We start from the raw sequence: 60,948 nt of genomic DNA, 5'->3' as shown, positions 1-60,948 counted from the left end.
CTATACCTAATTTCTGCCTTTCTGTTTCTCTTGAGTATTGTGCTTGAATGTCAAATTGTCTATTCAGCTCTGGTCTTTTTGTCATGAATGCTTGAAAGTCATATATTCATTAAATATCCAGTTTTTCCCTGAATAATTATATTCCATTTTGCTGTGTAGGTCATTCTTACTTGTAATCCTACTTCTTTTCAAAATATCATATTCCCAAAACAAACAAAACAAAACAAAACAAAGAAATACCATATTCTAAGCCCTCCACTCCTTTAATGTGGAAACTGTAAATCTTGTGTGATCCTGATTATGGCTCCATGATATCTGAATTATTTCTTTCTGTCTCCTGCAATATTTTCTTTTTGACCTGGGAGCTCTGGAATTTAGCTGTAATATTCCTAGAAGTTTTCATTTTGGGATCACTTTCAGAAGGTGATTTGAAGATTCTTTCCATTTCTATTTTACCTTTTGGATTCAAGGTATTGAAGCAATTTTCCTTTATAATTTCTTGAAATATGATACCTCTTTTTTTTTATCATGACTTCCAGGAAGTCTGGTAATTTTTAAATTGTCTCTTCTTGATCTATTTTCTAGGTCAATTTTTTTTCTGATGATGTAACTCACATTTTCTTCTATTTTTCATTTTTTTTGACTTAGTTTTATTGTTTCTTGTTTCATAGAATCATTATTTTCAACTTTCTCAATTCTAATTTTTTTTCTTTTGCCATAGAGGATAGATTTTATTGGATTCACGCCAGCAGCCCATGTTTCTTCAGCACTTTTGTGTATTTGTGTATTTTACCTTCCACATTCTTCTCAGCTTGCTTGTGTAGGTTTGCGAATTTCTTTTTGTCATAGGGTGCAGAGCACCCCAGAAGTTCTCTGGGGCACATCAAGGAGTCTTCTCCTTGAAAAACTAAACCAGAGGACAGATACACCTAGAGAGATAATCAGACTGAGCTAGCTTCAATCTCCACCCTTCATTCTGATCTCCCTTACCCCTGGGGAGATAAGTTTGGACATGGCTGTGGCCTTTGTGTCCTGGAGAGAGATCTATAGCCACCCCTCACCCAATTCCCCCAGCTACCACCAGTGGGGGATGGTCCTCCCTCACTAAAGGAACTTTCGACAGTCAAATGGTCACCCCTCCCCCCATCAGTCCTCTATAAAAGTACCTGCCAGTCTCCTGCTCAAGGAGATTGGTACCTCTGAGCCACGTGCTTTGTGCCTATCTCCCCATGAGAAGTCCAAGGATTTCTTTCATGGTTTCCCTCCCCCCCCTTCCCTTCCTTTGCCCCTAAATAAACTACCACCTTTTTCTAACTGCTTTTGTGTGCAAGAGGGCATAATTCTTACTCTTTTTTTTTTTTTTTTTTTTTTGCAGAGCAATGGGGGTTAAGTGACTTGCTCAGGGCCACACAGCCAGTAAGTGTCAAGTGTCTGAGGCCAGATTTGAACTCAGGTACTCCTGAATCCAGGGCTAGCACTCCATCCACTGCGCCACCTAGCTGCCCCTTTTTTTTTGAAGCTTTTTTTTTTTTTTGCGGGGCAATGGGTGTTAAGCGACTTACCCAGGGTCACACAGCTAGTAAGTGTTAAGTGATTGAGGCCGGATTTGAACTCAGGTACTCCTGAATCCAGGGCCAACGCTTTAGCCACTGTGCCATCTAGCTGCCCCCTGAGGGTATAATTCTTTAAAGAGGAATTCCTAAGAACCCCAACCCCTAACCCAAACCCCGTACCCCATTTCCCCCATAACATTTTTCTTTCTATAATGGATCTTAGCTTTTTCCTTCCTCTTCTCTTCCAATGTAGCAGTCACTGCCTGATACTTCCAGCCAACCTCATGGGGCAGGCGCTCCAGATAAGCAAACTTTCTCGTTGGCTTCAGCTGGGACAACCATGCATTTCTGTTTGTCATACGGTGGGGGAATGCCATCAAACACCTTAAAGCATTCCAAGGCAGCCTGACCACACTTGGTCTTGTGGGGAAGCATCCCTCCAACAGTCCTCCAGGAAATGCAGTTGGGGGCTCTGAGGTGATAAGGGCCTCTTGAAGGGTTTGTGTTCATTCACTTTTAGAGGAAGACCAGAGATTTCAGCTTGTTCCAGTAGAAGTTTCCCAAGATGTTGATGCCTTCCCAGTGAACCACGACCACCTTCTGCCCCAGGAGGACTTGCTTGGCCATGATGGCTGCCAAGTGGCCCAGAAGATGGCCCCACCCATCAATCACCAGGACCTGCCCATCTGCCATGGCCAACACGGCCTGGGAAAAAAAAAAAACCTCAATTCTAAATTTTAAGGAATTATTTTCTTCAGAGAGTTTTTGTACCTCTTTTTCTATTTGGCCAATTTTGCTTTTTAAGGTTTTTTTTTCTTCAGTTAATTTTTATACCTCCATTTTCATTTGGCCTATTCTGCTTTTTAAAGTTATTGTCTTCAGTGTATATTGTGCCCTTTTACCATTAGGAAAATTTTGGGTTTTTTAAGGTGTTATTTCTTCAATATTTTTTGTGCCTCTTTTACCAAGCCGTTAATTATTTTTTCTTAACTTTCTTGCATCTCTCTCATTTCTTTCCCCAATGTTTCCCTACCTCTTTCACCTCTTTCTTTAACACATTTCAGAATTCTTGTTGGGCTTATATCCAATTAATATTTTACTTTAAGACTTTGGTTGTAACTATTTTTACATTGTTGTCCTCTTCTGAGTTTTTATCTTGGTCTGTTCTGCCACCATAATAGCTTTTTATTGTCAAGTTCTGTTGTTGTTTGCACATTTTTCCAGCCGATTTATTTACTTTGAACTTTACACTACAGTTAGACTTTACTCACCTGGGGTTAATGAGACACTATCCCAAGCTTTAGGCTTTTTTTGTGCTGTTCTTTTTTAGAGTTAGTTCTGGGGGAGTGGAGATCTGCATATTTTCAGTTCTTCTAAGGTGGTGTGATCTGGACAAAGGTGTGGTCATTGCTCTCCTTTTCTGCTCTTTAGTCTTTACCTAGGAAAAGTCCCTAATCCTCTGTAGCTGCAAGTGCTAGCATTCTTCTCTGCCCTGGAACTGTGACCAAGAACTGTGTATGGGTAATAAAACAGGGTCCTGCACTCAGTATCAACTCAGGGTTCTCAGTAATCTCTTTTTGATCTCCTTAAGATCACTAGCCTGAGAACTCTAGAAACTGTTTCTTTCTGACCACTTCCAAGACCTTCCATAGGTACCACTGCCCTTTGGGCTGGCCCTACCCCAATGTCGTGGACTTTTGCTGCCCTCCTAAGATGACTTAGACTGGAAAAAATGTGTAACCCTGACATTTTGCTGGCTCTATCATTCTAAAATTTGATTTGAGGCATTACTTTAAAGTTGTTTGAAGGGAATGTTGGAAGAGTTTGGCTGGGTTGCTGCCTCTAATCTTCCACATTGGCTTCTCTCAGGCCTCATCCTTCTTGATTTCTCTGCAGCCTCTGACATTGTCAATCACCCAATTTTCCATGATAATTTCTTCTCTCTAGGTTTTTGGGACACTACTCTTCTCATTCTTCTCCCACGTTTCTGACTTAGTGGTTAGTCTCTTTTGGAGGTACTAGAGAGATCCAAGACCCCTGCATCTTCATTCAGATTACCACTGCTAACCCTCTGGGCAGTTTATCTTTTTCCTTTATACTATTTCACTTGTTGATTTTGGTCATGGTCCATTTATTCTTCTTAACTATTATCCATTTCTAAGGATCTAACTAACATATATATGTAAATAATGCTCAGATATGGTTCTCCAGCCCTGACATCTCTCCTGACATTTAGTCTAGCATATTCATCAGCCTATTATTCATCTCAAAATTGATGTATTGTAGAAACCTTAAGCTCATGTCCAAAACTGCTCATTATCTTTAACTAAAACCATTCTCTGTTCTTAACTTCTCTGTTATCTTTGAGGGCATCTGCATCCTCTGAGTCACCCAGGTTCACAACCTAGGTGTCATCCTTAACTACTCACTCTTTTATTTTCAAGCACTTTTCAAGTTCTATAATTTTTATCTTTTTAACATCTCTTATACATACCCCCTTCTCTTCTCAGACACTATCATCACCCTGGAGCAGGCCCTTCTCATCTCATATCTAGATTTTTAAAAAGAGAAAGTGTTGCTATTAAAGTACCCACTATTATTTTGGCACAAGCATTTCTTGATCCTGCCTTCCTGTTGTAAACTAGCGTTTAGATTGTTTTTTGAGGAAATAATTCTCCATAAGCTATAAACAAATGTAAAAGAATATTTGATTACTGCCTTCTTATAGGGTGGTAGACCCTTGAAGACATTTTTTTCTAAAAATAGTAGGTACAAGTACAAAAGAAATTTTGATTTCATTACAGATGTGAGAGCATATTGATTTGCTCATAGAGAAGTAAATATGAAGGGCATTTAGACTGGTTTATCGACTGTTGGTGAGCATGAGATAATGTTATTTACGGTGTAAACATTTTTACCTTCTTTTAATTCAAGAAGTGAGTGGTCATTTACCCTATTTCGAATTATATATTTTTTTTAGCAACAAACATTTATTTTATTTTTTCCAGTTACATGTAAAGGTACTTTTCAACATTCATTTTCATAAGATTTAGAGTTCCAAATTTTTCTCTCCCCCTCCCTCCCTTTCCTCCCCACTCCACAAGATTGCAACCAGGTTATATATATACAATCCACAAGTGCTCTTTTTATCAGTTCTTTCTATGGGGGTGGATAGTAAGATTCATCATTAGTCCCTTGGGATTGTCTTGGATCATTGAATTGCTGAGAGTAGTTAAGTCATTTACAATTTCTCACTGAAAAATACTGCTGTCACTATGCACAATGACCTCCCAGCTCTTCTCACTTCACTATACATCATGATGCTCATGAGTCTCTCCAGGTTTTTCTGGGATCATGCTGTTTGTCATTTCCTGTAGCACAAGACCATTCCACCACAATCATATATCACAGCTTCTTCCATCATTCCTCAATTGATGGACATTCCCTTGATTCTCAATTCTTAGCCTCCACCAAGATTTGCTATAAATATTTTTTGTACAATTTTTCCCCCTTTTTCATGATTACTATAGTTGACTGTTTCCCTTCCATCCTATTCCCTTCCCCATGATATTTATTCTATTATCCATCTTCTTTCATCCTATCACTTTTCAAAAGGGATTTGCTTCTGTCTGTCCCCTCCCCCAATCTTCCCTTCCTTCTTCTGCCCCTCTCTCTTTATCCCCTTCCCCTCCTATTTTCCTGCAGGTTTAGAGAGATTACTTCACCCAATTGAGTGTGTATGTTATTCCCTCCTTGAGCCAATTCTGATGAGATTAAGGTCTTTGAGCCAATTCTGATGAGTGTTAGGCTCATTTACTGCCCAGATTAAATAGATTACTCCACCCAGTTGGGTGTGTGTGTGTGTGTGTGTGTGTGTGTGTGTTAATCCCTCCTTGAGGCAATTCTGATGAGTGTAAAATTCATTTACTGCCCTGCTCCTCTCCCATCTCTTCCCCCCACTCCATAAGCCTTTTCCTGTTTCTTTCATGTAGGATTTCACCTCTACCCTTCCCCCTCCCCCAGTGCATTCTCCTCACCCCTCAATTTAACCCTAAAAATGTCATCATGGGGCAGCTAGGTGACACAATGGATAAAGCATCCACCCGGGATCCAAACCTATCCTCAGACCCAAGACAGTCACCCACTGCACGACCCCAGGTATGTCCCTCAATTCCAATTTTTTATGGTTCTCTAGGGTCTTATATTTGAAAGTCAAATTTTCTATTCAACTCAGGTTTTTTTCATCAAGGATGCCTAAAAGTCCTCTCTTTCATTAAAGCCCCATTTTTTCCTCTGAAAGATTATGCTGAGTTTTGCTGGGTAGGTGATTCTTGGTTGTAATCCCAATTCCTTTGCCCTCTGGAATATCATATTCCATGCCCTCCAGTCTTTTAATGTAGAAGCTGCTAGATTTTGTGCTATCCTGACTGGGGCTCCACAGTACTTGAATTCTTTCTTTTTGGCAGCTTGCAATATTTTCTCCTTGACCCGAGAGCTCCGGAATTTGACTATAATATTCCTAGGAGTTTTCCTTTTGGGATCTCTTTCTGGAGGTGATCGGTGGATTCTTTCAATTTCTATTTTAGCTTCTGCTTCTAGAATTTAAGGGCAATTTTCCCTGAGAATATCTTGGAAGATGATGTCTAAGCTCTTTCCTTGATCATGGTTTTCAGATAGACCAATAATTTTCAAATGATCTCTCCTGGACCTATTTTTCAGGTCAGCAGTTTTTCCCAGAAGGTATTTCACATTGCCCTATATTTTTTATTCATTTGGATTTGCTTTATTGTGTCTTGGTTTCTCATAAAGTCACTGGCTTCCATTTGTTCAATCCTAATTCTTAGGCAATTATTTTCTTTCTTTCTTTCTTTCTTTCTTTCTTTCTTTCTTTCTTTCTTTCTTTCTTTCTTTCTTTCTTTTTTTTTTGTGGGGCAATGGGGGTTAAGTTACTTGCCCAGGGTCACTCAACTTGTAAGTGTCAAGTGTCTGAGGCCGGATTTGAACTCAAGTATTCCTGAATCCAGGGCTGGTGCTTTATCCACTGCACCACCTAGCTGCCTGGCAATTATTTTCATCAGAGAGCTTTTCCATTTGGCTTTTCAAGCTGTTGACTTTTTTCTCATGTCTTTCCTGAATCACCCTCATTTCTCTTTCCATTTTTTCCTCTACCTCTCTAACTTTATCTTCAAAGTCCTTTTTGAGTGCCTCTATGGCCTGAGACCAATTCATATTTTTCTTGGAAGCTTTAGATATAGGAGCCCTGACATTGACATCTTCCTCTGAGGGTGCACCTCGATTTTCCTTGTCACTGAAGAAACTTTCTATGGTCCTCACCTTTCTCTGTCAGCTCATCTTGCCTTTCCTTTACTAGACTTTTATCTCCTTAAAGTGGGGCACTGTTTCCAGTCTGCAGTATTCCAAACTTCAGAAGTTCCAGGTTGTATGATTTAAGGAGGATCAGGTTCTTCACTTGCCTGGCCTGTTCTCTGGTCCATAGATGACCCCAGCCCAACTTGGTAATCAACCAGCTTTGTGTGTTATGGTTGTCAGCTCCAATGAACCTGTGCCCCTCCCCAACCTGGGCCACTGCTACTCAAGCCTACCTCCTGGTTCTCAGCAGGTGTGAAAAACCCAAGTTCTGCCTCAACACCAACATAGACCCCTGTAGTCTCACCCCTGATAAGGGCTCAGCCCTCTCATCGGACTGTGAGCTTAGTTCCAGATGACACTGGCGCTTCAGCTGATTCAGAGGTTCTGGGTGGTCTCCTTCTCTGGTGAGGCCTTCTTGGGACTGGATTTGTGTCAGGGTGACTGTGGGGTTGGGCTTGACTCCTGTATCAGCACAGCAGCTCCCTCCTTCTGACCTTCCAAGCCATTATTGATTAGAAGATGATTTCAGCACATAGAATGTTTTGCTGCTCCAGGCATTGTCCTATGGCATTATTTGGATGTTTTTTGGAGTGATTGTGTCATGAGTTCAAGAGCTCTCCACTAGAATTATATTCCTTAAAGAGAAGTTTTTTCTTACTTTTTTCTTTTTATCTACACTTAGAGTGGAACATAGTATGTACTAAATAAATGTCTATTGATTGATCAAGGACAGATAAAAAGAATATATTGTTCTTGGATATAGATTTCTGATGACTCAAAACTTAATTTGCCATGGATAAAGTATGAGCTTTGATTTTTTGGGATGGTTAGTACAAAATTTATTCAAATTATATTTTTGTAATGGTAACTTTTAGAGTTGTAATTGTATTAGATCATGGGTATAAATCCAAAGAAAACAAAGTGAAAGTGACTTGTACAATTTACATGGAAATGGAGGCTAGTTCTAAAATGGAGTTATTCATGTCAAGAGAGGAAAAATTCAGAACTTCTCCCTCTTTGCATGCATGATTTATAACACACATATACAAATATGTGTGTGCTGTACTTATTTACAGGGTAAACTATTCACTTTTCCCCCCACCGGTGTAATTGGGAATAAATATGTTAGGACAAATAACTCGGTTCTATTTTAAGCCTCCATTTTGTAACTAAGTAATTGTAATGTGATTGTAATGTACATTTTTCTTGTAATAAGATAAGGAATTGAGTGCTATAATTTGGCAATGGCAAGTCTGTTCCACAAATTTGGTAAACAAGGGTTAATGAGGTATATTCCTCAAATCTGGCAAATTGAAGATGATTAATGTTGGTTAATCAAAATGATAAGCTTAGGTAATGGATCACCAATCAAAACTTAAATATAACTTCTAATTACTCTTATCTAGATCCATAAACACCCATTGAAAGCCCAGCCATTATCCTGCTCTTAATAGTTGTGTTGATTGATGGAACCTTGTCAAAATACCACCATTGGAGACACATGACCTCTGATTGGGCAGAGAAAGAACATCATTATTAGTACTATCATGAGCATGCTTATGGGAACCTCTAGGGTTTTAGATTAGAGGTTTGCTCCTAGAGAATTTGCTGTTTTTCTTATTTAAAATTCAACAAAGTTTGATGGCATACATTGATGAAGATAAATCTTATTAGTCTAACATTAGCCTAATAAGCATATATAGCAGCAAATCAATTTACATGTCTACTGTGTTACAAACTAAGTAGATTAATATCTCACACTTTGTCTAGCCTTTGCATTTTATGCTTATTTTATAATCTACATAATACAAAACACTAGAGATTCCTCTCTATTTAATGAATCATTAAATAACTTAGATTAAGAATCCTTCCATGACTCAGATCTAGTGACATTGTCCTTTAGTACTATGAATTCTTTTGAAATTTGTTTATCATTCAAAATTTTGTTTTTACTTTATTTATTTTACTAACATCTATTTACTTTTATTATTTATATATTGTGAAGATTCCTAGGTTCCTTTCTTTGGGGCACTCTTAATTAATAGTCCCTAATTCTCACTGATCTATCTTCTTTGCCCATCTTTTAGGTTTATGTATTACTGGAACATATAATGTGCACATACTTCTTTTCCCTTTTATTCATCTAGGGGTATTCTGGTCTCTATTGTATTTCAAGCCTGGAATTTCCAAAAATGTTTGTTGTTGTTGTTTTTCTAAGTATTTATTAATTTATTTTTAACATTATTTTAAAATTTTTTGAGTTCTAAATTCCCTCCCTTTAACTCCTGGTAGAGGAGGGTAAGTAAAGGCAAGCAATATGATACTGATTATATGTGTAAAGTCATGCAAAACATTTCCATGTAGCAAAAAAGCAAGAAAAATAAAGTGGAAAAGGCATGCTTCAGTATACACTTAGAGTTCATCAGTTCTCTCTCTGGAGATGGATAGCATTTTTTGTCATGGGTCCTTTGGAATTATCTTGAATTATTGTCTTTCACAGTTGATCATCATTACACTAGTGTCATTACTGTGTACAATGGCCTCCTGGTTTTGCTTACTTCACTTTCCATCAGTTAATTTGTCTTCCCAAGTTTTTCTGAAACTATCCCCCTCATCATTTCTTATAGCACAGTAGTACTCTATCACAACCACATGTCACAACTTGTTCAGCCATTCCTCAATTGATGGGCATTTGTCCACTTTCCAATTCTTTGCCACCACAAAAAGAACTGCTTGTAGGATGATTTCAGAAAGGCCTGGGAAGACTTGTATGTAACGATGTATAGTGAAGTGAGCAGAACCTGGAGAATGTTGTGTACAGTGACAATATTGTTTGATGAAGAACTTTGAATGCAATGATCCAAGACGATCCCAAAGGACTAATGATGAAACATACTATCCACCTCCAAAGAAAGAACTGATATTGATTGAACACAGACACATGCTATTTTTCACTTTCTTTAATTTTTTATTTTATTCAAATTTTCTTATACAAAATGACATAATTGCACATTTATAACCTACATGTGATTTCGTACCACCTCCAGGAGGGAGGAGGGGCAGGGGAAGGAAGGAAAGATAAAATTTGGAACTCAAAGCTATAAATAAAAATGTTTAGTATTTTTTTTAAAATAACTGCTATAGGGGCAGCTAGGTGGCACAGTAGATAAAGCACTGGACCTGGATTCAGGAGGTCCTGAATTCAAATTTGGTCTCTGACACTTGACACTAGCTGTGTGACCTTGGGCAAGTCACTTAACCCTCATTGCCCGGCAAAACAAAACAAAACAAAACAAAACAAAATAATAAAATAACTGCTATAAATATTTTGTTACAAATCAGTTCCTTTCCATTTTCTTTGACCAGAGGTGGGTTTTTTAAAATACTGGGTTAGCTTCTATGTCTATTTTTTGCCCCAAATGCTACATAACCAAGAGCCATAAACACTTTTTAGGGAAGAAAAAACCAAACTATTCACCTCTTTGTAACTCAAGGACCTTACTCCTTTTAAAACTAAATACTAATGTTCCACTAACATCTGGTTTTCCCTGGAGATGTTTACATGCAATTGTTCTATGAAATCAGTCAACCATGAAAACTCATTTTAGTGAAAAAATGTGTGGAGATGATTTAACTTAATGACTTAGTTAAGTTGAATGACTTCCAGTAGCATAGTAATGTATTTTGAGAAGAAATTTTAAAACAAGAGAGAAAAGTTTGTCTCTCATCTTGTTCAAATGATTTTCCTTTCCTCAGGGGGAGAAAGGAAAGTCTGGGAATCCATCAGAGTTAATAAAGGTTACCCATTACTTTATTTTATAATGCTTGGGAAAAATATGTAAAATCTGCTTATTTGGCTCTCCTAGGCATTCCATATGTATGGGACTAAGATTAGAGGGACACAAGATCATTAAAGTATATTTCTGCCAAGATGTCTTTTTAGTGGCTTCACTTGTATAACCAGGGCATCCCATGCCTAATCATCCTACTGGAATTGCTGGAATATTTTGATACAATATACTGTCCCTTAGAAACTCTTCTATAAAAGAGTGATCTCATTTCATGAAAAAGTAAGAAATGTATTACAGATATCTGATAGAATAAGTCAATGACAAATATTTCCTTGTTATGTTGAGAATATCACTGACTAACACAGAATTCTCTGTGAATAGAAAAAGGATATGTGCTTTCTACTGGATCATGACATGATAGTCATGACTTAGTTCACCCTGGAGAGGAGGGTAAGTAAAGCTAGAGAAAGAAAGCAAGGCTTCTTTTTGTTTCTTTCTTTTTTTGTATTATTTTATTGAAAGTTCTCAGAGGCTGTTTACTTTTTTCTTCTCCACATCCTGCTCTGTAGCCTCCTTGGCTTGTTTTGCCCAGATGCCAAAGAGATGGGCATTGGCCCAGGCCTTTCAAAAACTAGCAAAAGCCTTGAAATTCTTCTTATCTTCAGTAATGACATGAGCTTTCTCTTTCTTGTAGACATTTCTGATTCGCATAACTGGTCCTGTAAGATGGGTTGCCAATTTGAGTTCTTCAGCAGAGCTCTCTCCCTTCTTTGATGCAGATGGTTTCCTTGGGAAGAGGATCAGTTTGGACCTATATTCTTTCAGCCACTGCACATTTGCCTGGAGAGACTCTGTAGACTTATTTCATTGACGAGGGTCCACAGAGATACCAATGGTCCATGCCACTTTTTTATGTATTCCAGCCACCTGAAGCTCTTCCAAGCTTAATCCTCTACCAGCACATACTTTGGTGTGGTATCGGACAGTAGAGCACCTCACAATGGGCTGGATAGGACCAGAGGCAGTGCGAGGAGCAATTCGACGGGATTTTGCTTGATTGGGCCTTTCATCTCCTGATCTTCCTGGCTGGCTGGTTAAATTATGTGGCCACTCATCTTTACCAGTCTTTGAGGAAATGGGGTTTCAGAATCATGCCATTTTGGCTGGGTGCCATAACTGCTTAGAGCCCTCCTCATGGGCATGACAGCCAAATGAAAAGGGACGAGATTTCTTTTTCTATAGTCAGTCATAAGCAAGAAGATTTTTCTGATACCCACTATCTACCTTGGGAAGAAAGCCTGTTTCTGTCAAATTATTTTTTAAGAAACTGGCTGATTAGAACTTAAGCAAAGTAGCTTGTGCAATTTCAATTTCATTCCATTTGACATAAATTGTAAATACCTACTATTTATAGGTACTGTAGAGGTTGGGGATATACAAATGAAATGTGATAACATGTTTGTCAAGGAGCATGATAGGAAAATATGACATATACACAGATAATTACAAGATAATGTGATTATAATGTGATGGATTTGCTGAAAGATGGCAGAACAATAAGAAGCAAAAGGAGTTAGATCTGATTAAATCCTCTCGATGAATTAGAAATATCACCTTATGACAGAGGGTGTGTGTGTGTGTGTGTGTGTGTGTGTGTGTGTGTGTTTGTGTAAGAGAGAGAGAGAAAAACTTTATTAAATCCTGCAGAGTCCAAAGCGACCTTGCCTCTCCATATCTTAGGATAAAATCACTGGAGACTTTCACTTCTCCTTGATCCCACTAAAAGCAGTGTCTGACCTGGGACTAAAGATCATGTGATTCCCAGATTCTTGCTTACCTTCCCTAGCCTATTCTTTTCCCTTTCCAATGCAAAGTAGTTATGGTTTAGGAAACAGAAATAAATGAATATGATTTCTCAGCTCCATTTTTCTCCTTCCATATCCTTTCTGAAAGAGACTTCTGATTGGGAGACAAAAGAGTAGTCCAGGCTCCTCAGTCCTATGCATCTCTTTATTCCATTTGAAAGAAATGCTTGGGTGAAGCAATGGGACCCTATTTCTCAGGTATTCCTCCTTGCTTCTCCATCCATGATGAAAATAATAGGATTTCTTGATATTCCTCTCCAAAATTAGAAAGTATTTTCACTAACAAAGAAGGTTCCTGGATTCCTCCTCTATCCCTCTATAATAAGTACCTTTACTTTCTTTCCTCTCCTCTCTTTTTTAATCCCTTGAAATCTGAATTCTAACATTGTACCCAAACCACTCTTTCCAAAGTTACCAATGATCTTTCTGTGTGTGTTTGTGTAAAAGCCAATAGCCAGGGAGGGCATCCTGGAAAGATGGGAGGATAGGTCAGAAAATTCCAAGCTATCCAGATTTCTTCCACAAACAAGATAAAATGGTGCCTCAAGGTGAACACAGAGCAGCAAAAATAAGAGTTGGGGCAGAGCAGTGGTCCTCCAGGGACAAATGGAGAAGGCCTGAATGAATGCCTCTAGACTATCTCTACTGAAACAACAAATGACAAGCCCTGGGGGCAGCTGGGTTGGGAGGTAGCCCCAGTCCCAGGCCCAGGAATTCTCACCTCACAGACAATGTGTGTATAGGGGGTCAGATATCTTAGTTGGGGAAGACTGAAAGACTCTCTGCTGCCAAGGGATACCAGACTCAACTGAGCTGCTATGATTCAGTTCCCAGCTGCAGCTGAAGGTGAGAAGGAACCAGCACACATCCAGTGAGTGCAGAAGCAATTGGAGTAGGACGCTACTGATTGTGGGCACTTACAGGAGAACTGAGTTACTGGTTTTGGTTCCAGGCCAGAGGGGAGGACCAAAGGTTACAGCCACTGGAAGGTCCTCAGGGAACATGAGCGTTTCCAGCATAGTGTGACTGGGGGATCCCTAGTTGTGGCCTGGAGGAGAAAAGGAGTACTGAGGTTGGGCCCTGGGCAAAGCGCAGAAAATAACAGTAAAAGGGACCTGAGGCCAGAGGCACCATCCTTGAACACCCCAGGACTAGAGGTGATTATAGTAACAAGCTAACAACAACAACAACGATGATGACAATGACAACAGCAACAACAATAATAACAATAATAAACAACCAAAATAAAAATGAGTAAGCAAAGGAGAAATAACCTAATGCTAGACAATTACTATGGGGATAGAGAAGATCTGCGTTCATTTTCAGAGGATACTGAAGCAAAAAAAAGCCTCTCTGAGATAAATGAAATAAAGTCACCCCCCAGAAAAATGCTGTTATCTGAGAAAACAAGACATAAGAAAGGAGGATTTCAGGAAGGGGTCTCAAGGCTAAAAGTCACTCTTGCAGGTGCCTAAAAGTAGATATAGAAAAGTACTTCAAGACTACTGGTCTAGCTAGTTCAAGTGTGCCAAAGGTTGAAGCTAGTTTGTACTGCACTTGCTTAATTAGCTTATGCATATTAACTACCAACAACTCAAAGGTGGAAACTGCCACCATTTTCAGACATCCGATGTATGTAATGGGAGGGAGGACATGTTAAGGGGAAATATGTAGAGTTGTTACAGGAAGATTGTACACCTCTTAGTCCTCAACCAATGAGGCAAAGGGGGAGGGGACTTTGTGATAGGATTAGGGATTAAAAAGAGTAGTTTATTGTGGCAAAGAGAGCTGCTATTCTTTTTCTTTCTTTTTAATTAAAAAAAATTTTTTTTTTGCAGAGCGAGAGTTAAGTGACTTGCCCAGGGTAACACAGCTAGTAAGTGTCAAGTGTCTGAGGCTGGATTTGAACTCGGGTCCTCCTGAATCCAGGGCCAGTGCTTTATCCACCATGCCACCTAGCTGCTCCCCTGTGAGCCAGTCTTCTTTTTTTTTTTTAATAGTTGCAATCAATTTATTAAAAGAGATGATTGATTAGGCATCTGAAATGGTGACTTCAACCTGGTTCAATGCTGATAGAATTGATCTGCTTCACAATTTCAGAAGGACTGTGCAAATCAATAAAACATTTGTGGGTTCTCATCTGGAAGCAATCCCAAGGCTTAGAACCTTCACCGAAAGAAGTTTTTCTAGTTGTAATTTGAAGTGTCTTGGTGGTCATTCAAACAGGTCCCTTCACTTTCAAGTTCTTTCCTTTGGCTCCTCTAATCAGGTCAGCACACACCTTCTCGAGTGACTTCACATTGCAGTTGGTGAGGGTGATCCAGATCCAGTGAAAGGCCACTTTGAGCTCCACAAGTGTCTTGCCAGTGTCCTTGAATGCCATGGCAGTGGAGCAGCTTCCTGACTGACTTATTCCTCAGTGAGAGCAAACAGCAGTGAGTCAGGAGGGAAGAAGCAGAAACTGTGGACTCCAAGCTGTGGTGATGGTACCTTCACCAAAGAGTGAGCCACTATTCTTTATGGTGTGTACCCATTCTTGCAAGAAGGTAATAAAGCCTTTATATATTCACCAAAAAGGAAAATCCAGTATTTTTATTTCTGATAACTTGGCACCCGAACAGGAACTTGAGACAGACAAGGCCAGCAGGACTTTGGGGAAGGAAGGAAGATGCATCCCAATGATTTCAGTGGTCCTTCCTTCCTTGATAGTCCTGTCTGGTTTGTGCATTCTGTCAGTTCAGGGAGTTTTGAAGTTTGTTGGTGATTATGTGAGTGCTTGGAGCACTGGTGTATTGGGGCTTGGGGTAGCCACTCCCAGGAAAAAGGAAATTAAATCTAGGGTGATCAGGAAAACTCTGTATGTACAGACCAAGGTAGGTATTATGTCAGGAATCTCAGCACTGTGTGTATGCATGTGTGTGCTTTTACTATGAAGCTAGTGTGGAGGATTGGAGTTAGGAAAGGATGAAGTGGTTGTTAGTAAAGTAGTGAGAGATTGTCCTGAAGGAGTTGAGGCACCTGGGAAATTAGGCAGGATGAGATAAGGATTCAAAGGTAAATGGGGAAAGAGTGATAGTTTTGTTTCCTCCTTGCCTATTCTAATTCCTTTAATTCCTTTCTCTTCTCTGATTGCTAAAGCTAACATTTCTAGGACAATATTAAATAATAGGAGTGATAAGGACATCCCTGTTTCACCCCTGATCTTATTGGGAAGGCCTCTAATTTATCTCCATTGCATATAATACTTGCTGATGGCTTTAGGTAGATACTGTTTATTATTCTAAGGAAAGCTCCCCCTATTCCTAAACTCTCTAGTGTTTTTATTAGGAATGGGTGCTGTACTTTGTCAAAAGCTTTCTCTGCATCTATTGAGATAATCATATGATTTTGGTTGGTTTTCTTATTGATGTGGTTGATTATGTTAATAGTTTTCCTAATGTTGAACCAGCCCTGCATTCCTGGTATAAATCCCACCTGGTCATAGTGTATTATCCTGGTGATCACTTGCTGTAATCTCCTTGCTAATATCTTATTTAAGATTTTAGCATCAATATTCATTAGGGAAATTGGTCTATAATTTTCTTTCTCCGTTTTTGCTTTGCCTGGTTTTGGTATCACCACCATATTTGTGTCATAAAACGATTTTGGTAGAACTCCTTCTTCACCTATTTTTCCAAATAATTTGTATAATATTGGAATTAATTGTTCTTTAAATGTTTGGTAAAATTCACCTGTAAACCCATCTGGCCCTGGGGACTTTTTCTTAGGGAGTTCATTAATGGCTTGTTCAATTTCTTTTTCTAATATGGGTTTATTTAAGGATTTTATTTCCTCTTCAGTTAACCTGGGCAGTTTGTATTTTTGTAAATATTCATCCATTTCATTTAGATTGTCAAATTTATTGGCATACAGTTGGGCAAAATATTTCCTAATTATTGCTTTAATTTCCACTTCATTGGTGGTAACATCACCCTTTTCATTTTTGATACTGGTAATTTGGTTTTCTTCTTTCTTTTTTTAATCAAATTAACTAATATTTTATCTATTTTATTGGTTTTCTCATAAACCAGCTCTTAGTTTTATTGATTAATTCTATAGTTTTTTTGCTTTCAATCTTATTAATTTCTCCTTTAATTTTCAGGATCTCTAGTTTAGTATCTAATTGGGGATTTCTAATTTGTTCTTTTTCTCACTTTTTAAGTTGCATGCCCAATTCATTAATCTCCTCTTTCTCTTTTTTGTTCATGTAAGCATTTAGAGCTATAAATTTTCCCCTAAGCACTGCTTTGGCTGCATCCCATAGATTTTGGTATGTTGTCTCATTATTGTCATTCTCTTGGATATAGTTATTGCTTGTTTCTATGATTTGTTGTTTGGCCCATTCATTCTTTAGAATGATATTATTTAGTTTCTAATTGATTTTCATTCTACTTTTCCCTGGCTCTTTCTTACATGTAATTCTGAGAAGGATGCATTTACTATTTCTGCCTTTCTACATTTGACTATGACGTTTTTGTGCCCTAATACATGGTCAATTTTTGAAAATGTGCCATGTACTGCTGAGAAAAAGGTATATTCCTTTCTATCCCCATTCATTTTCTCCAGACATCTATCATGTCTAACTTTTCTAGTAATCTATTCACCTCTTTCACTTCTTTCTTATTTATTTTTTGGCTAGATTTATCTAATTCTGACGGGGAGATTCAGATCTCCCACTAGTATAGTATTACTGTGTAATTTCTCTTGTAACTCATTTAACTTCTCCTCTAAGAATTTGAATGCTATACCACTTGGCGCATACATATTTAATATTGATATTACTTCATTATCTATAGTACCTTTAAGCAAGATGTAGTTTCCTTCCTTATCTCTTTTAATGAAATATATTTTTGCCTGTGCTTTGTCTGAGATAAGGATTGCTACCCCTGTTTTTTTTACTTTAGCTGAGGCATAATATATTCTGCTCCAGCCTTTTACCTTTACTCTGTGTGTATCTCTCTGCTTCAAATGTGTTTCTTGTAAACAGCATATTGTAGGATTTTGGTTTTTAATCCACTCTGCATTTCGCTTCCGTTTTATAGCAGAGTTCATCCCATTCACATTCACAGTTATTATTACTGACTGTCTATTCCCCTCCATTCTATTTACCCCTTTTGTACTTTTCCCCCCTTCTTTTACCCTATTCCTACTCAACAATGTTTTATTTCTTACCCCTGCCTCCCCCAATCTGCCCTCCCTTTTGATCACCCCCTCTCTTTTCTTTACCCTATCTCCCTTGCCTTTGTCCTCCCTTCTATCAGCCCCCCTTTTCATTCCCCTTTTGCTTCCCTAAAGAATGAGCTAAGTTTCTTTATCCCAGTGAATGTATAGGTTATTCCCTCTTTGAATCAAATCTAATGAGTGTAGGGTTGAAACAATGTTCACCCCTCCTTTATTTCCCTCTATTGTAATAGGAAAAGGGAGGGGGGCTGATAAAAGGGAAGGAAGATTGAAGGAGGCACTAGTCAGAAGCAAAACACTGGTAAGGAGGAACAGGGTGAAAGAAGAAAGAAAAGAATAAACAAAGGGAAAAATGGGATGGAGGGGAATACAAAGTAATTATAACTGAATGGGATGAACTCTCCCATAAAACAGAAGTGAATAGCAGAATGAATTATAAGCCAGAATCCTACAATAAGTTTTTTACAAGAAACACATTTGAAGCAGAAAGATACACATGGAGTAAAGGTAATGGTTGGAGCAGAATATATTATGCTTCAACTGAAGTAAAAAGAAAAAAAAAGCAAGGATAGTGATCTTTATCTCAGACAAAGCAGAAGCAAAAAATAGATCTAATTAAAAGAGATAAGGAAGAGACATCTTGCTAAAAGGTACCATAGACAATGAAGTAAGTTATATCAATACTGAACATATATGCATCAAGTGGTATAGCATCCAAATTCTTAGAGAAGTTAAATGAGTTACAAGAGTTATAAGAAATAGACAGAAAAACTATACTAGTGGGGGATCTTAACCTCCCCCTCTCAGAATTAGATAAATCTTACCACACAATAGATAAGAAAGAGGTTAAAGAGGTGAATAAAATTTTAGAAAAGTTTCATTTTTTCTTATATGCAAGTTTTCTTGTTCAGAATGACTAATGGTAATATTTTATATAATAAAACACGTATTAGCCATTTGCTTACCACCTCAGGAAAAGGGGAGGAAAGGAAGGATAAGATTCGGAACTCAAAACTATAACTAAAAATTTTTATTATTTTTTTAAAATATAAAATACAGTGCATTTATTTAAGTATTTTATTTCCTTTTGTGTTAATCTGTAGAATTTATATTTTTATAAATATTCATTCATTTCATTTAAATTGTCAAATTTGCAGGCACACAGTTGGGCAAAACTACTTATTGCTTTAATTTTCCCTTCATTGGTGGTACATTCACCCTTTTCATTTCTCATACAAGTAATTTGGTGGTTTTCTTTTTTTTTTTTAACTCAAATTAACCAAAGGTTTGTCTATTTTATTGTTTTTTTTAACCAGCTCAGTTTTACTTAATAATTCAATAGTTTTCTTACTTTCAAATTTAGTAATCTTTCTTTTGCTGTTCAGAATTTCCAATTTAGTATTTAATTGGATGTTTTTAATTTGTTCTTTTTCTAGCTTTTTAGTTGCATGCCCTGTTCCTTGATCTCCACTTTCTCTATTTTATTCACATAGGCATTTAGAAAGATAAAATTTACCTTAAGAACTGTTTTGACTGCATCCAAGTAAGGTTTTGGTATCTTGTCTCATTATTGTCATTGTATTTGATGAAATTATTGATTGTTTGACCGGTTCATTCTTTAGGATAAGACTATTTAGTTTCCAACTAGTTTTTTGTCTATCTTTCCATGGTGCTTTATTATAAATAATGTTTATTACATTATGATCTGAAGAGGATGCATTTACCATTTCTGCCCTTCTGCATTTGACTGTGAGGTTTTTGTCTGAATACCATATATCATTAAGAAAAAGGTATATTCCTTTCTCTCCCCATTCATTTTTTTTCCTCCGGAGGTCTATCATATTTAATTTTTCTAAAATTCTATTCACCTCCTTTTTTTTCTTATTTTGTGGTTAGATTTATCTAGTTCTGGGAGGGGGAGGTAGAGGTCCCCCACTAGTATAGTTTTCTGTCTATTTCTTCCTACAACTTACTTAACTTCTCCTCTAAGAATTATGGATGTTATACCACTTGGTGCATATATGTTAATATTGATGTTACTTTATTGTCTATGGAACCTTTCAGCAAGATGCAGTTTCTTTCCTTATCTCTTTTAATTATATCCATTTTTGCTTTTGTTTTGTCTGAGATAAAGATTGCTACTCCTTTTTTTTTTTACTTCAGCTGAAGCATAATATGTTCTGCTCCAGCCTTTTACCTTTACTCTCTGTGTCTCTCTGCTTCAAATGTGTTTCTTATACACAACATATTATAGGATTCTAATTTTTAATCCACTCTGCTATTTCCTTCCATTTTATGGGAGAGTTCATCCCATTCACATTCACAGTTATGATTACTAACTGTGTATTTCCTTCTATCCTATTTTTCCCCTTGTTTATACTTTTCTCTCTTCTTTCACCCTTTCCCTTCTTACCAGTATTTTACTTCTGACCACAACCTCCCTTAGTCTGCCCTCCCTTCCATCTGTCCCACCTCCTTTTTCTTTCTCCTTTTGCCTCCTAGTTTTACCCTCCTTTCTTTTTTCTTTTCTTAATGCAATTATTTATTTACTTTTTATCTTTATAGTTTTTTCCAGTTACATGTAAAGATAGTTCCAAATTTTTCTCCCTCCCTTCCTTCCCTCCCCTCTCCACAATACAGAAAGCAACCTGTATTGGTTATATATGTACAATCACATTAAACATATTTCTGCATTAGTCATTTTGTGAAAAAAGAATTAGAACAAAAAGGAAAAACCTCAAAAAAGAAAAAAAGTAGAAATAGTATGTTTCAATCTGCATTCACAGATTTTTTTTCCTGAATGTGGAGAGCATTTTCCATCATGAGTCCTTTGGAATTGTTTTGGATTATTGTATTACTGAGAAGAGCTAAGTCTATCACAGTTGATCATCTACGCAATGTTGCTGTTACCATGTACAATGTTCTTCTGGTTCTGCTGACTTCCACACTCAGCATTAGTCCACTTAAATCTTTCCAGGTTTTTCAGAAATCTGCCTGCTCATTATTTCTTAGAGCAGAATAGTATTCCGTTACATTCATATACCACAACTTGTTCTGCCATTCCTCAATTGATGGGCAACCCTTCAGTTTCCAGTTCTTTGCCACCACAAAGAGAGCTGCTATATATATTTTTGAATGTGTGTTTCCCTTTCCTTTTTAACTAAATTTTGTAAACTGAATGAATTTCAAAGACATTTCAAATATATACCATTCAACTCTGACTTCAAGACTCTATTACCTTGACTGGACTAAGGATAATGCAATCATTACAACTAAGGATGTAGGTGGGGCAATTGGGCCTCAGAAGCTGAAGCTATCACAATTTTTTTTCCTTTTTGAAAGAACCATGGGTTTAATGAGTCTGTTTATGGGATTATGTTTAAAAAAAAACCAAAGGGTTATTGAACCTTATTACTTGATTTGTAAGGCAATTAATGAACATATTGAGTCTCACTGATGTTTTATTTCCTTTTGATAAATTGTTTATCACCTCAAGTACCTGTTATTGCCATTATACTAGATAGAGAATTCATGTACAAGATGATGTGGTTTACTTTCTTAATGAAGATTCTGTAATAATGTTTAATATTATCAGCCATTTACATTCATTTATCATTTATATGTCATTGTGACTATGTATACTTTGGGTATGGTTTGGGATTTTTGTATATATATTTCAAGTATATCCTAAGTTATGCAGCATAACATGTATTTTTATCATCATATTGTCTTTTGTGAAATTAATATGAGATTTATGAATTTTGGAAACTTACCATTTCAGAGATTAATTGCTCTTACACTGAGCTTGATGGAGATGGTTCAACTCCATGATGCAGGCCCTGGAGAGAATATATGTACAACAGGAAGAGAGACAGGTACATGTAAGATGCCCTGATGGAGGCTGAGAGAACAGCCATTCAGCAAAACCTGGAGGTGGGATTCCTTTATTCCAAATACATTCAGGAAGTCCATAGTTTGCTGATGATAGCAGCTATGTAGAGCACAATCACTGGACATAGTCCAGTTTCTTCCTCTCTCCCTCAAAAAATGGTCTGGTGTTATGGTAACTCTAACACATGCACCTGGTTTAGCTTGTTTTTTTTTTCACTCAGTCTGGTGGCATGGTTATAATCCATCCACCTGAGGCCTAGCACAATTACTGGATGTCTACAAAACCATGAGATGTGGTATGGTAACCTTTCCATAACATTTTCAGGTGTCATAATGGACATATTACTAAATCTGGCCTTAATCCAGACATATGGTGGTAAAAAGTGTTATTGATATCATAACTGCCTCAACTCTGTATTGCATATGGGTATAAGTATCCTCCACAGGGGGGAATGTAACATGCTGTATGTATCAAGTTTAAATTTGAGTTATATTTTGAAGAACTCTCACTGTTTAATTTGATCACTGACAGTGCTATACTAAAGATTAGTGGAAATCCAGCAGTTCAACAGCTAAGGAAGTAAAAGTATCCAGAGACAACCAGAATCCAGAATCCAGTCCCCCTGATAGCATCTTAACATTCAACAAAGACAAGATTTCAAGGACTTTAAATGAACATTTTTGGGGTTTTTTTTCCTTCTGTTACTATATACACCATCTGTAATATGTATTTTCTGTAGAGGCTTTCCCTCTGTAGACACTGTCAAAGCGCGAGTCCATGAGGGACTGCCCTTCTGGACAAAATTTTCCTTTTCTCCCTTTCCTATGTTGTTATTAGTATATTGTTTGTTAGCATAGGTTATGATATTGTTATTTTTTACTGTTTCATCAAGAAAACACCCCCGTGTTTCTTAACAAAACAAAGGGGGAAATGTGATAAAATAATGGAATTTGGCAGACACCCAGGTGTCCCACCTGATTGATTTAGTATTGTTTGAATTGGGTGAAAATGAGAAACTAAGTACCTACTTAAGGATGATTGGATGGAGGCCACACCTGGCTGGCCCTGAGTGGCGTGTTGGTATACTACTAGCAAGAGACCACTCTCAACCAATAAACTTGAAGGACCTCCCCTTTGGAGGAGGGAGAGAGGAACTAGGAAGTGAAGAGACATTCATTCTGGCATGAGGGGGAGAGAGAGAGATGGGACGCATATGTTTGCTCTTTGGGAACTGCTGAGTCCGGGCGGTAATGTGATTGCGGGTCGTATAATTTTCCTTCTCCTATTCCTTTTTTCTTGGTCCCTATTTTATTAACCTTCTTTGTGTTTTAAATTTGTTCCCATCAATAAACCCAGTTTTGTTTTTTTCTGGAAGAGGCTGTTAATCTCCTTCCTTACCCCAATATTACGGCGAGCTGCCCAATTAATTCCCCATATTAAATCTGGCCCTTATAGGCCCTGCTTCCAACTATTGATTCTCTCTTACTTGACTCTAATTTCTTTTCCCAATTTTTTTTACTTCTCTTATTTAATTAATAAAATCCTTTTTTAGTTCTTCCAAGAGGGCTTTTGGTCTTGAGACCAATTCCTATTTTCCTTTGAAAATGTAGGCATTTTGACATTGTTGTCCTCTTCAGAGTTTACTGTTTTGGTTTCCCCTATTGCCACAGTAACTTTCTATGGTAAGGATTTTTTTTTCTGTCTCATTCATATTTTAGCCTATTTTTACCTTTTAAAGTTGAGCTTTACTCCTGGGGCACAGGGTGGTAATGTCCCAAACCTCTTTTGCTGGGGTCCAGTGGTCTGATTGCTGGCTTTCTGCTTGGACTCCTCAGCAGCTTTATTACCTTCTCTTGCCCAAGATAGTGGATAGTGGCCAGTAATTAGTATTGCCTTAGGTGCCTTGGAGAGTTTGGGAAAGTGGAAGGGGAAGGGTAATCTATTAAATAGGCTAAAATCCTCTGGTGAACAGTGGGATCCCTTGGCAGGTGGAAAACCCATGCATGTATAATTTTCTCCATAAAGTAAATAAGCCAGTGAGTCCACTGTACCACCTCTTGATCAAAATGTTTACTGTCTAACCAGATAATTGATTGAGTTACTTTTTCATAGATATCAAAAAGTTAGATAACAAGCTACTCTTGTGGATAATAACATTGCCAATACTATCTGCTTAGTGCACACACTACTGACATACTGACATGTGATGGTAGTTACTATCATGAAATTATAGTGAAATCTAATGGATTTAATATATACTTTTTTGAAAGTCTTCCTATACTTTAAAGTCTAGTTTACTATTTACATGAAAATTCTGATTCCCTGATCTACTCTATTCCTTCATTCAAAAGTAATCTTTCCTTTAATCTCCTATGATACTTTGTTTTTCTTTTATGAAGTTACCTCCCTATACTTTCTATTGTTGTTATTGTTGTTGCTATTAGTATTATTATCATATATACCTACCATATCTTTCCTGGTAAGCTATGAGATACTTGAAAGCAAAGGCCATATCTTATTCATGTTCTTATCTCTCATTGTGCCAAAGCCATGACTTTGAAAAAGTGAATTTTTTTAAATTTGAAAATATATTGATTTTCATAAGGTGGGTAAAGAATGTTTTATTTGGCTAGATTCACTTTAAAATTAAGTATAAATATAACAACTGATTTGTCCTGGATAACTTTGGGAACTAACAATACAGTGTACTGTCCTTATTTATAAAATACAGTAAAAATTTTTGGATTTAGAAATTAACATGCCCTGAGTGAGTATGCATAGTAAGAATTATTATTTTCATTTAAATGATGCAAAAATAGAGCCAAAAAGACTTCTAGTAGCAACCAATAACATATCTAGGCTTCTATATCTTTTTGAAAGAGCCATGTTTTCCTGACTCCTTCAAAATGGCTTTCTTTTCATTGTGACCCAAAATAATGTGATTACAAATTCTGCAAAATATATAATTATATATACTCCCACGATATTGCTTTTGGCCTTATAATATTGGATTGACTTGAAATAGCAAAGGTAGTTTCTTAAATTAATTTAAAAGTAGCTGAGAACACAGCTCTAGCTATAACTAAGTAATTTATATTTTACAATCATTCCACTAAAATGTTTAATAATCTAGTATGATAATGAAAGAATTTAGTTCCTCCATACTAATAAAAATAAGACCAAAAGAACTTTAAAGTAAGTATGAGGGCATTCTCTTATAAAGAAAACAACAAACTGCACAAGTGAAACTGGCTTGTTGCTCAATGATTAAAAAGAGAAAACCTTCTGGGTTAGTTCCCAAAAGGTACAAACAGATGTTAGCAGTGTTTCACAGCTGCTAAAAATGATATAAATCCAAAGAATTTTTCTTTGTTTTTATAAAGTTAAAAAAAAATCTAGACAGCAAATTTTAGTCATTCAGATACTCTTAGCAAATGACATCTGGTTTCTGTATTGCTTATTTAAGCAATTCTTTAAAAATATGTTTGCCAAGGAGAGTAACTCTAAACTTTCAATCCTTCATTGTACAAAACTGTAAAATTTAGATGACAAAATAGCATGAAGAGTCTATTTTAAGCAATGCAAGTCTCATATCGTAACTAGCAAGCCCTATTTTAATAAAATAATTTTGATTATAATTAGGGAAATTCATGATGAAGTTACAATATGAACCTTAAGATTCAAATCCAAATCAGTTCCATATCTTAAGCAATGGTCCTATGGTTGGGGATAGAGTTAAATAATACAATGTTAGCAGTCACCCCAAATAAAATGTCAGCTGTGTAAGACTAGAGTGCATTTCACTTAGCTTTACATTTAAGGTGAGGCAACACAGAGAATAAATAATCACATCATTAGTTTTCTGGTGCTGGGAAAGAAACTAAAAGGAGAAGGCTGCCAGGATAAGGTAGAAAGCAAAATAACTATAAAGGACAGATGAAAAAAGATGCTATCTGCATCCAGAGAAAGAAATGATAAGTAGAAGTATGTATAGAATACCTATGCCTATGTATATATGTGTATATGTGTGCATGTGTGCATTTATATATATATACATATATATATGCATATAAATATATATATGTATATGTCTAATTTTTGCCATCTGAGGTAGGATGGGGGAAAGGAAATTTACATGATAACTATTTAAAACTATTATATGTATATTTATATTTAAAAGGAATAACAAGTTGTACATAGTGAATTTGCACTTTCAAGTACAATCATCTTTTTATTGTACTATGTAATGAAAATACTTGTTTTATTCCATAAATTTAAAAAAATTAGAAAGTAAGCCTATGGAAAAAGATAATCACAAACTCTTACAAAAGAAATAAATGTTGACAATCTCTACAGATGTTATGCCTTTGAATTTATATTCAGAGGATTATATAGTATTTACTTATGTTACAAAAGACTCTGGACTCAAATAGTCCTAGGCTGGGAGCCTGACTCCAGAGCATTCAGTTTCTTTCTTTGGTTCATTTTTCCCATTCTGGAACAAAATCTTAGGGACTGATAATCAGAGCTTAGGAATGGCTTAGGTCTAGGTCTTCCTAAATATGGGTAACAATTCCCCTTCAAGAAAGGTACCTAATGGAACATATGGTTATCAAGTTAAGTTAAGCTTTTATTTCACCCACTAGAGAAAATAGTCAAGATACAAACAACTCATAGGAAACTATTAAAAATATAGAAACAAAAAAAATTCAAGTAGTCCACAGATGCCTTAGATGTTCCTAGAAAAGTAAAAAAAAAAATTGAACTACTATTTTCCCTTGTCCACTTCAGAACAAGACCATAATACTGATTGATAAGATCTAGAACTCTTGGGGTCTCAGAATGGTATGTCTTTCAGCTATAAGGCAACTCCAATCAATAGCCTCCTTCTTTTTTTTTTTTGGAAGTTTTTACATAGTTTATTTATGCTCTTATGAAAAATCATCTTCATGGATAAACATCCTCATAGTGCCTTTTATTCCTTCTTTTTGCCAGCACTGACATTTGCCTTTGTAGTACCCCTGACTTTCTTCATTCTGTTCTTGCGTTCCTTTTGCTGCTTTCTTGACATCTTTTTCTTCTCATACAAGCCATGTCTTGCAAGTCTGTGCTTTGGTTCATTTTTCTTTGCATAATCAAGGGAATCATAAATCATGCCAAAGTCTGTTGTTTTGCCACCACCAAAATGGGTTCTGAATCCAAAGACAAAAATGACATCTGGAGTTGTCTTATGCATCTTGGCCAGTTTTTCTCGAATTTCAGTCTTGAGTACTGTGGCCTTTCCAGGATGAAGGACATCTATAACCATCTGTTTACACTGAAGAAGTCTGTTTGTCATGAACTTCCTGGTTCTGATGGTTAGTGTCATTCATGGTGGCAGCCAGCTCCTTGAGCAGCAGGAGAGGGCACCTCCTTTTCTTTTTGAGAAGAATATTATTAAGGAAATCTTCTCTATCTGGGAGGCTAGTTGCAACTCAAATCAAGACTGGAAACAACTACTGTTCTCAGAAAAGGAAACAGAAAGCCAGATGTAGGCCAGGAGAAATCCCCCCTCCTCTCTTCAACTCTCCCCCTTCAACCTCCATTCTCCCACATACCTTACTACTTATTTCTTTTTTTTTTCTTCTTTTTTTTAGTGAGGCAGTTGGGGTTAAGTGACTTGCCCAAGGTTACACAGGTAGTAAGTGTTAAGTGTCTGAGGCCAGATTTTAACTCTGGTCCTCCTGAATCCAGAACTGGTGCTCTATCCACTGCACCACCTAGCTGCCCCTACTTATTTCTCTGAAAGTTCAATGCAGAAGAGTTTAGGAAAAGAAAAATTGAGTCTTAAGCTGACTCTCAAAAAATGGAGATGAGAAAAGGTCATTCTAGAAGAAGGGGAAAGAGTGAGAGAAATAATGGTGTAGTGGTAAGAAAGAAAGTGTGTGTATATAGAAGTGAAGAGGAAAGATATAAAACTGGAAAGAATAAGGAAAGAAGTAGGATAGTTAGGACCAGGTGATGGATGGACCTGGTGATAGAAGATCTTGCATCTGAAACTCAAACTCAAGGGGGAACCATGATGACCTTTTTGATATGTGTTATCTAGTTCTCCCCTAGACTTTGACCTCTTTGAGGTGAGCTACTCTCTTTTTCCTTACTTTGAATTCCCATTTCATAGCATAGTGCCTGGCACAGAGTAAGCACTGCTAGTTGACTCACTGTCTTATAAGAGAATGACACTAAATAAATGGTGTTTGACAAAAGAGATCTTGAAATCTTACATAAAGTGGACTAGAACAGTAGAAACTCAGGACAGGAAGACTGCCTATTGCATTTACCTAGATTTGAGTAATTTATTCAACAAGCATTTATTAAGCTCTTACTATATACAGGTACTATACTAAGCTCTGGGAATACAGAGAAGACACTAACAATGCCAGCCCTCAAAGAGTTTACTTTTTAATGAGAAACTAGGCAACATGTAAATGAATAGGTATAGTTATTATATTATATTATGTTAGTTATTATGTTATATTATGTTATGTTTATATTATATCATCATCTATCATATCACATTATATTAATACTAATTATATTAATTTTATATTAATATATTACTTATTATATTATAGTTCAGAATTAATGCACAGAAGGTAAGAATCTAGCATATGGAGTGAATGTCTCCTATAGAAGGTAGTATATAGGCCAAATCTTGAAGAAAAATGGAAATTCTAAAAGGTGAACAGTGTGGTGGGAGAACATTCTGAACATGGAGGAGAGTCAATGGAAAAGTATAGAGATGTGAGATGACATATTGTGTGTGAGGAATAGCAAATGACCTAATATAACTGAATTTTAGAGTGTATGGAGGGGAAAAATTATAACATTAGAAAGAGACAAAAGGGCCAGATTGTGAAAGATTTAAATGACAAAAGGAAGAATTTCTATGTAATACTGGAGATAATAGGGAACTGCTGAAGTTTACTACAAGTGGGGAGAGAGTGTCATCAACAAACCTACATTTTGGGAAAATCACTTTGTCAGCTTTGTAGGGGATGGATTACAATGAGGGAGAGAATTAAGCTTAGGAGACCAATCAGAAGTCTCTTATTACATTTGGGAGATGATAAGGCTCTGAAAGAGGATGGTGGTTGTATCAGTGGAAAGAAGAATACATGAGAGATGTTAAGAAGATAGAAATAACAATATTGCCACTCAAATGGATATTCTGGCTGAATATGAGTCAAGAAGGACTCTGATGTTATTAATATGATTGTTTAGCAAGATGGCTATGCCCTTGACAACACAGAAGTTCAGAAAAGTAGAAAGTTTTAAAGAAAAGATAATGAATTCTGATTTGGACATGTATAGTTTGAGGTACAAAATTGATTTCCATTTTGAACTGTCTAATAGGCAGTTGGTGATAAGGGACTGAAGTTTCACTTTTCTTTATTTCATGCCAGTCTTTTTATGATTTTCTAGAATCAACCAGCTAATTGTTTCTTTTTTTAAAATAGTATTTTCTTTTTTCCAATTACATGCAAAGATAGTTTTCAGCATTCATTTTTGTAAGATTTTGAGTCCCAAATTTTTTCTCCCTCCCTTTATTTCCTCCCCCTTCCCTAAGACAGCAAGCAATTTGATATAGATTACACAGTACAAACATGTTGAATATATTTCCGCATTAGTCATGTTATGAAAGAATCATAACAAAAGAAGAAATGGAAAAACAACAAAAAGTGAAAATAGTATACTTCAATCTGCATTAAGACCTCATAGTTCTTTTTCTGGATGCGGAGAGCATTTTCCATCATGAGTCTTTTGGAATTGTCTTGTATCATTATATTGCCGAGAAGAGGTAATTCTATCACAACTGATCATCACACAATGTTGCTGTTACTGTGTCCAATGTTCTCCTGGTTTATTTCACTCAGGACTAGTTCATGTCAGTCTTTCCAGGTTTTTCTGAAATCTGCCTGCTCATCATTTCTTACAGTACAGTAGTATTCCATTACAATTGTATACCACAACTTGTTTAGCCATTTAGAGGGATGAGGACCTCTCAGTTTCCAGTTCTTTGACACCACAAAGATCACCTTGAGAGACCCATGGTATTGCTCTGTCAACAGATATATGAAGTTTAAAATCTTTTGGGTCATAATTCCAGATTGCTCTCCAAAATGATTGCATCAGTTCACAGTTCCGCCAACACATTTTTCCACATTCAATTTTTTTTCAACATCCACATATTGGCATTTGTCATTTTTCACTATCGTTTTAGTCAATCTGATAGGTATGAGATGATATCTCAAAACAGTTTTAATTTTCATTTTTCTAATCAATAATGATTTAGAGCATTTTTTCATTTGCTTATATATATATAAGTTGTGATTTTCTCATCAGAAAACTGCCTTTGGAAGAAGCTGTGCTATATGATTGTAGTGGAATGGTCTTGCGCTACAGGAAATGACAAACAGGATGATCCCAGAAAAACCTAGAAAGACTCATGAACTGATATATAGTGAAGTGAGCAGAGCTGGGAGGACATTGTGCATAGTGACAGCAGTATTATTCAATGAGCAATTGTGAATGACTTAACTACTCTCAGCAATGCAATGATCCAAGACAATTCCAAGGGACTGCCCTTGGCCATTTATCAAATGGGGAATGACTCATATTCTTTTGAATTTGACTGAGTTCTCTATATATTTGGGATATAAGACCTTTAAGAAATTATCTGTAAAAAATTCCCCCCAGTTTTCTGCTTTCCTTCTAATCTTAGTTTCATTGGTTTAATTATATAAAACCTTTTCATATAATCAAAATCATCCTTTTCACATTCCACAATGCTCTCTCTTGTTTATTCATAATTCTTCTATCCATAAGTCTGATAGGTAATACGTTCATGTTTTTCTAGTTTTCTTATGATATCTCCCTTTATTTCTAGGTCATACATCCATTTTGATCTTATCTTGGTAAATGGTGTAATTGATCCATACCCTATTTCTGCCATACTGTTTTCCAGTTTTCCCAACAATTTTTACCCAATAGTATATTATTAGCCCCAAAACTTAAATCTTTACATTTGTCAAACACAAGTTTACAATAATCATTTACTATTGTATGTTCACTCTTTTCCACTGATCCACCTTTTTATTTCTTAGCCAGTACCAGATAGCCTTGATAATTACTACCATATAATACAGTTTAAGATCTAGTACTGTTAAATCTTCCCCCTCCAATTAATTCCTGTGATATTTTTGATCTTTTGTTCTTCCAAATGAATATTTTTTCTAGCTCAATAAAATAATTTTTGGTAGTTTGAGATGGCATTGAATAAGTAGATTAATTTAGATAAAATTGGTTTTTTTTATTATGTTGGTTCTGCTCATCCATGAACAATTAATAATTCTCCAATTATTTAAATCTGACTATATAAAAATATTTTATAATCATATTCATGCAGTTCCTGGGTTTATCTTGGCAGGTTTATTTTCAGGTATTTTATATAGTCTATGGTTATTTTAAAGGGGGGTATCTCTTACTATCTCTTCTTGCAGGGTTATTAGTGATATTACATAAATGATGGTGACTTGTGTGGGTTTATTTTATATCCCACTACCAAAGTAGTGTAAAAATCATTATTTCAACTAACTTTTTAGTTGAATCTCTAGGATTTTCTAACTATATCACCACATCATCTGCAAAGAGAGAGATTATCTCATTGACCATTCTAATTCCTTTAATTTCTTTTTCTAATAAATTCATACCTTCATTGATACAGGCCAAGATTACATTAACTTTGTTTGGCTGCACCATCATATTGAGCTCACTAAAACAAAAGACTTTTTCTTTTAGGAAAATTTCTTTCAAACCATGTTTCCCATTAATTGTGAAGTAAACATTTAAAATTATGACTCAGATATATGAGGTTTGATATTGGGATAAAAGGAATTTCAGCTATTTTCAAAGTCTATGATACCATGAACCCTAAAATGTTATCAATCCAATAAACTAACAGCAGTGAAAATTAATCTATTATATTTAAAACATTCACTTTTTATCCCTACCATGCTATGCCAGGGCTGTATAAGGCTGCCCCTGAGCTTGCAATAGAACTCAAATATGTTACCCTCTCCTCTCTCTGGAGCCATCATCTTTCCTAGTCCACAAAAAGACAAAAAGCAAATATTTCTTCTGGATGAATCTTCAATGTGGCAGTGCTCTGTAATATAACACTACTTAGCCAGAGAATGGAGGAACACAGGGAGCTCAAAGAGGACACCAGAGTATGAATGCATCTACCAACTGTATTTGAAGCAAAAGGTACAGCATACATCCAGGTCAGATCTGTCTTTCCTAACTTGAAGCAGAGACTAAATACAATGAAATGTGAAATGCCTGGTATGGGAGGAGAATGAGGCAACTTTGAAGTCCAACACCCAAGGAAAACTACAATCAAGAGGAAGGACAGAAGGGACAGAGTGGAATTACCAAATATCTTAGGTGGTATGCTCTTTTTCTCTTTTTTTACTGTAAGCATTTAGAGATATAAATTTTCCTCTTATTACTGCTTTTTCTCTATCCCATAGATTCTATTTAATTATCCATTCATTTATTCATTTATTGATTTATTTATCTAATCATCCATTCATTTATATATTTATTTGTGTGTGTGTTGTTTTTTTCTTTTTTCTTTTTTGGTGGGGCAATGAGGGTTAAGTGACTTGCCCAGGGTCACACAGCAAGTAAGTGTCAAGTGTCTGAGGCCAGATTTGAACTCAAATCCTCCTGAATCCAGGGCTGGTACTCCTGCACTGTACCACCTCGCTGCCCTATCCCATAGGTTTTTTGTTTGTTTGTTTTTAGCAACAAACATTTATTTTATTTTTTCCAGTTACATTTAAGGGCACTTTTCAACATTCATTTTCATAAGATTTAGAGTTCCAAATTTTTCTCCCTCCCCCCTCCCCAAGATCACAACCAGGTTATATATGTACAATCCACAAGTGCTCTTTTTATCAGTTCTTTCTAGGGGGGTGAATAGTAAACTTCCTCATTAGTCCCTTGGAATTGTCTTGGATCATTGCATTGCCGAGAGTAGTTAAGTCATTCACAATTGCTCATTGAATATTACTGCTGTCACTATGCACAATGTCCTCCCAGCTCTGCTCATTTTACTATATATCAGTTCATGAGTCTTTCTAGGTTTTTCTGGGATCATCCTGTTTGTCATTTCCTATAGCAAAATACCATTCCACCACAATGATATAGCACAGTTTCTTCCATCATTCCTCAATTGAAGGACATTCCCTTGATTCTCAATTCTTAGCCACCACAAAGAGTTGCTATAAATATTCTTTGTACAATTTTTCCCCCTTTTCTCTTTTTCATGATTACTATTGTCAACTGTTTCCCTTCCATCCTATTCCCTTCCCTATGATATTCATTCTATTATCAATCTTCTTTCATCCTATCCCTCTTCAAAAGGGATTTGCTGGGGACAACTAGGTGGCAAAGTGGATAAAACACTGGCTTCTATCTGTCCTCTCTCCCAATCTGCCCTTCCTCCTTTTGCCCCTCTCTCTTTATCCCCTTCCCCTCCTATTTTCCTGCAGGGTTAGAGAGATTACTTCACCCAATTGAGTGTGTACTTATTCCCTCCTTGAGCCAATTCTAATGAGATTGAGGTCTTTGAGCCAACTCTGATGAGTGTTAGGCTCATTTGCTGCCCAGATTAAATAGATTACTCCACCCAGTTGGGTATGTGTTAGTGCCTCCTTGAGGAAGCTCTAATGAGTTTAAGGTCTTTGAGCCTTTTCTGATGAGTATAAAATTCATTTACTGCCCTGCTCCTCTCCCATCGCTTCCCCCACTCCATAAGCTTTTTCCTGTTTCATTCATGTAGGATTTCACCTCTGCCTTTCCCCTTCCCCCAGTGCATTCCCCTCACCCCTCAATTTAACCCTAAAGATGTCATCATGGGGCAGCTAGGTGACACAGTGGACAAAGCATCCACCCTGAATCCAGGGGGATCCCAATCCAAACCTGTCCTCAGACCCAAGACAGTCACCTATTGCACGACCCCAGGTATGTCCCCCAACTCCAATTTTTTTTTGTGGGGCAATGGGGGTTAAGTGACTTGCCCAGGGTCACACAGCTAGTAAGTGTTAAGTGTCTGAGGCCGGATTTGAACTCAGGTACTCCTGAATCCAGGGCCAGTGCTTTAACCACTGCGCCATCTAGCTGCCCCCCCAACTCCAATTTTTTATGGTTCTCTAGGGTCTTGTATTTGAAAGTCAAATTTTCCATTCAGTTCAGGTCTTCTCATCATGAATACCTGAAAGTCCTCTTTTTCATTAAAGTCCCATTTTTTCCTTGGAAAGATTATGCTCAGTTTTGCTGGGTAGGTGATTCTTGGTTGTAATCCCAATTCCTTTGCCCTCTGGAATGTCATATTCCATGCCCTCCAGTCCTTTAAGATAGAAGCTGCTAGATCTTGTACTATCCTGACTGAGGCTCCACATTACTTGAATTCTTTCTTTTTTGGCAGCTTACAATATTTTCTCCTTGACCTGAGAGCTCTGGAATTTGGCTATAATATTACTAGGAGTTTTCCTTCTGGGATATCTTTCTGGAGGTGATCAGTGGATTCTTTCAATTTCTATTTTAGCTTCTGCTTCTAGAATTTCAGGGCAATTTTCCCCTGAGAATATCTTGGAAGATGATGTCTAAGCTCTTTCCTTGATCATAGTTTTCAGATAGACCAATAATTTTCAAATGATCTCTCCTGGACCTATTTTCCAGGTTAGCAGTTTTTCCCAGAAAATATTTTACATTGCCCCCCCCCTTTTTTTTTATTCATTTGGATTTGCTTTATTGTGTCTTGGTTTCTCATAAAGTCACTAGCTTCCATTTGTTCAATCCTAATTCTTAGGCAATTATTTTCATCAGAGAGCTTTTCTATTTGACTTTTCAAGCTGTTGACTTTTTTCTCATGTCTTTCCTGAATCACCCTCATTTCTCTTTCCATTTTTTCCTCTACCTCTCTAACTTTATCTTCAAAGTCCTTTTTGAGTGCCTCTAAGGCCTGAGACCAATTCATATTTTTCTTGGAAGCTTTAGATATAGGGGCCCTGACATTGACATCTTCCTCTGAGGGTGTACCTCGATCTTCCTTTTCACTGAAGAAACTTTCTATGGTCCTCACCTTTCTCTGTCTGCTCATCTTGCCTTTCTTTTACTTGGCTTTTAGCTCTTTAAAGTGGGGCACTGTTTCCAGGCTGCAGTATCCCAAGCTTAAGAAGTCCCAGGTGGTATGATCTAAGGAGGATCAGGTTCTTCACTTGCCTGACCTGTTCCCTGGTCTGTAGATGACTCCAGACCAACTTGCTAATCAACCAGCTTTGTGTGTTGTGGTTGTTAGCTCTGATGAGGCTGTGCCCCTCCCCCACCTGGGCCACTGCTACTCAAGCCTACCTCCTGGTTCTCAGCAGGGGTGAAAAATCCACGTTCTGCCTCAGCACCAGCATGGATCCCTATATTCTCCCCCCTGCCCAGGGCTCAGCCCTCTAACCAGACTGAGCTTAGTTCCAGATGACACTGGTGCTTCAGCTGATTCAGAGGCTCTGGGGGTCTCCTTCTCTGGTACGGCCTTCCTGGGACTGGAACTGTGTCAGGGTGACTGTGGGATTGGGCTCAACTCCTGGATCAGCACAGCAGCTCCCTCCTTCTGACCTTCCAAGTCATTATTTGCTAGAAGATGATTTCAGCACATTCTTCTATGGCTTTTGCTGCTCCAGGCATTGTACTATGGCATTATTTAGATGTTTTTTGGAGCGATCGTGTCATGAGTTCAAGAGCTCACTGCTTTTCCTCCTCCCATAGGTTTTTGGTTTTGGTTTGGTTTGGTTTTTTTTAGTTTGTAGACTTTTATTTTCCAAATTACATGTAAAAGCAAATTTTGACACTAATTTTTTTAAAGCTTTGTATTCTAGCTTCTCTTCCTCCCTCCCCTCCCATCTGCACCCCAAGAACTCAAACAATTCAACAAAAATTATACATGAGTAGTTATGGAAAACAATTCTATATTAGCTAGGTTGTGAGAGAAAACAGATAAAAACAAAACTTCAGATTAAGGAATTAAAAAAAAAATGTTTCAGTCTGTTTTCAGATACCATAAGTTCTTTCTCTGTAGATGGACTGCAGTGTTCATAAGTTCTTCAGAGTTGTATTGGATCATTGCTTTGCTGAAGATAACCACGTGCTTCCCAGCAGATCATCTTACACTAATGTTATTTTGTATACATTACATTTCTTCCTGCTTCAGTTCATGTGGGTCTTTCCTGGTTTTTCTGATAGCATCCTGTTCATCATAATTTTTATATAGTACCTTGAACTTGACAGAGAATTTTCTTCACAATAGCCCAGCAGAGTAGGTACCATACATTTTGCCATTGTAGTCAATCATCATAACTATTTCCCTTCATCCCATTCCCTTCCAATAGACTCTATTGTCTATCTTATTTTGCCCTAATCCTCCTCAGGTGTTTAGCTACTGACTGCCCCCTTCCCCACTCTACCCTCCCTTCATTCACCCTTCCCTCCTTATCCTTTTCTCCTCCTACTTTCCTGTAGGATTAAATAGATTACTCTTCCCAATTGTGTGTGTGTGTGTGTGTGTGTGTGTGTGTGTGTTATTCCCTCCTTGAGCCCACTCTGATGGGGTTAAGGCCTTTGAGCTAATTCTGTTTTCTAAATTTTTCTTCCTCCCTCTTCAACTCTCCATATGAAATCAAGCAATTCAATATATGTCATGCATGTGGTGTTATGCTGAACTTCACCTTCCTCTAAAGTGTTTTGCTTTTTACAGCTCCCTCTGACAAACTTCCCTTCTCTCCTTCCTCTCTTCTCCCCACCACCTCCATCTCCTTCCCCTCCCACTTTTCCTCAGGGCAAAGATATATTACTATACCCACTTGAGTATGTATGTTATTCCCTCTTTGAGCCTATTCCAATTCTCACTCCCCCTCTCCCTTTCCCTCCTCCCCTTCCCTCCATAGGTGTTTTTCTCGTTTCCTTCATGTGAGCTACCTCCCCCCCATTCCACCTCTCCCCTCCTCCAGTCTATTCCTCCTACCCCTCCCCCCTATTTTAAAGATGTCATCATGGGTTAGCTAGGTGGCACAGTGGACAAAGCACCAGCCCTGGGCCCAGGAGGCCCAGAGCCCAAATCCGGCCCTAGACACCAGGCAACCCACCCTGTTTGTTCCACAAAGGACAAGGATACATAAAAAATAAATGCTTTACAAATACCATCCTTTCATATTTAGTTCAGACCTGTGTCTTCTGTATATTCCTTACTGAAAAAGTTCTCATGAGTTGTACGTATTATTTTTTCATGTGTATGACTGTAAACAGTTTAACCTTTTAATGTCCCTCATGATTTCTTTTCCCTGTTTACATTTTTATGCTTCTCTAGGGTCTTGTATTTGAAAGTCAAATTTTCTATTCAGTTCAAGTCTTTTCATCACAAATGCCTGAAAGTCTTCTTTTTCATTGAAGTCCCATTTTTTCCTCTGAAAGATTATACACAGTTTTGCTGGGTAGGTGATTCTTGGCTGTAGTCCCAGTTCCTTTGCTCTCTGGAATATTATATTCCATGCCCTCCAGTCCTTTAATGTAGATGCTGCTAGATCTTGTTTTATCCTTATTGGAGCTCCACAGTATTTGAATTCCTTTTTTTTAGCTGCTTGCAATATTTTCTCCTTGACCTAGAAGTTCTGGAATTTGGCTGTAATATTCCTGGAGGTTTTCCTTTGGGGATCTCTTTCAGTAGGTGATCAGTGGATTCCAGGTCAGCTGTTTTTCCAAGGAGGTATTTCACATTGCCCTCTATTTTTTCATTCAATGGGATTTGCTTTACCATGTCTTGGTTTCTCATAAGGTCACTAGCTTCCATTTGTTCAATCCTAATTCTTAGGCAATTATTTTCATCAGACAGTTTTTTTTAATCTCCTTTTCCATTTGGCTTTTCAAGCTGTTGACTTTTTTCTCATGACTCTGCTGCATCACTCTCATTTTTCTATTCATTCTTTCCTCCCTCTCTCTAAATCTTCCTTCTATCTCTCCTACTTTCTTTTCAAAATCACTTTTGAGAGCTTCCATAGCCTGAGACCAGTTCATATTTTTCTTGGAAGCTTTGGATGTCGGGGCCCTGTGGTTGATTTCCTCATCTGATGGTGCCCCTTGATATTCGTTGTCGCTGAAGAAGCTTTCTGTATTTCTGAACTTTCTTTGTTTGTTCATCCTTTACTTGAATTTAAGCTCTCCACTGGGGCCTCTGCTTTTCAGTACCTCTACTGTTCTCAGTGTCAGAGGGTCCCAGGTATTTTGGTTTGAGGGAGGGCAGGTTCTTCTCTTGCCTGGCCTGTTCTCTGGTCCAAATATAACCTCAAGCCTACTTACTAAACAACCCACCAGCAAAGCTTTCTGTGGTTTTGTTCTTAGCTTTGATAAGCCTGCACCCCTCCCCTACCTGGGCCTCCTGCCACTCAGGATTTCTTCCTGTTTCCCCACTGGGGTGGAACAGCCAAATTCCTCCCTATGTCCCCACTGGTACCCCTGTACTTCACCCCCAGCCAGCCATTCAGCCCTCTCACCAGACCGCACTCTCAGTTCTAGAAGAAGCTGGTGCTATAGCTGATTCAGAGGCTCTGGGATAAATTCCTCTGGCAGTGTGGATAGGGTCTCTGTCAGCACAATTGCGGGGTTGTACTTTATTCAAAGCTCAGCACAGCCTCCTGCAATCTATCTGTAGCTGGAGAATAATCTCAGCCTGTATTTTTGTGTGTTTTTCTGCTCCAGGGGTTCTTTTATTGCTGTTTGGGGGGAATTTGTGTCAGGAGCTCTGCATTTAATGTCTTCCTTCCCTATCCCATAGGTTTTGATATGCTGTCTCGTTATTGTCATTCCCTTTAATGAAATTATTGATTGTTTCTATGATTTGATCTTTAACAGACTCATTTTTTAAGATTAGGTTGTTTAGTCTCCAATTAGTTTTTAATCTATATTTCTGTGGTCCATTATTAAATATAATTTTATTGCATTGTGATTGAAAAAGTCTACTTTTAATATTTCTAATTTTAACCATAAAATTTTTATATTCTAATATATAGTAAATTTTTATAAAGGTAAAATGAACTGCTAAGAAAAATGGTGTATTCCTTTCTCTTCCTATTCAATTCTCTCTGGATATCTATTATGAGAAATAATTATACCAATATCTTGGTGACTTTTCTTCCTTGCACTCCAAGGTCCAGTTCTCCTTAAAAGTAAGATTCATATGGGTTAAGCCAAAGCCAAGCTTACAAAGAATCTTGGGTAGAGAGCGAGCCATTTATCTACATAACTGAAGGATTTTACTGATGAGATTTAGCCTTCACCAAACCACACCTAGCTGGAAACTATTATGCTCTGATCAACTTGGATGGGGTCTACATTCTTTCTCTGATGTCTTTTTTACCAAGATTTGAGTGACCTATGTCCAGTATTCCCAGACTTCTTTTTTTTTTTTTTTTTTTTTGCGGGGCAGTGGGGGTTAAGTGACTTGCCCACAGTCACACAGCTAGTAAGTGTCAAGTGTCTGAGGCCGGATTTGAACTCAGGAACTCCTGAATCCAGGGCCGGTGCTTTATCCACTGCGCCACCTAGCCGCCCCCACAGACTTCATTTTAATACAACACACCTCCAGTCATGTCAGGCAATTAGATTTGATTGCTTATGTGATGGACCTCCAACAGTTAGAAGGATTTATAAGCTGTGACCCCTCTGCCATTAGGGATCTTTAGTTTGAGAGAGATGGCTATTGGCCATCCTTTTATTAATAACCTGCTGGCCTATTAATATAATGATTAAATTACCCAGAAACTATGTCTCTCATATTTTTAATCATCACACTATCATATCTAGATTATTTAAAATTCTATTCACTTCCTTGACTTTTTTCTTACTTTTTGTTAGATTTATCTAGTTCTGAAAGAAGATTAAAGAGCCCCACTGTTATGATACTATCATATCTATCTCCATCTGTAATTCATCTAACTTTTCTTTTAAAAATTTAGATGCTCTAGTATTTGGTACATATAGGTTCACTATTGATATTGCTTTATTGTCTATGGTAATTTTTTTTAAAATGTAGTTACCAGGTTTATCTCTTTTAATTAAATCAATTTTAGTCTTAACTTTGTCTGAGATTATGTTTGCTACCCCTGCCTTTTTTTGCTTCAGTTGAAGCATTCTACTCCAACTGTCTATTTTAACTCTGTGTGTATTTCTCCTTAAATGTGTTTCTCATAAACAACATGTTGTTGGATTCTGATTTTTAATCCATTCTTCTATTTGTTTCTGGTTTCTGGTTATTTCATTCCATTCACATTCAAAGTTATAATTATTATTTCTGAATTTCCCTCCATCTTATTTTTATTCATTATTGTATTTCTTACCCTCTCTTTTTATCCCATCCCTATTACCTTATTCCCTCCCTTGTTGTCCTATTCCTCAATCTATCCATTCCTCTGAGTCCCTACCCACATCTTCCTAAATATTAGCCGATATACCCTTATGAGTCCCTCCCTTATTCCATCCTCTACACTTCTTATTTCTTTTTAAGTTCAGAAAACCTTTATACCCTTTTAGATGAATTGGGTATGCAACTAAAAAAAAAACTAGAAAAAGAACAAACTAAAAATCCCCAATTAAACACTAAATTGGTAATACTTAAAATTAAAGGTGTGAGAATTGGAATACCACCCCTGCTGGAGAGATACTGTAGAGAAGCCCTGCCATGGCGAGAAGTCTAGTGAGGATAGGTCAGATGGTCTTCAGCATCCGGAATTCATCTCTATAGAGCCACTTGTTAGTTCTGTCAATCAGAGCTGCTAGCCAAGCTAATTAGCTTGGGGCTCTGTGTGTGGATGGCCCTATTTCCTGTGAGAGAGGGGGCTTCTCAGAGAGAGAAGGGAGGAGAGAGATCACTCTCTGGCGCATGTGAGAGAAGGAGAAGGACGCTGCTGATTCCAGGTGGTGGTGAGTTTGTGGGTCATATATTCTTTTTCTTTCCCCTATTCCCTTTTTCATTGTCCCTAGCTTTATTAACCTCACTTGTGTTTAAATTTGTTCCCATTAAAAAATCCTGTTTTGTTTATTGAAAAGAGGCTGTTAATTTCCCACCCAATTAACTCTCCCCATTATTAAATTTGGCCCTAACAAAGGTAAAATTAATGAAATTGAATGGAAAAACCATTGAGTTAATAAATAAAACTAGGATTTGGTTTTATGAAAAAATCCATTAAAATAGATAAACTATTAATTAATTTGGTTTTTAAAATAGAAAAGAAAACCAAAACACTAGTGTTAAAAATGAAAAGGTTAAATATAGCACAAATTGAAGATGAAATTAAAGGAAGTACAAGGAAGGGGTTTTTTTTGCCTTATTATATGCCAATAAATCTAACAACTTAAAAGAAATGGAAGAATATTTACAAAAATATAAATTTAGATTAGAACAAGCAATAAAATATCTAAATAGACTTATTTTAGAAAAAGAAATCAAACAGGCCATAAATGAGCTTCCTAAGAAAAAAGTACCAAGACCAGATGAATTTGCAAGTGAATTCTATCAAACATTTAAAGATTAACTATTTCCAATATTAAATAAATCATTTGGAATAATAGGCAAAGAAAGGGTCCTTCCAAACTCCTTTTATGAAATAGCTGATACTGATACCCAAACCAGGAAGAGTAAAAACAGAGAAAGGAAATCATAACCTAAGTTCATTAATGAATATGAATGCAAAAGTCCTAGCTAAAAGATTACAAAAATATATTACAAAGATTATACATCATGCCAAGTGGAACTTATACCAGGAAGGCAGGAATGGTTTAACATAAGGATTAACATAATTGAGTAGATAAATAATAATTTTTTTAAATCATGATTACATCAATTGATGCAGAAAAAGCATTTGATAAAACACTCATTTCTATTTTAAAAACTCTTAAAAGTATAGTGTAAGGGGCTAAAATTCTAGCTATACTATCTAAAATCTAATGAGTGGTCACCAATAAATTATAAGCTTTAGTAAGAGTATTTAAATGTTTAAGTATTTATTAAAGAGCATTAGGATCAGAGAGAAATGTAAAAATCTAACTATTTCTAAGAGACCCCATCATCCAACCCACCATGGCGAGGTCAGGAACCAAAAAGAGGCAGAGGCCCTCCACCAGCATCTGCTTCCCACTTCATGTCCTCCTCCCAGAAATGGGAGGCTCCTCAAGTTGATTGGCTGGTAGCCTTGATAGACAGTACCCACAAGCAAACGTCACTTCCTAACGCCAAGGACCTTGACTGCATGGCTTGCTCTCAGAGACCTTCTCCTCATGGCGGAGGTTTTCTACAGTAAGTCTCCAGCAGGTGGCATCATTCCAATTGTTACAATAGATATAACTGGATTTTTCTTAAATTGATAAAAAGCATTTTCATAAAATCATAGCAAGCATTATTTGTAATGGGGATAAGTTAGAAGCCTTCCCAGGAAAATCAGGTGTGAACAAAGGATGCCCACTGTCACCAATATTATTTAATATTGTATTGGAAATCCTAACAGAAATAAGAAAAGAAAAAGAAATAGAAGGAATTAGGATAGAGAATGAGGTAGTAATGCTATCTCTTTTTGCAGGTAATATGATAGTATGCCTAGAAAATTCCAAAGACTCACTAAAAAAGTTAGTTAAAAAAATAATAACTTTAGCAAAGTAGCAGGATATAATATAAATCAATATAGATCATCAGCATTCCTACATTAGCACAAACAAAACCCTGAATAGATAGTAAAAGATACCCTATTTAAAATAGCTCTAGACAGCATAAAATACCTGGGAGTACACCTGCTAAAACAAACCCAGGGACTATATGAACAAAATTATCCAAAAAAGTTTTATACAAATAAAATCAGATTTAAGTATTTGGAGAAATATTCATTGTTCCTGGGCCAGTAGGGCCAATAAAATTAAAATGGCAATTTTACCCAAATACTTTTATATATTCAATTCCATCCCAATTAAATTACCAAAAGTAAGTATTTTATTGAGCCAGAAAAAATAATAAAATTCATTTGGAAGAACAAAAAGTCAACAATATCAAATTAACTAATGAAAAAATGTAAAGGAAGGAGGTTTAGCACTACCAGATTTAAACTATATTATAAGGCAGTAATTATCATAACTATCTGGTACTGGCTAAGAAATACTAAAGTAGATCAGTGCACCAGAGTAGACATACAATTTACTGTGGCAAATCAATATAGTAACCTTGTATTAGACAAATTAAAGACTTAAGTTTTGAGAATAAGAATTCATTATTTGGTTAAAATTGTTGGGAAAACTGTAAATAAGTCTAACATAAATTGAGCAAGATCTTACACCATTTACCTAGAGAAGATCCAAATAGAAACATGACCTAGATACAGAGATATTACAAAAAAAATTTCAAGAACATAGAACAAATTACCTATCAGATAAGCAAACAGTTTGTGAATAAACAAGTAGTATAAGGTATAAAATAGGTAATTTCAAATACATTAAAAAGGTTTTGTACAAATGTAGCCAAGATTGGAAGGAAAGCAGAAAATTGGGGGGAGAAGGGAAATTTTACAATTTCTCAGATTAAGGTCTCATACCTTAAATATATAAAGAACTTCCTCAAATCTATAAAAATATAAGTCATTTCCCCAATTGATAAATGGTTCAAGGATATGAACAGGAAGTTTTTACAGTGAAGAAATCAGAACAATTTCTAGTCAGATAAAAAAAATGCTCTAAATAATTATTGATTGGGGAAATACAAACAATTTTGAGATACCGCTTTACATCTATCAGGTTGGCTAATGTGATTGAAAGGGAAAGTGACAAATGTTGGAGGTGATTTGGAAAAATTGGGACACTAATTCACTGTTGGTGGAACTGTGAACTGATCCATTTGCGGTGTATTATCATGATGGAATTCTACTGTGCTATAAGAAACGATGAGTTTAATTATTTTAGAAAAACATGAAAAGACTTGAATGAAATAATGAAAAGCAAAAAGAGCTGAGTATATAATGACAGTAATATTGTTTTAAGAAAAGTTTCGAGTGACCAAGTCATTTTGACTATTATAAATACCCAAATTAACTACAAAGGACCTATGAAAGAAGACGTTATCTTCTTTTTGTTTGTTTGTTTGTTTTTTTTTATCATGTATTAGGATATATGTTTCTCCCCAACCCCCCTGCCCCAAGGTAAAATAACTCTTCATGATCCTCCATGATGCCTCTGCAGCTGAGCTGGTGCCTTCAAGTAAGTCCCCTAAAAACACAATCTCTCTGTATGTCCATCTTCCCATGTCCATATCACAAATATGGTTGATCCTTTGACAGTTCCCACTTTTTCATGGGAGGTGCTGATGTAACTGGCTTTTTCCCAGAACTTGTCATAGTCTCATTTTAGCTCTTAGCAGCAAGACCAGACTCCAAAGCTTTCACAGTAGACATTAGGACTGAAGGAGGAGAGGCTTCCCATCATCCATCATGAGTACAACAGTAATTGTTTGAAAGTTTATGGCTAGGGCCCACTGGCATCTTAGGGGGTGGCTGAGTTCTCTTAGCTATTTTCTGGTAACATAACTGCAAATTAGCTTGGAGATTATGCCCTGAGGTTGTATTCTGGAGCCACTGGATGAAGCCAGTGGCCAACTGCCATCTTGAGTCCCAAGAAGATGTTATCTTCATTCAAAGAATGAATTGATAAATAGAAGTATGCATAGAATGGTTTTGAATACACACAGACACATATTATTGTCCAATGGTAGCCATCTCTATAGGGGGAAGGGAAGAAAGGAAAAAAAAAAGGAAAGTTACATGATTACTTTACATTTAAAAGGAACAGCAAGTTATACATAATGGATTTGCTTACCACTTATAATAAAGTTTGAGATTTAATGTAACTAGACCATCTTCTTACACATTTTTTCCATTGATTCCTTAATAACCATGACCTTTTGGTTTTTTCAGATGAATTTTGTTATTTTTTCTAGATTTACATAATATGTTTTGATAGTTTGATTGGCACAGCACTGAAAAAAATAGAATAATTTAGGTTGGATTGTCATTTTATTATATTGACTAGGACTACCCATGAGAAATTACTATTTTTCCAATTGTTTAGATCTAACTTTATTTGTGTGAAAAGTGTTTTTATAAAAGTTCAGGTCATAGACTTCCTGGGTTTCTCTTGGCAGGTAGACTCCCAAGGATTTTATATTGTCCACAGTTATTTTAAATACAATTTCTCTTTTATCTCTTGCTGCTCAACTTTGTTGGTAATATGTAGAAATGGAGATGATTTATGTGGGTTAAAATAAACCCAATACAAAATAGTATTGTGCCACTTTGCTAAAGTTGTTAATCATTTCACTAGTTTTTTTAGCTGATTCTCTAGGATTTTATAAGTATAACATCATATCATCTGTAGAGTGATAGTTTTGTTTCCTCAGTGCCTATTCTAATTCCTTTAATTTATTTTTCTTCTCTTATTGCTATAGCTAATATTTCTAGTATAATATTAAGAGAGCCGATAATGGATATACTTGTTTCATTATATCGGGAAGGCTTCCAGCTTATCCCCATTACAGATAATGTTTGTTGATGGTTTTAGAGAAATATTACTTACCATTTTAAGGTAAACTCCATTTATTCCTTTGCTTTCTAGTGTTTTTATTAGGAATGGGTGCTATATTTTGTCAAAGGCTTTTTCTGCATCTATTGAGATAATCATATGGTTTCTGTTGGTTTTGTTATTGATATGACCAATTAAGTTTTCCTAATATTCAACCAACTCTGTGTTACTGGTATAAATCCTACCTGGTCATAGTGTGTGATCCTTGTGATATATTGCTATTGTGTTGTTTAAAAATCTAAATGTGGGGGCAGTTAGGTGGCACAGTGGATAGAGCACTGGCTCTGGATTCAGGAGGACCTGAGTTCAAATCTGGCCTCAGACACTTGACACTTACTAGCTGTGTGACCCTGGGCAAGTCACTTAATCCCAATTGCCTCACCAAAAAAAAAAAAAAATCTAAATGTGGGTTCCCCCAGTTTGGGGGGAAACTGGCTAAAATCACTGATAAATTCACTAAGAGTCTGGGCTTTTAAGAATTTATTAAAGCTTGGGGGCAGCTAGGTGGCACAGTGGATAAGCACTGGCCCTGGATTCAGGAGGACCTAAGTTCAAATCTGGCCTCATACACTTGACAGTAACTAGCTGTGTGACCCTGGGCAAGTCACTTAACCCTCACTGCCCAGCAAAAACGAAAGCTTGGATATATTCGGTATAGCCAGAGAGACAGAAACCTTTCCTTTCCTAACAGTCCACGTAAAATTCTGCCACCACACCAATGTCTCAAACCAAAAGAGGAAGATCCCTTACACCAGCATCTGCTTTCTACTTCCTGTCCTCCTCCTAGAAATGGGAGGTTCTTCAAGCTGATTGCCTGAGAGCAGTCTCCTGTTGATGTAGCAGTCCATAGCCTCTGAGAACACTCCTTCTCAGGGTTGGCTAAATTTAAATTCAAGATCTAATTACCTTTACGTGGGTATTTAGTAGTTCCTCATTCACACCCAATTCAAACACTACTAAGTCAATCAAGTCGGACCCCTGGGGATCTACAAAATTTCATTATTTTAACACACTATAAACTCTGCTAGTTTTTTATTTTATATTTTTGCATCAATATTCATAAGGGAAATTGTTTTATAATTTTGTCTCTGTTTTGGCTCTTCTTGCTTTAGGTTTCAGCACCATATTTTTGTTGTAGAAGGAATGTGATAGGACTCCACCTATTTTCCCAAATAGTTTATATATTATTGTGATTAATTGGTTGGGTTTTTTTGTTTGTTTTTTTCTGGGCAATGAGGGTTAAGTGACTTGCCCAGGGTCACATAGCTAGTGAGTGTCAAGTGTCTGAGGCTGGATTTGAACTCAGGTACTCCTGAATCCAGGGCTGGTGCTTTATCCACTGCGACACCTAGCTGCCCCGTGATTAATTGTTTTTTAACTATTTGTTAGAATTTGCTTGTGAATCCATCTGGTCCTGGAGATTTTTTCTTAGGAAGTTCATTGATGGCTTGCTCAATTTCTTTTTCTAAGATTTGGTTATTTAAGTACAGTGGTACTCATCATTAATTGGTTCCAGAAGGCACAATGAGTGGCAAAACAAGTACCAAATGAATTTTCCCCATAAGGAACAATGTAAATTGAAATAATCTGTTTCTGAACCCCAGAAATTTCACATTTTACTTGGCAATTTATAAATTGATGGAGGTTTTTTAATACAAAACCTTAAAACTAGACATAGATAAAATAAAATACATTTTAACTTCACTTTGCCAGTTTTGTCACAATTGAAGACTTGTTGGGGCTTCAGAAAAAAGGCTGGTGGGAAGGAGGTGGGATAGAAAAACCAAGGGAAGGGGGAGTGGTCAACAGAGCCAGCAGTGAGATGGGGAAGGGGGCAGAGCAGCCAGGCTGTGTTGGGAGGAGAATGGGTGAAGGGAGGAGGGACAGCGGTAGCTTCAACCAGAACTGAGGCAGCAACTGTGGGGCCACTGCAGGACAGGAGAGGAGGTGCTGGCCAACACTTGGGCCAGGACTGGTTGCCCAGCAGCTGCCAGGGAGCAGAAACCACTGGATGCAGGGCAGTGTTGTGACTCATATGGGTTTTAATAAGTGAGGAGGGCCGAGCAAGTGTAGCATGCTGAAGCATTTTTTTTTCTGGTCAAAGTGTGTCAAATAGGGAATTCAATGAGTTTTGAAGCCAAAAAAGTGCTGAGGTATGGCAATATTTTATTTCTTCTCCTGTTAATCTGGGCAATTTTCATTTTTGTAGCTATTCATCTATTTCAGTTAGATTGTCAAATTTGCTGACATATAGTTGGGGAAAGACTATATTCGCTTATGCTGCATAGTTGATTCTTTGTTGTAAACCTAACTCCTTTGCCTTCTGGTATATCATATTGTAAGCCCTCCAGTTCTTTAATGTGGAAGCTGCCAAATCCTGTATTATCCTGGCTATAGCTCCACATTGTTTCTTTTTGACTCCTTGCAATACTTGCAATCCTTGATCTGTGGAATTTGGCTATGATGTTCCAAGAAGGTTTCATTTTGGGATTTCTTTCAAGTGGTAATCAGTGAATTCTTTCCATTTCTATTTTTTCCTCCGGGTGTAGTATTTCAGGTCAATTTTCTTTGATAAATTCTTGAAAGATGTTATCCAAATTGCTCTCCAGAATTTTTGGGTCAGTTCACAACTCCAGCAATAGTGGATTAGCATCCCAGTTTTCCCACATCAACACTTTGTTTTCTATATTCAGAAATTAGTGGTAATTATCCTGTATTTTTTCTTACAATATGGTATTCAGATAAACAAGCTGTGGTATATGATGGAGATGGAATATTATTATGCTATAAGAAATGACAAGCAGGATGATTTCAGAAGGGCCTGGAAAGACTTGCATAAACTGATGTGTAGTGAAGAGAGCAGAACCAAGAGAACATTGTGCACAGGGACAGCATATTGTTTGATGAAGAACTATGAAAGTCTTAACTATTCTCAACAATTCAATGATCCAAGACAATCCCAAAGGACTATTGATAAAACATACTATCCACCTCCAAAGAAAGAACTGATATTGATGACAGAAACATACTATATTTCACTTTCTTTCATTTTTTTCTTTTGTTCAAGTTTTCTTATACAAAATAACTAATATGGTAATGTTTTACATAATTGTACATGCATAATCTATATCTGATTTCTTACCTCATGGAGGGTAGGGGGAGGGAGGGAAGGAGGGATAAAAATTGAAACCCCAGACTATAAATAAAAATGTCTATTACTTTTTAAAAAAACAATATGGTATTCAGGATTTTTTACTTGAGCTCTCCTGGGAGATCTATAATCCCTAAATTGTCAGTACACATTTACCTTCAAGATCAATATCTCTTGCCTGTATGGAGATCCTTTTTCTTTTAATATTATTGCTTTTTGCTTCTCTTATTCTTTTTTTTTTTTTGGTGAGACAATTGGGGTTAAGTGACTTGCCCAGGGTCACACAACTAGTAAGTGTTAAGTGTCTGTGGGTGGATTTGAACTCAGGTCCTCCTGACTCCAGCGCTGGTGCTCTATCCACTGCACCACCTAGCAGCCCCCTTCTCTTATTCCTTATTGTCATTCACTTATTTTTATTTGCATTCCTGATCCATTGTTTTCTCTTTTGATTCTTTGGAGAAGTTTTCCACAATGGATATTTTTGTATTGTATACCTCACTCTTAAAAGTATCAATTTCTTCTTGAGAGAGAGGGAATATAAATATTGGATCATTGCAGAAATTTTCTTATTTCCAGGTTTGTGTGGTTTATTACTTCCTCCTGTCTTACTTGTGATCATTTTTTCCTATGTGCAATGAAATACCTTCCCTTGTTCTATCCCATACTACTCTTCTGGGTATTACTTTCCAATTTGTTCAGTTGTGCCTCACACATGGAGGAATTATCAATTCCTCCATGAGACAGAGAGTATAGAAGTATGGGCCTATGGTAGAAATATTTTTTTTAAGTGAGGCATTTGGGGTTAAGTGACTTGCCCAGGGTCACACAGCTAGTAAGTGTTAGGTGTCTGAGGTCAGATTTGAACTCAGGTACTCCTGACTCCAGGGCTGGTGCTCTATCCACTGCACCACCTAGCTGCCCCTAGAAATATTTTTTATGTATCCTCAATTATGTGGTTCATTATTACTTCCTCCTGTCCTTCTGTGATTAAATTTTTTTCCTATTTGCCATTAAATATCTTCTCTGGGTCCACCCCCTCACTCTTTTGAGTTTCGGTTGCTCCAAGATGATTTCCTTTTCTGGGGGACAGTTAGGTGGCGCAGTGGATAGAGCACTGGCCCTGGTTTCAGGAGGACCTGAGTTCAAATCTGGCTTCTGAGACTTGACCTTGGGCAAGTCACTTAACCCTCATTGCCCTGCTTTAAAAAAAAATTATTTTTAAAAAGATGATTTCCCTTTTCTTGAGTCATGATGTTGTCTGCGGAGATACAGCCCTTTTTCAGAAATAGTGGTCTTTCTAAATATCAAATGCAGACTATACAATTTAAAGTCTCCATCTCCCATTACTTCTCCCTTCATGGGAATTTTCTTCCCTGGGACCATCTTGTACCACAAAATTTAGATTTTTTTCCTTTCTTTCCCCACATTTAATTTGTCCCTTTGTTACCTCACTTACTGTCCTCTAGCTTTTCTTTCCAAAACAATAAAAAGTTATTTTCCATTTTTTTTCTAGGTTTTTTTAGTTGCATGATTAGGGTACATCATACACATCCATACACTTTCTTTCCCCTGATTTATTTGTCCTACTATTCTACAGTTAAAACTCACACACACAGAAATATTAACCTGAAGGTAGAGTGTTGTGAGGTTTATTGCAAAATGTTTCAGAATTATTCTTCACCTACTATCCTCCACTTTTATCTTTATCTGCTTAGGTTCTTTGCCACAGAGTAGTTAGCAATGCCTTAACCATATATGTGTTGTAAAGACCACTAGGACTTCTTCCATCCTTATCAAGGGGAGTGCTAACCTTCTCTCCTTTCATACAACACTGCTTATGTTCTTTTATAAATATCTTAATGGACCTTGAGTTATTTTATTGTTACTTTCTAATTTCCACTCTATTTTTTTTTCCTGTGGGGGTTGTTTCATTACTTTTGCTTTTCTTTTGGATGTATTTGTTTACCTTTCTCATGTTTCTGTTGCTTCAGGTGTTTGTAAATATCTACTTGAGGTTTTAAAAATTTTTTTTAGGTATGCTTCAAATATTTGTCTTATTATGTCCATCTATTTTAAAATTGATGATTAGGCCGAGTTTTGCAGGATATGTCATTTTGAGAAGCATATTGAATTCCTTTGCTGTTCAGACCACATTATTTTGTTCTCTCCTGTTGTTTGTGATGGATATGGAGTAGTCATATTATTTAACTATCTTTTCCTTTATATCTGAAGGTTTTTTGCCTAGTTACTTGAAGAATTTATTGGTTGTCATTGATAGCCATAATATATATATATGTATTATATGTGTGTGTGCATTACTAAATTTGAATACATATGTCTTGGAGTTTTAGTGTAGGGATATTCCCTCCTTCTGTCCCTAGATAATCTATAGATTTTTTGATAGGCATTTTTCTCGTGTTCACAAATTGTGGGTAGTTTTCTTCTATTATTTTATATATTATGGTAATCATGTTTGTTTGGTTTTATTTTACTTGAGATCTTCTGGGCGATCTAAAATTCTTAAGTTGTCATTACACATGCATCTTCAAGATCAATATATTTTTGCCTGTATGGAGATTTTTTTCTTGGGGCAGCTGGGTGGCGCAGTGGATAAATCACCAGACCTGGATTCAGGAGGATCTGAGTTCAAATCCAGCCTCAGACACTTGACACTTACTAACTGTGTGACCCTGGGCAAGTCACTTAACCTTCATTGCCCCACCCCCAAAAAAGAGATTTTTTTTTCTTTTAATGTTTAACTTCTTGTTTCTCTTATTCCATATTGTCGTTCACTTCTGTGTATTTACATTCCTGATCCATTGTTCTCTTGATTTTTGGATAAGGTTTGCCATCATTCAAATTCTTCTATTCTACCAATTATATTTCTGCTATGCATGCCATACAATGCTTTCACCATTATTATTTCTATGTTTTCTTGAGACTGCACAGGTTCCTCTGCCTCATCATTTGTCACTTCAATTTCATTTTTCTTGCAATATTTTTTCAGATATATTTGGCTTTGTTTAGGTGCCTTAGTGACCAATTTCTCTTCTGTTTTAATTTCTTCCATCTTGAATATTGGCTTGTGCCCAATGTTTTTAACTGCATTTTCTCCTTCCTGAAAACTTTGGTAACTTTAGGGTTTCTTTTTTTTTTTTGGTTTGTTTGTTTTGCCCTCATATAGTGAGGATAGCCCTTGCCTACATATAGCATAGGGGTATCATTGTGTTGCACAAAGGGAGACAGAATAGACATCTCTACCTTCTTCCCATACCCTTCTCCAAAGGAGACATTATTTCCTTCCAAGAGGGGTTGGGACCAGAATGGAGGGGTATCAGGCTAGAATGAACACAAACACATATTTATAATATATATTATTATGTTATTATTAGTCTGCAGTGAACAGCATTTCAAGTTTCCTGATTCTTTGGATACATTCAAAATTAAATAATTCTATTTTTCATCCAAGGCTAGGTGATAAAATAGACTTGGAGTTAACAGAGGAGTCTTATAGTGCTGGCTCTGCCACCATATTATTATACAATTAGGAGGCAATTACATAATAATAATAATAATGAAACACATTATATAGAGGAGAGCAATTTGGAGCTATTCCCAAAGGACTATAGAACTAATGCAGCAATACCATTGCTAGGTCTATATCACAAAGACATCTCCTCCAAAAAATAAAAAGACCTATTTGTACAAAAACATTCATTGCAGCTCTTTTTTGTAGTGTCTAAGAATTGGAAATCAAAGCCCATCAATTAGGGAATAGCTAAACAAGCCATGTATATGAAAGTGATGGAGGGGCAGCTAGGTAGTGCAGTGGATAAAGCACTGGCCCTGGATTCAGGAGGACCTGAGTTCAAATCCAGCCTCAGACACTTGACACTTACTAGCTGTGTGACCCTAGGCAAGTCACTTAACCCCAATTGCCTCACCAAAAAAAAAAAATTAAAATTGAGCTGATGGAAGCTGATAACTCCATGAGACACCAAGAATCTGCTGAGCAGAATCTGAAGACTAAAAAAAAAAAGAAGAAAATGTGAAATACCTTGTTGGAAAAACAACTGACCTGGAAAATAGATGCAGGAGAGATAATCTGAGAATTATTGGACTACCTGAAAGCCATGATCAAGAAAAGAGTCTAGACACCATATTCCAGGAAATTATCAAGGAGAACTGCCCTGAAATTGTAGAATCAGAGGATGAAATCATCATTGAAAGAATCCACTGATCACCTCCTGAAAGAGACCCCAAAAGGAACACTTCAAGTAATATTGTAGCCAAACTCCAGAACTATCAGGTGAAGGAGAAAATACTCTAAGCAGCCAGAAAGAAACCATTTAAATATCATGGAGCCACAGTCAGGATTGCACAGGACCTAGCAGTTTCAATATTAAAGGATCGCAGGGCTTGGAATATGATATTCAGGAAGGCAAAGGAGCTTGGATTACAACCCATGATCAACTACCCAGCAAAACTGAGCATTCTCTTTCAGAGGAAAAGATGGACATTCAATGAATTAGGGGTCTTCCAAGGCTTCCTGAGAGAAGACCAGAACTGAACAGAAAATTTGACCTCCAAATAAAAGACTCTAGAGAAATATAAAGAGGTAAACAAGGTGGGGGGTGGGGAAGGTTGTTCAATGAGGTTAAACTGCTTGTCTCCCTATGAGGGAGGATAATACTCTTGGGATCTGTATCTCTGTTAAGGTATTGTTATTAAATCAACTTTGATGTGATGATATAAAGAAACTTAAGGGACAGAATAAAAGAAGATTAGGGGGAGGAGAGGAAGGGGAAGGTGGAATGGGGATAATTACATCATATGAAGAGGCACAAGAAGAATCCATTACAACAGACAGAAAGAAGGAAGGGGTGGGCATTGTTGCAACCTTACTCTCATCAGATTTGGTTCAGAGAGGGAATAAAATACACTCCCATTTGTATAAAGAAACTTTGTTTACTCTTTAAGGAAACAAAAGGGGAAGGGGAAAAAAGATGGTATTGATATAAAGGAGGGCAGAAGTGGAGGGGAAAGGGGGCAAGAAAAAAAGGGCAGCTGATATAAGGGAAGACAGATTGAGGGAGGCAGTGGTCAGAAGCAAAACACTGGTTCAAATGGAATAGGGTGAAAGAAGGGAAAAAAGAGTACATACAAAGGGGAAAAGAAGATGGAGGGAAACAAACAGTTAATAATTTTAACTGAATATGAATGGGATGAACTCTCCCATAGACCGGAAGCAAATAGCAGAGTGGATTAAAAATCAGAATCCTACAATATGCTGTTTACAAGAAACACATTTGAAGCAGAGAGATACACACAGAATAAAAGTAAAAGGTTGGAGCAAAATATATTATGCTTCAGCTGACATAAAAAAAGCAGGGGTAGCAATTCTTATCTCAGACAAAGCAAAAGCAAAAATAGATCTAATTAAAAGATAAGGAAGGAAACTACATCTTTCTAAAAGGTATGATAGATAATTAAGTAATATCAATACTAAATATGTATGTACCAAGTGGTATAACATCCAAATTCTTAGGGGAGAAGTTAAATGAATTACAAGACGAAATAGACAGCAAAACTATACTAGTGGGGAATCTGAACCTTCCCCTCTTAGAATTAGATAAATCTAACTGCAAAATAAATAGGAAAGAAGTTAAAGAGGTAAATAGAATATTAGAAAAGTTAGATATGACAGACATCTGGAGAAAACCAAATGGGGATAGAAAGGAATATACCTTCTTCTCAGCAGTACATGGCACATTTTCAAAAATTGACCATGCATTAGGGCACAAAAACCTCATAGTCAAATATAGAAAGGCAGAAATAGTAAATGCAGCCTTCTCAGATCATGATGCAATAAAAATTACCATGGAAAGGTAGACTGAAAATTAATTGGAAACTAAACAATCTCATCCTAAAGAATGAGTGGGTCAAACAACAAATCATAGAAATAATCAATAACTTCATCCAAGAGAATGACGATAATGAGACAACATACCAAAATCTATGGGATGCAGCCAAAGCAGTGCTTAGGGGAAATTTTATATCTCTAAATGCTTACATGAATAAAAAAGAGAAAGAGGAGATCAATAAATTGGGCATGCAACTAAAAAAGCTAGAAAAAGAACAAATTTTAAACCCCCAACTAAATACTAAATTAGAAATCCTGAAAATCAAAGGAGAAATTAATAAAATTGAAAGCAAGAAAACTATAGAACTAGTCAATAAATCTAAGAGCTGGTTCTATGAAAAAACACAATAAAATAGATAAGCCTTTGGTTAATTTGATTTCAAAAAAAGAAAGAAGAAAACCAAATTACAAGTATCAAAAGTGAAAGAGGTGATTTCACCACCAATGAAGTGGAAATTAAAACAATAATTAGGAGCTATTTTGCCCAACTGTATGCCAATGAATTTGACAATCTAAATGAAATGGATGAATATTTACAAAAATACAAATTGCCCAAGTTAACTGAAGAGGAAATAAAATCCTTAAATAGGCCCATTTTAGAAAAAGAAATTGAACAAGTCATCAATGAACTCCCTAAGAAAAAAATCTCCAGGACCAGATGGGTTTACAAGTGAATTCTACCAAATATTTAAAAGAACAATTAATTCCAATACTATACAAACTATTTGGAAAACACACAAAAGAAGAGAGCGAGATCATTTTCCAGCCAAAGATGGCCATCTAAAAGGGCAACAGTTAATATCTGCATGGCACAGATCTAGCCCCAGACACAGCACCTCCAGAGCCTCGAAATCATCAGCATCCGCAGCTATTTCTAGAACTTGGCTCACGGACCAGTGAGGGGGGCCAGTGGTTGTCTGGGTGGAGATAGCAGGAGTTTCTTCTGGAGAGAAGGTGAAGCACTGTTGTGTTGTTCAGGAAGCAGACTTGCATGGCAGCAGCCCAGTGGGGGAGGGGCACAGGCACACCTAACTTGCAACCACAGAGAATCAGATTTCTGTTTCTGGGTTAAAGAGCAAGTGGGCCCCTTGGTTACTTACAGGCCAGGACTGCTGAGAACAAACCTCTCCTTAAATCATACCACCTGAGACCCCCTGAAGCTTGGGACAGTGCACCCTGGAAGCAGTGCTCCACTTTAAGGAGTTAAAAGCCAAGAAATAGGCAGACAAGATGAGGAGGCAGAAAAAGCAGTAGACCATCAAAAGTTTCTTTGGTGACAAGGTAAATCAAAATACACCCTCAGAAGCAGATAACAAAGTCAAAGATCCTACATCCAAAGTTTCCAAGAAAAATATGAATTGGTCTCAGGCCATGGAAGTGCTCAAAAAGGAATTTGAAGATAAAGTAAGAGAGATAGAGGGAAAAGTAAGAGAGGTAGAGGAAAAAGTGGAAAGAGAAATGAGAGTGATGCAGGAGGTTCATGAAAAAAAAGAAAGTCAGCACCTTGAAAAGCCAAATTGGCCAAATGGAAAAGGAGGTGCAAAAGCTCTCTGAAGGAAATCATTGCTTAAGAATTAGAATAGAGTAAATAGAAGCTAATGACTTTATGAGAAATCAAGACACAATAAAGCAAATCCAAATGATTAAAAAAATAGAGGGCAATGTGAAATATTTCCTTGGTAAAATTACCCTCTCCAAAGTTACCAATGATCTATTAATTGCCAGACCTAATGGCCTTTTTTTTTTTATCATTATCCTTCTTAACTCCTCTGTAACCGTTGACACTTTGACACTCACCCTCTTCAGTCTGATACTCTCTTCTAAGTTTTCAGAACAGTATGCTCTCTCAATTCTCCTATCTGATTATTCCTTTTTGGACTCCTTTGCTAGATCTTCTTCTAAATCACACCAGTTAAAGGTGGATGCCCCACAGGGCTCTGTCCTAGATTCCTTTTTCTTCTCCCTGGATACTATTTCATTTGGTGATTTTATCAGTTCCCATTTCTATGCTGATAATTCTCAAATCTTACTTATGTAGCCCCAGTCTCCCTGTTGGCCACCAGACTTGCATCTTAACTGCCTATTATACATCTTGAACTGGATGTCTGTCAGACATCTTGAATTTAATACATCTGAAACTGAACTCTTTATCTCTTCCCCCCAATCTGCCTCTCAAAATTTCTCTATCACTGACAAAGGCACCACCATTCTTCAAGTCCCATAGGATTGCAACTTAGATGTCATCCTCATCTCCTTACTATCTCTAATCTCCCAAATTCAATCTGTTACCAAGACCTATAAATTGTATCTTTGAAATGTAATCTTTATAACCTTTGCTTCTTGAAGGGCAGCTAAGTGACACAATGGATAGAATTCTGAGTCAAATCGGCCTCAGACACTCACTAGCTGTGTGATGCTGGGAAAGTCACTTAACACTGTTTGCTTCAGTGTCCTTATCTATAAAATGAGCTGGAGAAGGAAATAGCAACCCATTCTAGTATCTTTGCCAAGAAAACCCCAAATTGGGTCACAAAAATTCAAATACAACTGAAAAATGACAGAATAACAACAACAAAACATATCTTTAAGGCCCCTTCTGTCCTCTAATATTGCCCCCACCCTAATGCAGGTCCTCATATCCTCATACTTGGACTACTATAATAGCCTTCTGATTGTTGTCTGCCACAAGTTTCTCACTACTCCAGTTTATCCTCTATCCATCTGACAAAGTGATTTTCTTAAAGTAGAGCTCTGAACAGGTCAACCTTCTACTCAAAAAACTCCAGTGGCTCCAGGATCAAATATAAAATCCTGTTTAGTATTCAAAGACTAGACACCCACACACACCTTTCCAGTATTCTTAAACCTCCTTCCCTCCATACTCTTTGATCTAGTACCACAGTTCCTCACATGACATTTTAACTCATGACTTTAGGCATTTTTCACTAGCTCTCCCCAATGCCTGCAATTCTTTCTTCATCTCTACCTCCTAGTTGCCCTGACTTCTGCCAAGTCCCAACTAAAATCTCACCTTCCACAGGAAGCCTTTCCTAATGCTTCTTAATTCTAATGCCTTTCCTCTATTGATAATTTCCTGTTTATCCTGTATATGGCTTCTTTGTGCATAATTAAATACATGTTGTTCCCCTACCCTACTCCCCACTCCACCCCAATGGAGTGTGAGTTCCTTGAGAGCAGGGACTACCTTTTACCTTTCTGTATATCCCCAGTGTTTTGCACAGTGCCTGGCACATAGAAGGTGCTTAATAAATGTTGACTGAAGGATTATAATAGAACCCAACTCTTCATGCTGCCCACCCCCTCTTCCCATTACAGAACTGAATTTCAAAGAACAGAAAATTAATCAGACTGTGATAATAGCAGGGCAGAATTCTATGCTGCAACAGAGGTCAGCCAGAGTATAGGAAAAGATAGAAATAAGCAGTACATGTTCAGCAGCACAGAAATGTCAAGTTGTAATGCAGTTCAACTTTTCATCCCTAGTTACTTCCCTACCCCCTCAGTGTCACAGAGATCAAGACCTAAATAATAGAAATTTTCTTCATCTGTAATAGTAGCATAGCAGCACAAGGCCACTGGTCCAGAGAACTAAGGAACAGAAGGAACTGGGTAATATTTGATTGTGTAGAGTTCTGTGGCAATCCACTAAACTTGAGGAAAAGAAACCAAAATCCAGCTGGGGCTGGTTCTATCCCTCCCAGAAGTCTCTTGGGGACAGATGAACTGTCAATTTCCTAGTATGGGAAGAGATAGAGATATTTTGAGATCCAAACTTCATAAAACCATCATAGGATGGAAGTCAGAAAAAAAAATCTGAGCACCTCAGAGGAAGAAGAGGAAGAGAAAAGAGAAGAAACTAGGGGGGAGAGGGTTTGTGCTCTGCTGAACTGAAATCTTTACCCTCCAAATCTGTCATCTTCTCTGAAGTATCCCTTTGGATATCTAGCCGCTACCCTTAATTTCAGACCCTTCAAAATGTGCATACAGGTATAGAAGAAGGGAATGGTCCCTAGGCTAACTGCTCCCCCACCATCCACTGTGGTCAGTATCAAATGGCCAAATGGGGGAAGTAGACATTTTCTGGATCTCCTAGATAACACAACCCAGATGACTATAGTGCCAGGGTGTTCACATGAAAGGGTCTAGAGAATTCTTTTCCACAGCTTCAGGCTAAGGTCTATCTTGTAAGACACCAAAGTAACTACCACAGTTGCATTGGGAATGTTCCAGTCCAAAAGATGGATTGTAGTGGCAACCCCTATTGAAAACTGCATTACAGACATAGACCTGCTGAGTGACTTTTGGAGAAGTAGATTTACATACTGGGTGTCCATGGCCCCACACTATTTCCCATCTTCTTGTATTATCTGAGTACAGTATTAGATGTTTCTGATTCCCCATTCTGTTGGTTGTCCTCCTTTACCAAGCAGTAGAGAATTCTAGGAAGGGAGAGATCACTGCCCTAATATGAATTATTAGATTCCATACCATCTTCCAGACCAACAACCTACAATGTACTTGACGAATAGTACTAGGTAATTAACTTTAGACTATCTGAAATGAAATTGTTTTGTAGACATTGTTACCCAAACTGTGCTTAACATAGTAACTGTGACTGAAACTCCAGAGGCCATACTTGGTGAACGGTATATTGTGATAGCCCTGCCCAGTGCCTTCTTTTCTATTACCCAAGGGAAGGAGGACCAAGACCAACTTGTTTTTACTTGGCAGGGAATTAAGTACACTTTTACCCTCATGTCCCAAGTATATCTTAACAGCCCAGCCATCCCAGTAGGTCATATTCTTGAAACAATTAACAACTTTAGCAAAGTGGCAGGATATAAAATAAATCCACATAAATCATCAGCATTTCTATACATGACCAACAAAGCAGCAATAAATACAAAGAGAAATTCCATTTAAAGTAACAGTAGACAATATAAAACACTTGGGAGTCAATTTGCCAAGACAAACGCAGGAACTCTATGAACACAATTACAAAACACTTTTCACACAAATAAAATCATATCTAAATAATTGGGGAAATATCAATTGCTCATGGATAGGCCAAGCTACTATAATAAAAATGACAATTCTACCTAAATTAATTTACTTATTCAGTGCCATACCAATTGGACTACCTAAAAATTATTTTATAGAGCTAGAAAAAATAATAAGAAAATTCATCAGGAAGAACAAAAGGTCTTGACCAAGAATATCAAGGGAACTAAAGGAAAAAAAAATGTATAGGAAGGTAGACTAGCCATACCAAATCTGAAACTTTACTATAAAGCAGCAGTCTTCAAAACTATTTGTATTGGCTAAGAAATAGAGTGGAGGATCAGTGGAATAGGTTAGAGACAGGAGACACAGAAGTAAATGACTATAGTAATCTACTGTTTGATAAGCCCAAAGACTCCAGCTTCTGGGATAGGAACTCAATATTTGACAAAAACTTGAGAAAACTGGAAGATAGTATTGCAGAACTAGGCATAGACCAACATCTTACACCTTATGCTAAAATAAGGTCAAAATGGGTTCAGGATTTAGACATAAAGGGTGATACTATAGAGAAATTAGAGAGGAAGGAATAGTTTACCTCTCAGATCTATGGAGAGAAAAGCCTTCGCTTCCTAAGAAAAAATTTCCCAGGGCCAGATGGATTAAAAAATGAATTTGTCATACAATTAATTTCAATACTATATAAACTAATTGGAAAAATAGTTGAAGAAGGAGTTCTGCCAAATTCCTTTTATGACAGAAATAGGGTGTTGATACCTAAAGTTAAAGAAGAGTTAAAATAGAGAAAATAACTATAGACCAAAAATGTTTCATTAAACAGCTTTGAGCCACCACTCCAGTTTGTTAAATATTGTTTTAATTAATTTAACGAACAATTTATTTCACTTAATAAGCAAAATTTATAATTAAATGATATTTTGTGTGTAAATATCATCTGTAATAAACTAAAGAAACTTATTTTAGTATAAGCAATTGTTCATAGCTGCCTATAGATCAAAACAATCCATTAATGGTGTAAGGAATAATAAAATAAAAGCAAGTAATCATTTACAATGTTTCAGTTGTGAAAAAGATCACAGTTACCTCTCTTTTCAACTGCTCACTTTTTTCTGCTAACTTCCACATAATATAAGAATATCCCATCATTTAACAGTAGTAATTTTTTTAATGATTATAATGTTCTTGTGATGTTTAAAAAGTTTCAAGAGACATAGTTTCTGGGTAACTTAATCATTTTATTAATAAGACCAGAAGATTATTAATAAAAGAATGGTGGTCATTTGACCATCTTTCTTAGACCAAAGACCCCCTAATTGCCATAGGGTCATAGTTTATATGCCCTTCAAAGAGGTGGTGTTCCTGAGAAGTGGCAATCAATTTGAATTG

At 36.9% G+C, this 60,948-nt stretch overlaps 1 protein-coding gene, 1 non-coding gene and 3 pseudogenes across 2 annotated transcripts; all 5 read right to left on the bottom strand.

The window, feature by feature from the left end:
* Positions 1-740: 740 nt before the first annotated feature.
* Positions 741-2,246, bottom strand: LOC122738704 (annotated as a pseudogene).
* Positions 2,247-11,239: 8,993 nt separating this feature from the next.
* LOC122738703 lies at positions 11,240-11,888 on the bottom strand (annotated as a pseudogene).
* Positions 11,889-26,666: 14,778 nt separating this feature from the next.
* On the bottom strand, positions 26,667-27,050 carry LOC122738023 (40S ribosomal protein S24-like). The gene has a single exon (XM_043980064.1). The coding sequence runs from the start codon at positions 27,027-27,029 to the stop codon at positions 26,667-26,669; it is 363 nt and encodes a 120-aa protein (XP_043835999.1). The 5' UTR covers positions 27,030-27,050.
* A 17,071-nt stretch (positions 27,051-44,121) lies between these two features.
* On the bottom strand, positions 44,122-44,499 carry LOC122738702 (annotated as a pseudogene).
* A 5,801-nt stretch (positions 44,500-50,300) lies between these two features.
* On the bottom strand, positions 50,301-50,428 carry LOC122745137. Its single transcript, XR_006355422.1, has one exon. It is a non-coding gene; the product is annotated as a U6atac minor spliceosomal RNA (small nuclear RNA).
* Between the last annotated feature and the right edge of the window lie 10,520 nt (positions 50,429-60,948).

This window comes from Dromiciops gliroides, chromosome 2 (genome assembly GCF_019393635.1).
Source record: "Dromiciops gliroides isolate mDroGli1 chromosome 2, mDroGli1.pri, whole genome shotgun sequence".
In the NCBI taxonomy this organism is placed as follows: Eukaryota; Metazoa; Chordata; class Mammalia; order Microbiotheria; family Microbiotheriidae; genus Dromiciops; species Dromiciops gliroides.
The sequence above is the reverse complement of the archived record's forward strand: the minus strand, read 5'-3'. Positions and strand labels throughout refer to the sequence as shown.

Bases quoted from the DNA above. Each gene is read 5' to 3' on its own strand.
- LOC122738023 (XM_043980064.1), bottom strand. From the start codon at position 27,029: ATGACAAACAGACTTCTTCAGTGTAAACAGATGGTTATAGATGTCCTT.